The following is a 72,089-nucleotide window of genomic DNA, read 5'->3' as shown; positions in this document are numbered from 1 at the left end:
AAAAACAAGTCCTTAAAAGAATATCAATTAAAACGGTCTGGTAAAAATTCCATAGGTGACCTTGTCTTAAACGCATTGGAACTTTGTAAATTTCAAAAAAAAGCTAAATGTATTTGACAAGACTTCAACGGTTTTAATGTATTCTTTCGAATTATTATGGAAAAGATAGGTATACCTACAATACTAATAGATTTCCCATTTTATTAAAATATTATTGTATCTATTATATAATATATAATATTTATTCAAAGATATTACTGTGATACTAACATTTAAGCTTAGAATTAGTTACAGAATTAATAAAATAACTCTTTACAAAATAACATTTTTTTGTTTACAATATCTTTCAAACTCCCTATTACTCTGTTCAATGACTCCGTATAATTTCTTTCCAGAAGCTTCTTCAGTGTCATCTTTAAGGCATTCCAAAGATATGTTTAGAGCCTTTTTTGCTTCTCTTAATACCGGTATGATCGTGTCAACATTTTTTAAACTACCGTCAATATTAGCTTTTTTAGACCTCATCACCAAAGCCAAATGTAACTCATGATGTAAAACGCTATTGTACAGACTTAATCTTGCATTACCAGGATCTAAGGTATTCGTGATATCTATTAGATCATTACACATTTTGATTTTCTTTTCTAAATATTCTTGTGAAGCGTATGCAGGCTGCCGACCATAAAGTTGCACTAGAGAATGTTTTATAGAGTATAAATGATAGTGGTTTTGATGCAAAAATGTTGATAAACGACACAATGCGTTTTCTAGTACAGTAATATCGCCGCCCATCATTAATACGTTATCGACTTCGTCCTGCATCTGTGATATAACACAACAAACTTGAGAATTACTGATTTTAACGTCACAATTGCTGCAGGCCCATTCTGTTTCGTCATCTAAAGGATCTTCGGGTAAATGGATACCTTCGCACGGTTTATTCTCGTCTCCGAGACATTTCATAGCGCTTAAATAAGTACCGAGCTCCGTGGGATCGCTGCATCTACAGCATTTGCACGAAAAGTATTTTGTGTCTTTTAAATGTTGCCGTCTGGCTTGTGTGCCCCATAATGCGTGACTATACATTGTGGATATATGCTCCTGTTTGGTAATTGGCGTTACGATTTTAACAGATATTTTGTATAAATCATCTTTAGTTTTCGTTGATAGATCGAAATTGAATTTCGTGTTAGGTAGGCAGCTATGTTCTAGAATGCATGTTTTTGTGTAAAGCGCTTGTAGTTCGACACCGTCTACCAAACGAATTTCTATAGCGTTTGTGTCGATAATACCACATATCCTATGTAACAGATTCGCCGATATATCCGGTATGTCTTTCTTCATACCGCTGTCTAGTTTTGATAAGAAATTTTTGATGAGGTATTCCACAATGAACTCTTCCGCTTCACTGTAAATTAAAAAAAAGCTTGTTAACTATGTTCGTATTGTATCAATATAACTTCCACCAGCAGGTTTCATGCTTAGCGAAAGTCTACACGAATTTATTCTTCAGTGCGCTCAGTGCGAGTTTCTTAACGTTATCGATAACGTAAAAGTTAACTCAAATTTGTATGGAGTTGGAACGTTTGCCTATTTTTGCCGTCAGGGTCACTGTTCCAATTTTATACAAATTTGAGTTAACTTTTACGCTCTCGAGAACGTTAATAAACTCGCACTACGCACACGGCTCTGTCATCTTTTATATAAAATTACATTAAAATGTTCAAGTTCGTAGGAAGCCTTCGGTTTAGGCCATGATAAAGAAAGCTTATTAAAACTTAAAAGATAAACATAGTTGATGAAGATAGGTGTAGAAAAAGAAGATACAAATAAAAATACCAAAGATTCTTCCAACATAATGTAAATTGAAAAAGAGATCTTGCTGTTCAGTTGAGATCTTGGTAGTCAGTTGTTCAGAAATTGATTTTTTTAGCCTTTGTGGGCAGACGAACATACGGCCTACCTGATGGGTAAGTGGTCACCGTCGCTCATGGACTTCAGCAATGCCAGGGGCAGAGCCAAGCCGCTGTCTACCATTAAGTCCGCAAGCCTCGTTTGAAGAAGGACATAGCGCTCCGAAAACACCGTGGAGGGTAGCTCATTCCGAAGCCGGATGGTAGATTTTTTACGATGGTAAGATTTTTTTTAAGAGTACTTCATGCTTGTAGCCTCAAACTATAGCTTCTTTGTGACAGGAATATAGAACACGGTGATGCTATTCGTACGACATGATAGGAAGTATCTACACTTATTATTATATAAAGTTTTTGCGTAATATTTTAATCAATCTTTATATAGAACTCACTCAAAAGCCTGGGTGCCAGGTATCCTACATTCCATATGTGATTGCATCTCTAACAACTGCTGCCATTTAGCTGCATCGGCTTTCTGCAGGAGAAGACACCTCAAAGCCAACAAAGCGTCGTGTCTGTGAAAAAGAAATTTCCCGATATAATATTTCCAAGGTTAAGAATAAAAGGGCGATTAATAGGTACATCAAAAGTAAATTATTCTTAAACCATACAGAAGATCGTTACGTCTGTGAATTTGAACTAAGTAGAGAAGTAGTAAGACTTTTGTTCGTATATCAATTTACTTTTTTGTTTTTTATCTTTTATTGCCCTTGCAGGCAGACGAGCATACGGCCCACCTGATGGTGAGTGGTTACCGTCGCCCATGGACTTCAGCAATGCCAGGGGCAGAGCCAAGCCGCTACCTACCGCTTAATACTCTCCACAAGCCTCGTTTGAAGAAGGACATGTCATAGCGCTCGGGAAACACTGTGGAGGGGAGCTTGTAGGGACACATTTAACAACGTATGCAGTTTTGTGCATCGCATGCATTTAGTCAGTCGTACATAGCCCACCCGACACGGCAGACACTGGTGAATATACGGAGTTAAAATTGCAATCAACTTGTTTCATTAGTAAAGGGCAGTTTACTCTTTACCCTTGCTAAAGCAAACCGTACAGTGCTCATAGCCGGATGGTACGTGGCCAATTCCTCAGAGTACTCCCCATAGAACATACGGTATAAAATACAGAGGGAACCGAAGTCCCTCCGCAAACCCAGAGGTTTGAAACTTACTTAAACTAACTACTTTTAGGAGATTGCAAACGATAGGTCTTGTGATATCTAACATGATAATTTACTGATACTTTTTCAGCTGTGCGCAGTCTCGTCATACGCGATGCACTGAACACCAATTGCTTGTAATATGTTAAAGGTTCTGTCCATTTACTGAAACTAAAGGTTCTTTGCTTAGCGTCTATAGCAATAACTTAGTATATAAGTAAATAAAATTGATTTCCCTAAATATATATCTGGCTACCTTACAAGTGAAATACCTTGGAATTACTATTCCGCTGTAGGAACCTGGTCTTAGCGAGAATTTTTTTATTAGTCGGCGTATGGCTGTAGATCATGAATTGTGAAATAGTAAGTATAACCAATTTTCCCATAAACTAATACAGACGAGGTATCTCACCCACCTTATTAAAAGTGGTCCATAGTGGGGCATATTAAAGCGCTAACGCTGTTAAGAACAATTTCATGTCTCCTTTGGTGAAATATATATCAAAGCGTCTCAGAAAACGGCAGAGGAGAGATTGGGATAGTAGATCGTAAAAAATATATTTGGCAACATCCTGAACACCAGTAACAGGGATATAAAGGTTGATCAATTTTGGTGGTGGGGAGTGCGTGGATTAACAGAGATATTGAGGTTATGTCACACCATTCTTAAGGGTTTTTTTTTTGTACCGGCGCCAAACATCATTCGAGTTTCCCGCGGCTAAGGAGACGCCCGGGTTATGTGGTACTCGATGGTCGAAGTAAAGGCTAAACAGAAGATGGTAGAAGAAGAGTGCCTTTTGGAAAATGCGTTATTTCATTGCTGTTAGACATTGCTGAGCTCGTAACCCTTTCCAAGCCTCGTTATTTTTCTTATTTTTGTTTTATTTTGTTTTTTGTACCTAACTTATGTTTGGAATAAATGTTTATTATTATTAAATAAGCCAGCCTATAATAATTCTAACAATAGTTTATTTCTTATGCCTATTTAAAAGTGCAACCAACCTATAGTAATCAGCCATATTATCCAATACGCAATCTGGCCTTAAGCCCAGGATATCGCACTCGAGCTTGTGGTGCTTTGGGTCTTTGAGGCCCGGACAGTTCCCGGAGCAGACTGGCCAACCGCACCTGGAAATCCAGGCATTATTTATTATATAAAAATTTGAAGATGAAATTTAGTAATATATAGCTCACAAAATATATCGACGATTTTTAACTTTAGGTAGTAATTATTATTATTATTTTTTATTGCTTAGATGGGTGGACGAGCTCATCGCCCATCTGGTGTTAAGTGGTTACTGGAGCCACAGACATCTACGATGGAAAGGCGCCACCCACCTTGAGTTTTAAGGTCTCAAGTACAACGGGTGCCCCACCTTTCAAACCGAAACACATTACTGCTTCACGGCAGAAATAGGCAAGGCGGTGGTACCTACCCGCGCGGAGTCACAAGAGGTCCTACCACCAGTAATTACGCAAATTATGATTTTGCGGGTTTCATTTTTATTACACGATGTTATACCTGCACCCTGGAAGTCAATCGTGAACATTTGTTGAGTACGTATTTCATTAGAAAATTTGGTATCCGCCTGGGATTCGAACACCGGTGCATCGCTCAACACGAATGCACCGGACGTCTTATCCCTTAGGCCACGACGACTTCTAATTAGATAAAACAGTGACTATAATAATAACGGCCGGGATCCATAGACCACGTAAATATAAGTGGGCTTTGAGTTCAGCTGATCGTTTCCAACCGGTCGAAGGAGTGGGAGATCTCATACGATGTATCGATGTCGATAACGATATCTCGCTTAATATACAAAATTTTGTGAGATCTTTCGCCCAAATGTAATTCAATAAAACATTTATAAACTATCCATACTTGGCACAGCGTTCGCCGACATCGGTGAAAACGGATTTGTAACAACCGACGCACGGCATGGTAGCTTCAGGGTCTGGCGTGGATTTTGGCGCAAAGACTATTGGCTTCTCGGTGATCACCACCTCGCCTGGTGATAGATCCCGCGCTGCCACCAGGTAACGACCTAGCTCTTCTGAACTATGAACCTATATAATAGCACGTTAATAAAAATTTTATGAATACTTTTGTGTGCTTAGTGCGAGTTTTTTAACGTTCTCTATAGCGTAAAAGTTAATTCTATGGTGTTGGAATGATTGCCTACGTTTGCCGTTAGGGGCGCTGTTCCAACGGCATACAAATTTGAATTAACTTTTACGCTATCGAAAACATTAAAAAACTCGCACTAAGCACACTGAGCCTACGCACTGCTTCTAAAGTGAAGGAATTATTGTGTGGTTGGTACAGGATCTATATTACCGTAATACTGATTATTTTGATCGCGAGGTATTTATGAGAACTGGTAGAATAGTAAAACAGTCCTGAGCGATTAAATATTAAGAAATAGGTAAACTGATTTTAGTATAATCGAACTTAATATTCTCAAGTTCACCATGATTATTCATTTTGAAATGATGAAAAATGAATTTTGATTAAAACTTCTTTCGAGTACGCTATTGTAGTTCTTTCCTCAGGTTCTTTCTAGTAAACTAATATTTTTGAAATTAATGTGAATAGCGCCATCTATGATTTTCATAATAAACTGTTTCCCTGTTCTGTTTATTCTCAAGTTTTGTTTACCTGTACGATGACAGATGGCGTTAAAATTTACTTACCTCATAGTCCGAGTTTTCGCTTTCCATATCTGTAAATTAATGTTTTTTTCTAATAAATATTATAAATGAAAAATCAAATTAATAAAATCTCAGTTTTTCTTTTCAAATGAGAAACTTTTACTGAAATTTTGAAAAATAAACCCTAATAAACAATTACACGCACGCACCTTAACAATTTTAAAAGAAATTTATAAGTACCTACATATTCGGATGTTTTTAAATTAATGACTAGAGTTGACTAGACTGGGTAGGTTACGTACTAAATACGTTCTATCGTATTATTTGGCATCGTAATATACTACAAAGATGTCAAGGCGTATATCTGACGTGATCTTGGAACTTGAACGTGCTAATTTAACAGATCGAGACTATTTATAAGCAATCCGATATTTAAAGATCAAAGAATTATAGACCATTAGAACATTTTCTTTTCAAAACTAAGGGCTACAACGGCAGCCATTACTGTATCGCCATAATGAAAGCAGTGGAGAACTAATCCGCGGGAGTTATTTATAGTTTATAAAAGGCAGACATAATAAAATCGTCAGGTTTGAGCCCCGTGAGCTCACCTACTTGTTAAGGTTACGCTGAAATGGTCTCTCAAGACCATCAGTTTAGGTAGGGGAAAAAACATAATAAATTGGTTATGTATTTGATAAGCGTATTATTACTTTTTTTTAATTTTTTTAATTGTTTAGTTGGGTGGTTGAGCTCATGGCCCACCTGTTATTAAATGGTTACTGGAGCCCATAGACATCTACAACGTAAATGCCGCCACCCACCTTGAGACATGAGTTCTAAGGGCTTACTTTTAAATACGGCTGCTCCGCCCTTCAAACCGAAACGCTTTACTGCCTCACGGCAAAAATAGGCAGGGTTGTGGTACCTACCTGTGCGTTGTTGTGTATACAAAAAATCATAGTTATGCTTCCGTCGAAACTGCAGAAGAAAGTTTATATTATCTACAAACACTCCTTAGAATAAATTAATGAATTAGGTCTGTATAAAATTTAGAGTCAATCCGAGCATAGCTTCACGGAGTTTTAAAGAACTGAGCACGCGGAAGCTAACTATTACAAATTGCTTAAATTATTATCATTATTTGAATTCTAAAATTTTAACAAAATCTGTTTTCTTTGCTAACAATTTGGCTTTGCTGTCAATTTGATTGATATTAACAATACTGTTCACGGATGATTAATGAGTAATAGCATTTTAATAAATACTCTAACCAATAAATGTATTAGCTTAGTAGCATCACGGAGATAATAACACCATTGCACCAACCGTCACTATTCCAACTACTTAGAAACATTACAGTGATCTAGAATCCAAATACATTTTTGCCAGGTACCATGAGAATCAACTACGCTCCACGGTAATATTTTGCTTTTCTTCTTCAAGCAATGCTTGAAAAGATTCCTAAGTGGCAGCTTATACGCTCCTGGTATTACTAATGTCCGTTACGGTAGTTATTCATAAGTTGAAAAATACTGGTTTCTCTTCTAAGACAATAGGAAAATAACACTAAGCTTCTAGATCATACAGTGGCTGCAAGAGTCAACCAATAAAGACACCTTTCTCTTCTTTATCGAGTCGCTAAATATAATGCTGTATTACTTAATGTTTGATTTAATTATTTAGATTTTAAAAATCAAAACTGATTTCAATTTATCATAAAAGTATACGCGACCTGTTTTATATTCATTTATAAATTTCTTTTTAAATTTTTTATTTAAACATTGCAATCCGTAGCTCGAAATCCAAAGAATTCATTTAATTAAATTATTGTTAATTGAACTAGATCGGACTACGCTTTTTTTTCAGATTTATTGCCTTAAAATAAAGTATAGTTAAGAGTGAACAAACCAAATGTGGGGCAATAAATATCAGTAAGTGCATCAATCTATCATTGTTGTCAGCGCAATGCCAAAATAGCGTTTCGTCATCGTTCAAGCCAAAATAGAGTCGCGTAACGTTTGGTATAACTCTCTCTTTTTTTTTCGGGCCGGGGGCCGATCCTACTACGAGGTCCCCACGCCTAGGGGTCGCTCGGGGTATGTGGGACTTGACGATCTACAAGGTGTTGGGAGCAGACCGCAGGCCCAAGGAATTTTAGGGTCCTACCGCACTGAACGACTCCCCTGCACTCTTACACCCGACGTCCGATCTCTGTCCGGGGTCAAAGCCCGGTCAGAGTACAGAGGTTCCCGCGGTCAGCACTACAACCAGACACGCGGCGCCACCCCGAGGACGCCCGACCGACGGGTCGTCGAGGCGATAGTCGACGACCAACGACGTTGGTCTCCGCGGTACAGCGGCCCTACCAGGCCGCCTAGGCGATGCCGCTGGTGTTCTAGGATACCCCGCTAGACCACAACCAGCCTGCAGGGTCGGAACGTGATACACCACTGACAGGGTTGCTCTTCCACAGTATGTTCGGCGACGACAACGACGACGACAATGCGGACCGCATCGCAGGCCCCAGCCGCCGACACATCGTCCTTCTGGTGCCAGCGCGCTAGAGTGACGGTAGCGTGCGGCGCAGCCTCAACCCCCTCAGGTCGCCACGTGACCATCACCGGGAGAAGACTGCCTCCTCACAGGGACTGGAGCTAGACGAACGCCCTCCTCCGACTCCCGGCTCGGCAGCGGCGACACGGCGCCGAGAGGAAAGAAGAGCTCTCCCTGTCCCGTTCCACCGCCTCCTTCTGCGAGATGGTGGACTCGCAGAAGTCGAGCATCGCCTGCCAGGACTCGTCGCTGCCGAGCATCGTAGCCACGACGGTCGGAAGCGACAAGTCCGGTCTTATTTTTGCAACGAGGACGCGGCGCTGCTCTGCGAAAGCGGGGCAGTACGCGACCGTGTCCTCGTTGCAGCCACTGCAGTGGTGGCATTTCGGCGTTGGCTCCCTCCGGGCGACGAGGTGCAGGTAGCGAAACAGCCGTGTCCCGTGAGCACCTGCGTCGCCAGGAAGGTGAGACGTCCTCGGTCGCGATTCACCCAGTCCGAGAGGACCGGGCGGATCGCCTCGAAGGTCCGTCGCCCGTAGTCGGGGTCCACCTACGGGCGGCTCCGAGACCACGCCTCGAGCACGGCACGCCGAGACTTAAGCTTCCGCGCTCGAACTTCCGCCGTGCCGGGAAGCGGCTGCCCTCTGGAGCGGAGATCGCATCGCCACGCGTAATCCGCAGCGAGCGCCCCCGCTTCCAGGTTTGGTATAACTCTCTGAGTGAACTATAAAAAAGAATTCCTTCTTAAGCTGCCGCAATGTGCTATTACACTTATAGAACTACAAAAAGTAAATCTGAGATACCACGAAATTTGTAAAGCATTTGAAACCTCTGAAATAAAATAAATGATAAATAACTGGGAACAAATCACGCACGGTCATCCGACCCCAAATTCGGATTCCCTGTGTTATGGGAATCAGAGACTGACTGACTCAGACCAGACACTGAAACGTACATACTTATATACGTTTAAATATATGCATAATAATATATAGATCATAAACACCCAGACAAAGAGCAAACAGACTTGTTCATCACACGAATGTTTGCCCGATGTGGAAATCGAACAGACGACCCACGGCGCAACAGTCAGGGACTCGCGAGGAATAGATACGGTAATAGATTCATTCGCGAAGCAGCTGCCCTTGAGTTGTTAGGTCTGCTTTGTAGGCGCTCGGGCAGCTGTTAGCAAATTTCACCTTTCAAAGTTAGTTCAATCAATGTGTAGGAAGTTTATTTCGATCTCCGGTCGAAATGTATTGTATTAATTTACAAAACCTTGCTTGGTTTAAGGGTCATATTACGTATTTTTCTTCCGCTTACCTATCCTCCTGGCAAAATAATCATTTCTAAAAACTCTAACTAGAGTTCAAAGTTTTTTTTTTTCTACAGTAGAAAATCGCCGGATCCCCACCAGCGCGGCAGGTGGGTTTTGTGGGAGTTGAAGTTCACTAAAGGTAAGTTCAGTAAACAACTCCTGCCGCTCACAGCCGTCACCGTACCCCAGACCGGGCCGGAGCCCAGTAGGGGCTATTGAGACGGTGGGACAGGGTTGACGCAGAGCACATTACATCCATCCCGCCGTCACACAGACGCCTTGACGGCACCGCGCTACACTTTCCCCCGAAGCGGTCAGAGGATAAAGTTCAAAGTTCCCAGGAATTTTTTTGCAAATCTTGAGTAGGACTATTGTGGATACCTATTATTATATCTATTCTAACATTCCTATCTAGTGTTCCAACTATATCTAAAGATAAGTGTATTACATTGTTAGTCAATCATGAGCGACCACCTTTGCCCGTAGATCCGAGATCGAATTTCAAACCGTACTGTGTAACAGCTTACTAGCTGGTCTATTTGTGCCGAGAATTAAAATATTACAATAGTAGGTAGTTAACTAATGTAATAATTTAATTTGAGCGCTTAGTATCAGCTGTACTAGATTTGAAATATGTATTAGTTTAGGTAGCCAATAACGTATGAGTCTTATGGTTAGCTTTTATTAATAAAAAAAACATTTATGCGCGTCAATTTTGTTAATTAATAAAACGACTACAATAATAAAGGCTCTTGTAACTGTTCAGTCATAAAATATAAACATAGCCTACCTTTCGACTTTCAGAATTAACTGGGTAAACTTTTTAAACCACAAAAAAAAGATATTTCACAAACTCTTTTCGTTTTCAGCGAGACGTTTTGGCCGACTTGCGAAACTGGAGTGAATGAACCCACTCAGTCGGGAACGAATTTAGTACTACACTGAACACTGTACGCGCATAGTTATATTTATAATGGTGTTTCGTGAAATTTTATACGTATGTCATTGTTAGTTACGTTATGTTGAGTTTTATTGTTTTAAAGCACGTGTTTTTGTGGCGTAGAGATAATACTTTTTCATTATTCTTCGTTATTCTTTTACATTTTGCATTTTGAAGTCGTCGTGGCCTAAAGGATAAGACTTCCGGTGCATTCGTGTTGAGCGATGCACCGGTGTTCGAATCCCAGGTACCAATTTTTCTAATGAAATACGTACTGAACAAATATGTTCACGATTGGCTTCCACGGTGAATGAATAACATTGTGTAATAAAAATCAAACCCGCAAAATTATTATTTGCGTAATTACTGGTGGTAGGACCTCTTGTGAGTCCGCACGGGTAGGTACCACTACTCGCCTATTTCTGCCGTGAAGCAGTAATGCGTTTCGGTTTGAAGGATGGAGCTGCCGTTGTAACTATACTGAAACCTTAGAACTCATATTTCAAGGTGGGTGGCGGTATTTACGTTGTCGAAGTCTGTGGGCTCCGGTAGCCACTTAACACCAGGCGGGCTGTAAGCCCGTCCACTTATCAATGCATTAAAAAAAATATTTTTGGCGTTTACCAAAAAGTGCGAACTACATCCTTTCGTATGCATGATGGAACCTTAGCATTAGTATTATTGATGACGATTATACTGTAATTCGGATCCTTGCTTTAAACCTACATCCTGCATCGCGATGTCATTTAACAAAGAGCTTTTTCTGCCGTGAAGCAGGTTTCGGTTTGTAGGGCAGGGCAGCCGTTGTAACTATACTGAGATCTTAGGACTTATATCCCAAGGTGGGTGGCGCATTTACGTTGTAGATGTTTATGGGCTCCAGTAACCACTTAACGTCAGGTGGGCTGTGAGGTCGTCTACCCATCTAAGCAATAAATAAAAAATGTATTTTTAGTACGTTTGAATCACATAAGCATTTCTCTATTATGTATCCTTTTTTATCTAATACGGGATACGTAAGTTAATGATTCATCGTATGTTGGTTTCACAGAGCGGGACATTAATTTTTACACTTCAATTTGTTCATTAATATCAACCAAATAAGCCCCCTTCCGCTCCAGTTGCCCTAGCAATGAAAACCGCATCGGAATCGGTTCATTATAGAGATAGTTATACATACCAGCTCAAGATTAAGTGGTAATAAATAGTCTGTTGACAAGCTAATTATTAGGTTTACACAAAATAAACAGAAGAATGTACATGCCGATTTAGATATATCATTTCCTAGGACTTCAAGTGTGTGATATAGGAGCTTCATTTTAAAAGATAATTGAAGTGAATCTAGTGAAGATATTTTAAGTCATCCACATGTAACTGTTTGTGTTAGCTCGTAATCCGTGATACTGTGGTCTCTATGTGATTATCTGACTATATTAGATAAATAGTATGTTTGTTAGGATATCAGGTCATGTCGAACTATGTAGCGGTTAGCTGCCAACTATCTTTTAGCAGTCAAGCATTTTTGGGTCAACTCGGCTACACGAATTCAAGATCTTATTGTCATTAGAAATAGAAGAAGCTAAAAACTAAAACAAACATTACGTTTGTTTGTTTATCTTGTCAGTGTTCTAAGCTTCAGTTATTTAACTACACAACTTGAATTCTCAAATGAAGCTATAGTTTTAAACACATTCATTAACCTCAAATTAAGATGTTCCGCTATACTATAGGTACTGAAAAACACTTAACGAGTAGGTACAAGACAAAAACAAGAGTACATATAGACCCTAAATAGCAAATAATAAAGTTGAATATTAAATACTTTTGCTATATGTAAAAATATTGTACTTCAATTCACCATTTCGTAGCCACGTAAAACTGCGGCATGTTTAACTCGAGCGGATACTTATTTATTTATTTATTGAAATAACCATCGACAATGTTAGCAGTAGAACTACGTCGATAGTTGGCATCCATCCCGGTTCCGACGTTGGAAGTAAATATGTTGCTTAGAACGAGTATTGTATTAGATAGCAGCCGAGACGGGCGTGTTTGGCCAACTCTGGCCGAATCATGGAGTACTTGAAACGCGAAATACCTGTGTGCGAAGTTTGTCAGCAACCAGCTAACCAGACGTGCGGGGGATGCAAACAGGTCTACTACTGCTCAAGGGCTCACCAAAAACTGGGATGGCGTGAGGGTCACAGGCTGAAATGTTGCGCTTTTAAAATACAAATATCGGACACTTTAGGACGGCATATGATAGCTACGAGAGACATAAAGCAAGGCGAAATGATTTTAAAAGAAAAACCTGCAGTACTCGGGCCGAAAATTTGCTCTCCAGCTCTTTGCTTAACGTGCGGGAAAAGATTAGAGCCACTGAGTGGTACCTGTGACTTTTACAAGTGCACAAAATGCCAATGGCCCATGTGCGGATCTCAGTGTGAGAAATCAGACGTACACAAGCCAGAATGCAATGCAATGTGCAATAGAAAGTATCGCTGTCGTATCAAATATGAATCTCCCGATAAAGTTGAGTCTGCTTACTGCGTCATTTCACCGATGAGAGTTTTATTAATGAAGGAGTCAGATCCACTACAATATGACAACATAATGAACTTGGAATCACATCTGGACGAAAGAATCAATACACCATTGTATCTGGTTCTAAAAGCTAATTTGGTCACGTTTATCAACCAGGTCTTAGGACTTCCTTTTGACGAGGAGACAATATTGAAAGTAGCCTCAATATTTGATACTAATTCATTTGATGTTAGATCTCCTGATGGAACCAAAAAGCTGCGTGGTATTTATTTGACTTCTTCGATGATGGATCACAGCTGCCTGCCGAATACCAAACACGTTTTCGTTGGCGATGAGTATCATTTGGCGGTTATCGCAACCGTGCCGATAGCTAAAGGCGAATTGATTACTGCTACCTACACTCAATCTCTATGGGGAACCTTGGAGCGGCGAAAGCATTTGAAAACAAACAAATGGTTTGATTGCACGTGTGCAAGATGTCAGGATCCCACCGAATTTGGCACGTACTTAGGCAATATCTATTGTTCGCTGTGCAATTTTTTGGGAAACGAAAATGTAAGCAGACCGATGCTAGTTTCAACGAATCCATTAGATGAAAACGCGCCGTGGAAATGTGAAAAATGCGATCATTCTATTTTGAGCCGACAGATGGTTTCGGGGAATAACGTTTTAAATCAAGAATTAAGCAAATTGGACAAGAGAGGCCCTAAAGATTTTGAAGAGTTCATTGGAAAGTACAGTCAAATTTTGCATCCGAGAAATCATTTGGTCGTCCAAGCGAAGCTGGCACTGGTCCAAATTTATGGAAACTATAAAGGTTACACTTTATCTGGTGCGTGTATTTTTCATTTATAATTTTCGCATTTGAGCTCTCTGTTGCTAGTGTTAAAATGTTCATAGTTATCTTAATTTTTGCTGCAGTTTTGGTTGGAAGTATCTATGCACTATTTTATTATTTGGCGTCGCACATACATTGATATGGCGGACAAAGAGAAAACTTATTCAAACATATTTATGTAACAATTATTTCATTTCAAGCTTGCCTTCAGTGTCTAGTTTCCAAACTAAGTACTGTATTGTATTGTGTTATTTTGGATGCAAGAAAAAGACGAAGAAAGTTAAATTTATAGTTTGTCACTAAATTGTGTTGGACTAAAATTGCTTCGTAGCCACGTGAGACTAAAACCGAAGTCCTTAATGTAAAAGTGCTAAAAAAATAAACCGTTCACTAAAACGAACTTTATGTTATCGTCCTAGAATTGTCAGATAATCTGCTAAAACGTAAAATTGACATCTGCTATGAGTTGCTCGAGATCGCTGACAAGCTGGAACCGGGCTGGACTAAGTTCCGGGGAACGTTACTCCTGGATTTGCAAGCTGCAATGACGATGCAGACAAAGAGAGACTATGAATCTGGAAAGTTGACGAAAGAAGGAACCCAGGTGAGCTTACATTGGTGCGATTAACGATTTAGTGACGTAAAATTCAATAACAAAAGAAAGTTTAAGTTAAAATCACAACTTATATTTTTATTTAAATAAGGAATATTATTTCCGGAATTTTCAGAACAACTTTTGGTCATTGACATAGTTAATGTTCCATGTTTCACTGTAATGTCTGTTTGTGCCGCAGAATCGTAGAGCAGTCGTCAACGGCCGTCAGTCGGCATATTTGATACTATATCTGAAATTAGCGATTTCCAATAGTATCTGCGTTTGTAGTATGTACAATCTCAGATAGTAACAAATAAGGCGTCTGGTAAACTTAATAATTTTTTATTTTTATTGTATGACGGGTGTACGACCTCACAGCCCACCTGGTTTTAAGTAGTTACCGGAGCACACAGACATCTATAACGTAAATGCCGCCACCCACCTTGAGATATGAGTTCTAAGGTCGCAGTATAGTTACAACGACTTCCCCACCCTTCAAACCGGCAGCGTGGTGGTACCTACCCGTGCAGATCATGTCCTGCCACCAGTAATTACGCAAATTATAATTTTGCGGGTTTGATTTTTATTATACAATGTTATTCCTTCGAGATTCTGGCAAGGATTTGAGGGCCCCGGGGCACTGCCTCGCAAAGCCCCTAGGTAGCTACGCCACTGCACCTACTCCAACACACCCTGTGGGATGTTTGGAGGCATCAGTATACATATATGTGATGCCAATTTGGCCATTTAGTATTTACGATATGGTTAAAAGTAGTGTTTACATTACAATCGGACCTATCTATGTTGAGAGAAAAACAGATAGTAGGAGAGAAAAGAAGGGAATCATATGAAGTTTTAAATAAAAGAAGGAGTCTAAAGGAATGTCTAGGAGCTTGTAACGATTTATATTTCTGAAAACTTTTTACTAGGCATGGAAAGGGTTTATTACTGGAAGACAATTTCTCGTGAACATTAAAATTTACCAAGTACGTATTTCATTAGAAAAATTGTTACCCGCCTGCGGGATTCGAACACCGTTGCATGCTTAATACGAACACACCGGTCGTCTATCCTTTAGGCCACGACGACTTTAATGAAAAAGGACAATAATATGGGAAAAGGGCGCTTAGTCGGACACTTAATTTTGTAGTCTAAAGCCTTGTTCGGACTAGGCGAGTATTTTAGTCGAGTACCGAGTAATTTAGTAGCTAAATGTGTCTGAGCACCAAAAATTTAGTCGAGTAGGTTAGTAAATAATTTAATCAAGTCAATCCACTTTGTTCTATTTTTTCGGGCCAGTAGCGAGTAGTTTAGCCACTAAATTACTCGGTACTCGACTAAAATACTCGCCTAGTCCGAACAAGGCTTAAGGGACAATGCGAGCGCAGTATTCGTATCGAGCAATGCTACTTACTATGCGAATTGCAGAGATAGGGAATATCGTGATTATGAAAGACTAGGTTATGTTTAAAATACGTTATACAGACGGAATTATGGAGAGCTGCCAAAGAAAATAACAGTTATGCACATTCGCGAGTTTACTGCTACTATAAATAAATTGGACTACGTTAATGCACGTAAACTATGTGTTAGTGGTACACTTTACGTAGTTACTTTGACATTTTTAAAATGAATACGAACATTTATGCATTTTATTAATTCAATAAAATGAATTTTTAATTCCGTTGTTTACAATTAAAACGTCTGGTCTCTTGGATGACGTTACCGCTTCTTGTATCTCTACGATATTAGTGTATTAATCGGTAATGATTTTATATTTTTTTTCGGCAACCATATTTCTTGTCAGAGTCTATGAAATTGAATCAAAAATTTCAATTCGCAAGTCAGAAGACTATACTATTCACTGTGCATTATAGAAATGATTTCTAGATAAGCGTGTCAAATCCCAAATGATCACAATAGACCACCCTTTATTAATATAGCGACATTGTCAGAGTACTCGTAGCTAGGAAGTCAAAGCTTCTTGGAAAATTTCTTCTCTTACAAAGTATACGTCCAAATCGTTGAAAAAATAGTTTGACACCTAACCATCTCTAACAAGCGAAACATGGCATGGCATATCGAGCCCTAATTTAATAAATAAATCGATTCCGATCGGGATAAAAAATTGGACTTGTTGTTGATACAAATGCGCTACCACACTTTTAGACAGTTTTAAATGTCTTACGAAAACTATCCATGATTTCGATATCAGAACCACAGAGGCTCGAACAAAGTGAAAATGGAAACGTGGTATGCATACTTCAGAGTTCAGTGAACCTCTGTAAATGCTATTTCGCTCAGTGCCCAAATAATAAGCTAGAGAAATAAATAAAAATGCCTTGATTTTAGGATCAATTGATGCAAAGCATGGGATTATTGCAAGAAGCGACGAATATCCTGAAAGTGGAACCAAACATGAAAGAAACCCTGGAAATGAAGATTCAAGAACTAAATGGACTTTTAGATGGAGATGGTGATGTAAATAGTAATATAGTTTAAGTGAACAAATGAATTTACCATATAATATGATGTGCTGTTTAATATAATAATTAAATACTTATTTCGAAATGAAAAATTTCAAGGAAAGAATGCAGTATGAGAAATATATAACTCTGGATATAATAAAGATAATGAATCAAAATAACTTTGTAATTAAAATAAATCTAAGTGGACAGTATTGATATGCGATAAAAGTTAGTGGATAAATTTGTAGTACCTTCATTTTTATATCTTAAATTACATATCTAGTAGAGTTCATCCATACTACCTGGAGTCACTACGTTCATCCACAGTGAGTTTCCAGAGATCTTTTTGGCACGTACCATCCGGCTTTGAAATGAGCTCCCCTCGACGGTATTTCCCGAGCGCTATGACATGACCTTCTTCAAACGAGGCTTGTGGAGAGAGTACTTAACGGTAGGTAGTGGCTTGGCTCTGCTCCTGGCATTGCTGACGTCCGTGAGCGACGGTAACCACTTACCATCAGGTGGGCCTTATGCTCGTCTGCCTACACGGTAGTAAAGAAAAATCTCGGCTGAAGCAGATTGCGGCCTTTCGGGATACAACGAATGATTATTAACGATAGAAAACCAAACATAAAATGAAAATAAAACTTTTCAACATTTTAAGTATTTATTTCATGACTCCAACTGGATTTAGAGCCTATATAGAAACCTCTAGCCCGAAATAGATCCGACTGAAAGCCCTGTAGTCCTTGAGCTCCGACTTTGAACTCAATGTGCTTAGTGTTTAATTTTTTTAACGTTCTCGATAGCGTATAAGTTAACTCAAATTTCTATGGAGTTGGAACATTTGCCTACTTTTGCCGTTTACCGCAGGTCCAATTACATTTTACGCTATCGAGAACTTTAAAAAATTCGCACTAAGCACGCTGAGGTCCGATTTTGAACCCGCAGATCCATCAGTGTTAGTCCCATAATAAACTTCTATTAATTACAAATAAATTATTTATGAGACATATAAAAATTAAAGTAAAATAATATAAATTAAATAAACAACTCGATGGAACGACCATGGCCGCAGAAATAAAATAGTTAAGCAGAGATGTAGACAAATTAGAAACTAGGTATGAAGAGAACTTAGAAAACGCTGTATTAAATACCCGCAAAGTTAACGTGGTTTCAAAACTGTTCGTTTTTCAAAGGAGTCAGTTTAGTCGGTTTTGTGGTCATCTCGTCGATTTTAATGCTGAACTCAATAGAATCTTTGTTAATGTGAAGAATGTTCTTGACGACTCTGGACAGTTTCTTGTTTGGACCCGGAGAATTTTCTATGACGAATATTTTCTCTGTATTCTTGTCGCCGGCCATAAAGTTTCTTCTTTTGAACTGGAAAAATGAAAATGTGCAATGGTATATGGTTAAGCAGTACGCTTTTCTTGAATTATGACAACGACTGTCCTTCCTGATCGAAGCGCTTATTTCCATCAAAGCCTGATACCGAACTGTGAGAGATCCTAACACGCCCTGGCAGAGAAGTAGAGGTCGTTTTGTGGGCCAATTTTTCCTGCCTCCATCATACTCGTATTTTTCTTTTTTTTTTCCTACCTTTGCCGATGGCCTTGAGAGGCCATTTCGGCGCAACATTAACAAGTAGGTAAGCTCACGGGGCTCAAACCTGATGACGTTGCTGACACTGAGCTGCTAACCTAGCAAGAGCAGTGCTTCACAGAATCTACCACCGGATCGGAAATGTGACTCACTGAGAAGATCCGGCGAGAAACTCAGTGGGCTACCTCTGTGGGTTAATATACTCGCGGAGTCCTTCGCCGCAAGCGACGGGTTCGACGAGAACGATGACTGGGACTCGTATCGATTACTGCTCCACACACAGAAGTAATAAAATAGAGATTAGATTGAAGTAATAGTATCCGAATTGATAATAACATGTTTGGCCATATTAATTGACCCTCTTCTATTGGTTTTGGGGTTAGATAAAAATGTAATCCTAAAAATATGAATAAAATAATTAACGGTTAAAATAAATGGTTAGCGTGGTGTGGACATGCCATGCGTAGAGATGAGATGCATGTGACTAGGAGACGTATGGAAATGGCAGTGCTAGGTAGATGGATAAGAGGTCGACTAAAGAAGACATGGATGGAGCGTGTGAATGACGATATGAGAGAGAGAGAGAGAGAGAGAAGAATGAGTGTTGAGATGACGGCTGATAGAAGAGAATGGAATAGAAAAATTCGCTGTGCCAACCCTACCTATATGGAGGAGACAAATAAGAATGATAATTAAATATTTTACTAACAAAAGTGCAAACGCAACACCATGATCCGAACTTGAAACAAGCCACTCCTGGAGTCCGGTCCATAGCTTTCCTAAATCTTAGGTTGGTGAATCCATAAATCAGAGGATTGATGGTACAGTTCAAGTACATTAGGTAATTGGCCGCGAACCACATTATTGAGAAACTGCCGTCGACCTGTTGAGTACAGATGTCGGTTTAGATGGGCCGACGAGCTTTACGAACTAGTCTTAACTGGCTACCAAATTCTTGGGACATCACAACATGATTGTAGCGTGTAGCATATTTACCGGTGGTAGGACGTCTTATGAGTGCACACAGGTTGTTACCACCACCCTGCCTATTTCTGCCGTGAAGCAGTAACGTGTATCGGTTTGAAGGGCGGGGCAGCCATTGTACATTTGAGCTGAGAACTTAGAAATCATGTCCCAAGGTAGGTGGCGGCATTTACGTTGTAGATGTCTATGGACTCCGGTAACTACTTAATATCAGGAGGGCCGTGAGCTCGTCCACCAAACTAAGCAATAAAAAAAAGGAATAAGAATTTTAGTCTACACCTCTCTTGCATAGTACTTGCACCTCGTATTGTCGTAGAGGTCAACTTTAAATTATGTTTGGAAAGAGTCTTCAGGTGAATTTAGCATGTCTATACTCCTGTCAATGACATCCATAATATATACGACAGTAAATATTCGTAGGCAACAAAATAATCAATTTCAAAAAGAATCTAACGTAATTCGTAAATTTAAATTCGAATTTCGTAAGTAAAAAAATCGAATGTAAATTCCAAAAAGAATCTCTCTCGGAAAAAAAAGGAAATAAAGGGCTTACAGAATTTATCTTCGGGGGCAAATTGTTTCGCCAATACAACAGAGCTGTGTATGGAATTCTGCACACGACAGCCGCAATCAATACTAAGGCCGCGATCCTCATGGCTTTTCCCTTGGCTCTGGTTACCGATCTGCCTCCACCTCGTGATGATAAGGCTCTAGCACTCCATTGAAGGCGCCACATAATCACGCCATACTGATTTAAAAAAAAAACCAAACCTAAATACACTATCTTTGTGTTGTAAATTTGAAATAGCCGCAAATTTTTATGATTCAAAACTCTCCATAATACGCGTGCGGTTGTAATCCATTGAAATAAATAGCGCTTTATTTCAATTAAAAAAGCTATGCTAAGCTTAAGCTGTAGCTAAAGTTGTAGTGCTTAGACTAAAAAAAAAGTTATCTTTAAAGTTTATGTTTATTGTGTAGTTAAATGAACATGCTCACGGCGCCTGATTTTTTGTGGCTACCGAAGTTTATAGATAATACAATATGAATGCCATCACCCATCTTGAGATATGAGCTCTAAGGTATCAGTATAGTTACAACGGCTGACCCACCCACCAAACCCGAACACATGACTGCCGCTGCTTACAATATACCCTGCTATTAGTAACTAAATCATATTATTCTTAGGTTTAATTTTCGTTAAAGCGTTTTTTTTCCTACCTATTCTAGTAACCTCAAGGGGTTATTCTATATTGGCTGAGCTTGTAAGTGAGCTCACGATGCTCAAACCTGACGAAGTTGCTAAAACGAACCCTAGCAAGAGCCGTGATTCGCAGAATCTACCACCGGATCGGAAGCGCGACCCACTGAGAAGACCCGCCGAGAAGCTCAGTGAGCTGTGTCTGTGGGTTAATTTACTCGCCGAGCCCTTCGTTGTAACGGCTCAACGAAAACCACGACCGGTGCTTGAGGTACCTAAAAGCACCGTTAGTGAATCGGGAGGATCCGATATGACGTGTTCCTTAAAGCGTGTTGTTTATTCATCGCCAATAAAAATAGCGGTATTAATAAAAATGAAATTGTAAGTAATTAGTATTACAATATACAGTTTAAAGAAAATACAGTAACTAAACGCTAACTTATTGGCTAGTAAAAATACATTACTGACTTACAGTAATAATCATTATGCCCAAAGGAACCCATACTAGCATCGTGAGAAGTAGGTGCCAATATATTCCGAGGAGTTGAACGTCTTCGGCGCAAAAAGTTTCTAAATAGTTCAGCCATTGACGTTCCTGGAAGATATTAAGATACCTATGCTAGTTAATTGGTGAAATAACTTCGGTTAAGGTTTGTATTAATTCAACAACTTGTCATTGTGTGTTAAATTTTATTTACATTATGTTTAATCAATGGCAGTTATAACAAAAGACTGGCTATATTTTTTGGGCTATTTTTTATTAGATGGATGCACTACATGGTATGTTAAAGATAGAATAAAACAAAAATTAATCACGTTTTTACCATTAATTAATACACACGAGTAATACAATAAATATTAAATCAAATAACTTACATCAATTGACAGTGAGTAATATTATAGGAAATATAATAATAATTATATAAAATGTCGTTTAAAAGCTAAAAAAAGCATACTGGAATATCAAACTGACCTAATAATCAGTTTTTATTTTGTTGATACTAATCAGGATGTTAGTGCAAATTATTTTACTGTCATCTTTCGTGCGCGTGTGCAAATTTAAAAAATTAATGAGACATCTTGAAGTTTAAATCAACTAAATAAAGTCCAAAGATTTCGTTATGTAGAAACAAACAAATACACCAACTCAATAAAAACGTATTGAAAAACTAAAAATCTATCTAAAAGTCCAACTTGAATCACCTTTAAAAATCCATAAAATAGCCTTTGCATGTATTGTGTCAAAAAAGACTTTAATAATTTCATTTTCAACAAAATTTCAACAGCAACTTTCATTTTTAATACTATTTAATTCTAATTTAATATTAATAGGTAGGTCGGTTTTGTGAAAATGTATCTAAATATAATTTGCAAAAGATTTTTTTTTATTTTTAATTGTAACAGTATTTATGGCCAGACTAAGTATATAAAAATTAATTGCTGTTCGTTAGTCTCGCTAAAACTCGAGAACCGTTGGACCGATTTGACTAATTTTGGTCTTGAATTATTTGTGGAAGTCCAGAGAAGGTTTAAAAGGTAGATAAATATGAAAATGCTCGGAATTCTATAAAAATAACAATTTTGTTATTCCTTTGATCTGTACCCCGTCCAACGGATTTCTTTTGTTTGTTTTAAGTTTCTTTTATACAAAACTTTAGGTCTTTTATTTATCGACTGAGGCACTACGAAGTCTGCCGGGTCATCTAGTAATTTTATATATTTTTAATCCGACAGTTTAGACATAAAATATGAAAATTTCTAAAAAAGGCGCCAAAGACGTGATCGAGTGAAAAATGCACAGATAATATAAAAAATTAGCAAATACGTTTCGTTTCACGCTGTGACGATATTGAACATAAATCTTATTTATATCACTTTAATGATTTATTTAATGTTAATAGTGACACAATGAAATGTAATAGTGCAGTGGCATACATTGGGTCTAATAAAAAAATAGCACTGGTACAAAATAATTAACTCACAACGTATTTCCTCTTAATGGTCCAAGGAAGAGCTAAAGCACTAGAAACAATCCAAGTGATCACGATAACTTTAGGGGCCGCGTCTTTAGTGATTCTAGCTTCAGCGGTCAACACCGCAGCCGCGAGCCGATCGTAGGATACTAGCATAACCGCTCCGACACTAGCTAATAACAGTGATGCTGTGAAAAAACAATACAATCATAGCCTATTCTTAAAATAAATGAAATTATTTAGTGGTGGTAGGACCTCTTGTGAGTCCGCGCCGGTAGGTAACATCAGCCTGCCTATTTTCTCAAGGTGGGTGGCGCGTTTTCATTGCAGATGTCTATGGGCTCCAGTAACCACTTAACACCAGGTGGGCTGTGAACTCGTCCACCCATCTAAGCAATAAATAAAAAAAAACTAAAATTTCTCTTCAGTAAACAATGTGACTTAAAACAATTTTTAGACAAAGCCTGAATTATCTGTTCGGGATTAAGATCACTGAAGTATTATTTTTTTGAATTGCACTATTTAAAAATAATAATAACTGTGAATAAATCACGCACGCTCATTCATCCCTAATTTAGAAAGCATTGTGTTATAGGTACCAGAGACTGATAAACATACTTGTATATGTTTAAATATATGTAGATAACTCAGGCAAAGAGAAAATCTATGCATCATACAATGCTTGTCCGACGTGGGAATTGAACCCACGACCCTCGACGTAACATTCAGGACCGTTAACTACAGCACCACCGAGTCAGTCATTTAAAAGGCACATTTCTTTTTTTTATTTATTGCTTAGATGGATGGACGAGCTCACAGCCCACCTGGTGTTAACTGGTTACTGGAGCCCATAGACATCTACAACGTAAATGTGCCACCCACCTCGAGATATAAGTTATATGGTCTCAAGTATAGTTACAACGGCTGCCCCATCCTTCAAGCCGAAACGCATTACTGCTTCACGGCAGAAATAGGCAGGGTGGTGGTACCTACCCGCGCAGACTCTCAAGAGGTCCTACCACCAGTAAAAAGCACCACCTATTTAGTTTACCTTGTAAGAACCCTTCGAAGCGGCATCCAAAGGTCTTCAGCACGTAATTCTGAAAGAAATCTCGAACGAGCATGAACCAAGGACAGAAGAACAGTAGCAGGAAGTCTATTAGCGCCATATTTCCGATCAGACAGTTGCTTGGGCTCCAAAGCCATTTGTTTCTAATTAGAATAGTTAAGATGACGCAGTTCAGGAAAATACCGCTCACTCCGACCAGGATCATCATGGAAGACTTGATGGCCATCTCTTCGGCGGGCTTCACGTGCCAAAGCACATTGGGAAACGGATATTGGGAAGTATCCAGCTGAATAGAAAAAAGAAAATGAGTAACATTTATTTATTTATTTATTTATATACACACAAAAAAGAAGACATAGTACAGAGTAATAGGAAAATTATGTACAAAGGCACTGCTTGTTTCTTTAAGAAATCTCTTCCAGCAGACCTGCGAGAGGTTTATGAGAATAACTAGCGACCCGCCCTCGCTTCGCTTCGGAAACATTAAAACACACATGAAACCAAAAAAAAAAAAAAAATATTTTATGTTTTAAAAACCGAATCAAGGCATTAGGTCCAGTTTGTAACGAAGCTGTTGTGTCTGTTACCTAGTTTTATTATAAGCCTCTAGAAAGCTTTCGAAAGGTTCATAGCTTATAAAATTAGTCGTTCGGGGTAAAAAATAATTTCCGATCGGGGGCCGTACCTCCTACGAGGTCTCCGGCCCTAGGGGGTGCGCAGAGTATGTGGAACAGCTTGCTCTTGCGGACCCAAGAAAGTCGCCCGTGGTCTTCATTAGCGTTTTTAAGGCCCACCTGGTGTTAAGTGGTTACCGGAGCCCATAGACATCAGCAAAGTAAATACCAACGCCCACCTTGAGACACGAGTTTTACGGTCTTAGGTTTTACAGTACAACGACTGTCTCACCCTTCAAACCAAAATGCATTACAGCTTCACGACAGAAATAGACATGGTGGTGATACCTAACCGAGCGGACTCTCGTCCTACCAGCGGTAATTACGCAAATTATAATTGTAACGGGTTCGATTTTTAATTACACGTTCCTTCACCGTGGAAATACCCGCCTGCAGGATTCGAATTCGAATCGCTTCATACGAATGCACCGGTCGTCTTATCCATTAGGCCACGATGACTTAAGCCATATTCGCCCTTGCAAATTTAACAAAATCGTTGCGCAACTAATTTTGAAATCGTTTTTGTGTTTAGAAAGATTCAAGGCAAATAAAAATAATATTTAATTATCAATTATAATCGCAAAACAATCAGTTTTTCAAGTTACAGAAGACATTATTTAATCAGATAGCACAGCGTTTTCTGGAAAAACTACCACCGATGCTGATAAAGAAGGAAAAACAAATACTTAATGGTAGGCAGCGGTTTGACTCTACGCCCGGCATTGCGTCTATGGGCGACGGTAACCATTCACCATCAGGCGGGCCGTATACTCGTCTGCCTACAAAAGACAATTAAAAAAGCATATGTCGACCAAAGCATCAATCCACATTCGAATTATCAAAAATACAAAATACAATTTTCACTCACATCATCCAAATAATCGCCACTCCAGTTTGACAGAAATCTGCTTTCCGCTTCTTCATAGTCAATTTCGATATCCATGCTTAGTACATATCCATAAGCACCATAGTTGAGTCCAGGGGCACGACTAAACGAGTGAGTTGTCGACATTTCCCGTCGTACTCGAGATAAGAGAACAGTAGTCCATTACCATGAAAGCTTCGTTATCGCATATGGATTTTGTAACGAAATTGCGCAGTTCCGAAAGAGAATATCGTTTATTTTCCATGATTTGGGAGCTTAATTATTAACCGTAGTGTGGGATCTGGAGCTTGATTGCACATAGTTATTAAGCGTTTTAATAGAGAACAAATAGACTTATTCATCATACAAACGATTACCGATGTGGGATTAGAAGTTATGACCCTCGGCTTAGCTGTCAGCAGCGCTAATTACCGTGACATTGAGTCGGTCGAGGGTAATACCCGGATATCGACATTTTATCGAAGCAATGCCAAGCCGGTTGCATTAACTCTGGCGTTTCAAAGGTTCGACATTTCAAAGGTTCGGAGGCGCTCAGTCAGTTGTAAGCAAATCCCACCCCTCCTGGCTGAGCCTTTGCTCGCCCACCTGTCCTGGTGAAACTGGAAAGGCCTCTGGGCCACCAGTACACTTTCAATCATAAAATAAAGTTCGACCGTACGCTTTCCATCCTGTATATCAATTACATGCTATCAATTATTGATGGCATACATAAAAAACGGTTTATCTTCCTCCTGTCCATTATTGTTTTCGTCTAGAAATCTTGTGTTTAAAATTATAATTAGTATATATGCAAAAAATCTCGAGTTTTTTTTAACGAAATAAATGCCTTGGTCACATCACTAATAACTGACATGACCGATAGCTTCAAATTATGTTCGACGGTGAGCGAACTAGGGGTATTTTATCGAGTTATTTAATCGCCCTGATTATGTAGGCGGTGTATCGGACGGATGTAGGTACAAGATAACATAGTATTGTCATTTGTCTACATGTCAACATCGTCTGGAAACTATCGATATATTATCGATACATGATAAAATTTAATTTCGTTGTATTAATCACCATTTGTTGTTGTTGATTGATCCGTGGATTATGTTGTTGTTTATAGTTGATAATTTATTAAAGACATTTTAATAAAGCGAAACATTTTTTTTTTAAATCAAAACGTTGGTATAAAATACTTTAAATTTCTTTGAGAGCGCGAACCGGGAGGAACTCTTAATACACTTTACAAAACTGCATATGCCCCGTCATGACGTATGCAAGCGTAGTGTTCGCTCACGCGGCCCGCACCAAGTTGAAGCCCCTTCAGGTTATTCAATCCCGATTCTGCAGGATAGCCGTCGGAGCACCATGGTTCCTGAGGTAAGTGGATCTCCACGATGACCTGGAGCTCGACTCTGTTAGGAAGTATCTACAGTCAGCATCATTGCGCCATTTCCAGAAGGCGGCACGACATGAGAACCCTCTTGTCGTGGCCGCTGGAAAATACATACCCGATCCTGTAGACCAAATGCTAAACAGTTGACGTCGCCCAAAGCACGTCATTACGGATCCACCCGATCCATTAACGGTGCTTTGAGGCACCACAAGCACCGGTCACCGTCCCCGTCGAATCCGTCGCTTGCGACGAAGGGTTCGACGAGCAAATTAACCCATAGACACAGGCCACTGAGTTTCTCGCCAAATCTTCTCAGTGGGTCGCGTTTCCGATCCGGTGATAGATTCTGCGAAGCACTGCTCTTGCTAGGGTCAGTGTTAGCAACACTCCGGTTTGAGCCCTGTGAGCTCACCTACACACGTTAGGGTGAAACTGAAATAGCCTCTCAAGGCAATCAGCGTAGGTAAGAAAAAAAAACCTCTTAATACTCGGTAATCTTATCGTGGCGGCTTCGAATTACATAAGCAGCGGCTTGGCTCTGCGCCTGGCATTGCTAAAGTCCATGGGGGACGGTAGCCACTCACCACCAGGTGGCCGGTATGCTCGTCTGCCCACCAGCGCAATAAAAAAAAACATTCCCGACTCAGATGATGGGATACCTAGCACACAGGAGCAGTCGGCCTAAGCATGGGATGTCGGAAACCCCGATCCACTCTAGGGGCATTTAGGCATTCTAAGCACCATTGTCGTCGAACATGTCGAGAATGCGACGAAGACATTGCCCTGCAACATAACGCATGCCACACGAACCACTGAGTTTCTCACGGAATCTACTAGTGAATCGCGTTTCCGATCCGATGGTAGACTCAGTGAAGCATTGCTCTTGTTAGGGCAAGTTTCAGTAAACTCTTTCAAGCTTAGCCCCGTGAGCTCGACGACCAGCACATTGAATCTGGAACAGACCCTCGAAGCTGTCAGCGGTCTGGTAAGAAAAAAACGTAAAACATTGCAAGCTACGTAGTCTACGTTAGTAACAACGTTGTCAAGCTTTTAGCGTCACAATAATTGAGATGATGAAAATGAAACGTAATGTAACTAATTTATTACTTTTAGCAACTACCGACATAAAAAATAAAAAATAAAGACAAAATAAAAATTTTAGCGTCATCTACTACCAAATATTGAAACTAAATTAAGATGAGAGACCAACAAACCAAGTTTACGGATGTATTTTAAATAGTTTGTACAAAATGCAATAGATGGCACTGAAATAAATTGTAATATTATGTATTTAATTTATTTTTTATTTGCCAGGATTTCAAAGGCATAAAACGATAGTGCTAATTTTAATTTGATAGTAACATTTATTAAAAAATTTTTAGAACCAAAGGTTTCTACAACAAACAAATTCTATATTAACAATTTCGTCACACTGAATCTATTTGTTTATCTTGATTTGACGGAAACGGATTTAACTGACATTCGCGCTCTTAACTCTTATTTATGTGAAAACGTAGACAATGTATCTTCATTATAACATTATAAAACACTTTAGAACGTCTTGAGTCATTTTGCAACTGTTCCTTCTAGAATAGCTTCGTAGCGTTCAAAGTGTTAATAGTGAAGCTAGCAGGTGAAGTTTTATTATATTGTCTTCCTTTGAAAGACCAAACGGCGTCCTTGCGCCACTGTGTAAATACCCATGCTCACCTTTAGATGTGAGGCCACAGCGGTAGACTTCGTTGTGATTAAAACCTCAAGGCTTGCTCTGGAATTTCGAAGATATCACTACATGATTTAATGAAGTATATAATTACTGAAATCATACTAACTAGAACGCTTAGAGGAGACCGGTGTTCGCGATGTTTTGTACCTTATGTTATCTTCAATCAATCAATGAGACCTTTATCTTGAACTTTAAGGACTGTTGATTTATTTTTTGTATTTAACACGATGTCACTCAGTTTAGTGGGCTTATAGGCATAGACACCCTCTAACATCTTTCATTTTTGTCTATCTCTAACAACCCTCCTCCAGTTAGCATCGGCTGTTAACTTCATCTCATCCTCCCATCTAATACCTTGCATTCCTTTACAGTCCTTAAGGTACCATTCGGTGATGATATTCCTACACTTTTCTTGATGTGATCTTAGTAATTGTAGTCATTACGGATCCTCCCGATCCGTTAACGGTGCTTTTAGTTACCACAAGCACCGGTCACCGTCCTCGTCGAACCCGTCGCTTACGACGAAGGGCTCAACGAGCGAATTAACCAACAGACACAGCTCACTGAGTTTCTCGCCGGATCTTCTCAGTGGGTCACGTTTCTGATCCGGTGGTAGATTCTGCGAAGCACTGCTCTTGCTAGGGTCGGTGTTAGCGTCACTCCGGTTTGAGCCCCGTGAGCTCACCTACTAGCTAAGTTTATGCTGAAATGGCCTCTCAAGGCTATCAGCTTACGTAGGAAAAAAGTAATTGTGAAAATGTTTTGTTTTCTGTTTTTATGACCCGCCACCAGGGCAGAGTTCATTTACAGTTACAAAGCTAGCCGCTTAAGTTGATTAGACGGCAGACTCCATAGATATCACAAGGCGAATGCAGCAGTTCACCTTGTGACAAGAGATCTGGAGACAAGAATACTGACAAAGAACACTGGCTACCTTTCGTCTTACTGCTTCAGTCCAGGTCCAGTCTAGTCCAAACTAGTCTATAAATACGCAATAGTTGAAAAATGACTTACCTATGCGTGATTTTGCTATTAAATCTGTTAAAGTTTTTTTGGAACGAAGTTCCTTATGGGACGATGCGGAGAGGTACCCTTACCGGGAAAAAACGTCCGTAACGTAAGATTTTCTCTATTTAGTTTGTTATCAACAAATGTCGCTGCACGTAAATTCAACAATTCCTAATTCGCGGTGACGAGGTGTTACACAGTTGATAGATGTTCTCGTATTTTTCTTACTAAATCACTCTTACCTGGCGTAGGGGATACCATGATTATGCAGGCGGTTCCCCCCAGAGCGAGACTGCTCCATTGCACTACGGCGTGGTTGACCCTGGCGATTATGTTTATTTTTATCAATAAAAAAATCATAATATAAAATGTATATCCGAATAATGACAAACAATATTAATTTATTCTAAATTAGACCACCGACTTTAAATACAATAACAAAAAATGATCCGAGTAATTATTTTCTTTATACTTTGAATGGAACTTAAAATTATTATTTTTATACTAGGGAACTTCTTTTCTATCCGGTGTCCCACGACACCACACATCTTTTTTATAATAATTTTCTATCTACCCAACCATACTCACAGCGTGAACATAACATTTTCAGAATAAGTCTTCGAGACAAAACCGCAATCGTCTACGGTAATTTAACTCAAATGAGGTTACACAGCTCGAATTTATTTTTCACGTGAAATTTTCGCCTCTAAGTCGCACGTAACAAAGACTAAAGATATTGTATGAATTTTTGTGTATAATGGAAATCGTGAGATGTGTCGGCGTCATTATGTCGCCGTTTTTAATGTGTTTTGCGACATGTTATAGTAATTTAGGTTTTGTAACGTAATGCTAAGGGCGATAATTATGTAAATTCATTCTCGTGTTTTGTTTTTGAATCATTGACGGAATAGCTATTATCTAGGGTTCGTTGATATCAGTTCATGGATTATGTATATCGTTTGATACTTACGCGGATAAATATTAGTTTATACTTCATTGTCTTCTGTCTTTAATATAGTAATTCCTTTTAATTCATTTGCTTTAAGTCATTTGGAAGGCAAAGCCAAGTTGGCGTCCAAAATGCTAGGAGTTCTCAACAGAGCGAAGCGGTACTTCACGCCTGGACAAAGGCTTTTGCGTTATAAAGCACAAGTCCGGCCTCGCGTGGAGTACTGCTCCCATTTCTGGGCCGGGGCTCCCAAATACCAGTTCCATTGACTCCATACAGAAGAGGGACGTTCGGATTATCGATAATCCCATTCTCATGAAGTATTTGGAACTTCTGTGTCTGCGGAGGGACTTTGGTTCTCTTTGTATTTTGTACCGAATGCTCCATAGGAAGTGTTCTGAGGAATTGTTTGAGATGGTACAATCATCTCGTTTTTACCATCGCGCCGCCCGCCAGCGGAGTAAAGTTCATCCATACTAGCTGGAGCCACTGAGTTCATCCACACTGCGTTTCCAGAGATCTTTTTTGCCACGTACCATCCGGCTTTGGAATGAGCTCCCCTCCACGGTGTTTCCCGAGCGCTATGACATGTTCATTCTTCAAATGAGGCTTGTGGAGAGTACGTAACGGTAGACAGGGGCTTAGCTTTGCCCCTGGCATTGCTGACATCCATAGGCGACCGTAACTACTCACCATCAGATGGGCCGTATGCTCAGCTGTCTACAAGGGTAATAAAAATAATAATTATGAAAGCTATATTTTTTATCGTGGAATTAATTCGTAAACGTGAGCTTAGAAAATTTTGTATATGGCTATCGGACTTAAAGCCCGGTATAATCGCATCACTTGATAGTATACCGGGCGTCTTATCTTTAAGGCCACGAGGACTCCTATAAGACAAAAAAAATGTAGTCTCCTATTATCTAGACATAATTATGAACTGAAGTGACTTGAGTAAAAAATACTAAATGTGAATATTTGAAAGAAGTCGGTGTCTTGCAACTGCAGAGCCAATACTGTTGAGAGTATTTGTCCAAATCTGTCAATTTATAGAATAACATGTCGAACTATAGGTAATGTAGACTTGAAATACTGCGGAAAATCAAAACATCAAACGCTGAAACGAGAAAAAAACCTCAGAGAAACGACTCCTCGCAATATTAACCAATAATTTCCACGTCTCGGTGGATTTTTACTTCGTATTGAGACATTATTAGATTTGTACTGTCTGAATGAACGTCTGACTGGGAACCGAGATGATTTTTAAATTTTCCATTTATCAATCTGAAGTCTGCTGTTTGTCGAACGCTTAGGGTTCCTTGAATACCTACGGATGACGAGGAATTACAATAAATAAATATAAAAGTTACTTATGGGACATTAATATTTACAGATACAATATGATTATGTTGCTTAACAAATCATCGATGAAATACTTCTTTTTGAAGTGAAACTTCATTAGGCGCGTTGAGAGTAAAATTTAACTCGCGACAGATTCGTTACGGCTAGAGAGAAAAGATACAATTTAGGACGAGCGAGAGTGAGAAAATAGGCGCAGCGTCTCGCGAACTACTCGACCGTGGAAAGAGGGAAAGGACAAAGCGAGCTAGATCGTTTCTTTTATACACAGCATTCCCTATTACAAGAGAAGTTTGACTTAAGGATGAAAAATGAAGAAAACCACAGTACTACACATTGCAAAAGAAGTCTCACTTCTTTCACGTGCCCCAAGTTGCAAGCGCACGATTTTTTAAAATATTATTTAGATTTACACCTCATGTCAGTCACGCGGGAGCTAGTCACCGTCCAAGCCTTAGACACGTCCTGACGGATACATGCGATCCACTAACACTGTCCTTAGACGTTGACAGCTCTAATTCAAGGAGCAGACGTAGGGAGCCTAGTAACCTTACTCGCCGCAGTCGTCAGGTAGTTCGTCGCGGAACCTAACCATTACATCAGCCCGGTTTCTCGCCGGATCTTCACAGCGGGTCGCGATTCCGATCCGGTAGTAGCAGTAGCGTCCGAAGCAATTGCCCTTTAGTTGTTAGGCCTCTTTCGGAGACGTTTGAGCAGCTGTTAATGAACCTCACTCCTCCTGGCTGAACCAATGCTCGCCCACTTGTCCTGGTGAAATTGGTCACGTGTCTGGGCCACCAAAGGTTTTGATGTCTATGGATTTCCAGTAACCAGTTATCATGAAATACGTCGCAAGCGAGGCTAATAAATAGAATTAAAATTAATTACGGGTGGAACATTAAATTTTTCATCAACGTCAGGAGACACGAGATCAAGGACTCATAACATAACGCCGGTTATTACAAAAATATTCACAATCTTAACACATCACAATAACACAATCTTGTCCTATTGTTGACTAAAAATAGATTTTTCAACGAGAGATTTGTTGCTCAAGGAACAAATATAAAGAGTTTTAAAAATAATACTTTCACACTATTGTCTGAGGTCATCGGCTAGTGCATTAACATTTGTTATCTAAAATCTTATTTAGCTAGAAAATATTCACACACACCGAGTTCCAAATAAATGTAAGTCATGTGTTTAATTGCAAATATTTAATGATCGTTTTATTTTACATTTAAATTACATAGATGCTAAAATATTTATTTTATCTGTTTATTCTATATCTGTTACTTGCAGGTTTTTTTTTATTGTTAGATGGGTGGACGAGCTCACAGTCCACCTGGTGTTAAGTGGTCACTGGAGCCCATAGACATCCACAACGTAAATGCGCCACCCACCTTGAGATACAAGTTCTAAAGTTTCCCGTATAGTTACAACGGCTGCCCCACCCTTCAAACCGAAACGCATTACTGCTTCACGGCAGAAATAGGCAGGGTGGTGGTACCCACCCGCGCGGACTCACAAGAGGTCCTACCACCAGTGATTACGCAAATTATAATTTTGCGGGTTTCATTTTTATTACACGATGTTATTCCTTCACCGTGGAAGTCAATCGTGAACATTTGTTGAGTACGTATTTCATTAGAAAAATTGGTACCCGCCTGCGGGATTCGAACGCCGGTGCATCGCTCAACACGAATGCACCGGACGTCTTATCCGTTAGGCCACGACGACTTCAAAGTATAGTTACAACGGCTGCCCCACCCTTCGAACCGAAACGCATTACTGCTTCACGGTAGAAATAGGTAGGATGGTCGTACCTACCCGCGCGGACTCACAAGAGGTCCTACCACCAGTAAAGGTCGAAGCAATGTACAAAAACGTGACCACTACAAACCATCACTTAGAGACTAGTATAGCCAAAGCTTAGCAGTAGATAATGCTTATGAACAATCGTTAAGTAGATTCCCGTTTCTATTAGTAAACTACGACCTTTGAGTAAACGATTTCTGCACACAACGCTAAGTTGATCTGAAGACGGCACGATGTGTGCACCGCTTATCGTCCAGACATGCGGTCTACGAAAATAACGACAGCAAAAAAAAAAATTTTTAATTTAGGAGTGCCGAAAATGTATCCACGCTCGTGGCCACTCATTGTGGGAGCATAATAAAGAAATCCTCTTCTTCGGAATTTTCATGCTTAGAGATATGTTAATACATATTTATTTTTTATATTTAATTTTGTGTTTTAACATACAGCACAGTTCATTGATTAGTTACGATTAGCTCAATTAAAAGCTATTTTTTTATATTTATCAATTAATGATAATAAAATCGTTTGGCCTGAGACGATCACTAACAAAAATCTGTTGAGGATCACCAAGCAGACACCAATGGAGAAGGAGATCCTTGTGCGGAAGTGGCATTGGATTGTCACATATTAAGATAGATAGGAAATAAAGAAGAAGAAGATAAGCGCAAAGAAACAGTCTGCTTGCCACTTCTATTTTCTTCTACTCTACCTAGGCTATATCAAATTAATGTTTAGATTACAAAGCTTATGTTTCGTTGTACAGTTTTACTCTCAATTCGACGGCGAATGGCATACATATTTATGTGTAGATATTTTTTGCCGATTATTTATTTATTTGTTAGAAAACATTTAACATTTTCAATAATTGAACGTATCTTTACAATGTCATGATGTATGAGATCCAGTACTACTAGCTATTCCGGTAAGCTACTATGTTAATCTATACATATAAATAAAGTGTCTGTTTGTAATATTGAAATAACCGCTTTTTACTACATGCATATGAATATATATACGGTACTTACACCAAAATATATTTTTTTACACTTTTTGTCTGTCTGTCTGTCTGTCTGTTTGTTCCGGTTAGTCTCTGGAACGGCTGGACCGATTTTGACGGGACTTTCACTGACAGGTAGCTGATGATATAAGGAGTAACTAAGGCTACTTTTTTTAGACTAGCTTTGCCCCGCGGTGTCACCCGCGGTACGACAATAACCGCGGGTAACATCGCGAGACTCAACTATCAATAATAAAATTTAATGTTTCCGAAGCGAAGTGAGGGCGGGTCGCTAGTGTAATTATAATGTCGGCATCTCAAGTTTATTATTTTACTTAAAAATTAGCTAACGTGACAGAAACTTTCAAATTGCGGAAGCAATTGTGGAAACAATACCCTCATATTTTTAACTATTAAGAGCTTTTTAAGACAGAATTTACCCGAACGATCCGGGCTTTCTCAGGTGATGCTAAAGAAAACAGTATTTTATATTTAACTGTTGGTCGTCCTGTGGTCGAAATTCGACCATAATTAATTTAAATTATAAGTTTGAACATTATTATAGTTCTATTGTCACATTTCTATAAACATAATTTCTATAATAGTCATTGTTCTATAATCACAGATTTCTCTAAGGCTACGCTTTAGACAAATAATGTTAAAGACAAGCAATATTAATCTGTTCTCAATTTGACCACAGATTGTTAAGCAATAAACAAAAGAGTATAAATGCGAAAAGAGTATAAATGGTAGTGTGCGTAATGTTGTTTTATTGATATAATGTATTGTTTATGCTAATAAAAAATTAGTATTCTGCACTACTTCTGTATATTCTCTATAAGTTTGGGAAATTTAAAACTTCTCCGTTCCCGCAATTTTCGTAAAAAGGGGTACAAAGTTTTTGTTTCACGTATTAATTTATAGACTAGTAGATGATGACCGAGCTTTGTTCGTTTTTTTTATAACGCCATCTTGTTGTGTCTTTAAAGTGATTAGTTGCCCTCAATTAAGAAAAATAATATTTATTATTCGCCAATAGATATCGGGAAGAGTTGATTATTGAAAACACGAATAAAACAACATTTTCTGAAAATAAATCGTTGCTAGATCGATTTATCGCCCCCGAAATCCACTGTATACTAAATTTTATGAAAATCGTTGGAGCCGTTTCCGAGATTCAGATTATATATATATTAATATACAAGAATTGCTCGTTTAAAGGTATAAGATAAGATAAATAGATTTTCCTATTATGTTTTCTGCAGACAGTACCTTCTTACTAACATAATCGGTGCATCGGGTGGATTTGAAATATTCATACGGTAACTAGAAAGCATTAATGTTCAATGAAGCTTTTATCTTGCACCGCAGCTCCCTCTGTCGCCAATTTGCAACACGAACATGTTACGAGGAAGTTCGTTGCGCGCTTTAAGTTCGACTGGGCTGTGTCTCTCGTTTTTATTAATACGCTTTTATTAGCTTCAGACGGATGTATGAATGTTTGTAACGGAATCTTTGAACATGATTTTGACCCCTTTCAAAACTTCGGATTAACTCGAAATTTGGTATACTTATTAAGGACCGATGACAATTCAATATATATATAAAAAAAATTGAAAAAATTCAAATTCAACTAAAAAATGAAAAATAAATAATAGTTTAAAAAAAATAACAAAATACGAAAGAGACGTGCTGGGCGAAGAAAGAAGTCATGGCTCCGGAATATCCGGGAGTGGACCGGTATTGCCTCCGTCGAACAGCTGTTCCGGCTGGCTGCTGATAAAAATGAATATAGAAAGCTAACGGCCAACCTTCAGGATTGAAGAGGCACTGGAAAAAGAAGAAGAAGAAGAAAATACGCATTTATAGAAAATCCAACTAAAAATGCTTTTCAGGATATTATCAAAATAACCCTTCTACGCATATCTGTTCACAAAATATTTATAACTACTTATACCATGCACCCCACGCTTTTTTACAATAAAATAAATTTTTCTTATACTATTTTTAATTCAAATTTATTAAAATTTAATTTGGATTTTCTATAAAAGCGTATTTTGTTAGTTTTTTAAAACTATTATTTATTTTTTACACAAAAAAATCATTGCTTAAGTATTCCTATTCTTTGTCATTGTTCTATTGGTTTTTTTTTATATATTCCTGAAGATGTGTGGTTCAGGTTTGATGATATTGGTTAATATAGAAACTGTTTTCTAGATTTTATTACCAAAACCGGACGTAATGAATAAAAAATAGGAATATCACAGTATTTTGATTCTCGCGAAAACCTATTCTAGTATTTTCCTTGATTTCCGCTAGTCGCCAGAATTATTGAATCTGATTTTACAGTTAATTAACGTCGCGTTTATTAGTTTCCGTTTATTATTTCCTACTAACTGTTCGTTACAATTATTATTTTTATTGAAATAAATCTACTAACAGATTACGACAACGTTCCAGTTAACCTTAAAATATTAGAAAATGAAATCTAAACGGAACATTTTTAAAACCTAAAATCATAACAAAATACTATTTTAAGGCTACTTATAAATAGATAATCTGTGTTATCTCACTACCAGTTGGCAGGGTCCACAGAAGACATACAGTATTTCCACGCTGGATAGCAATGCAATCTTTGTACAAAATACATACCAGCCTTCTGGTCTCCCGAGGCCTCAAATAGTTTTTTAAGGTCCTTAAAAAGCTTTTATTATTTGTTGTATTATATAAAATTAAAATATCAAAGAATAGCACCTTAGTCATTCGTGACCTATGAATACTGTATTATAGTATTCGAAAAGTAGAAAATGATAAAATGAAAATAATAAACTCGTAATTAAAGATAGTATCTATACTAATATTATAAAGCTGAAGAGTTTGTTTGTTTGAACGCGCTAATCTCAGGAACTACTGGTCCGATTTGAAAAAAAAATTCAGTGTTAGATAGTCTATTTATTGAGGAAGACTATAGGCTATATAGCATCATGGTAAGACTGGACACGGTAAGTGGAGCACCAATAAAGTATGTTTCAAAAATAGGGGCTTAAATAGCTCCTTAACATTCTATAATTCAAAAATATTTTCACTTTCCACGTAAATGAAGTGGGGGGTAAAATTTAGCGTTATGCCAAAGTAACTATTCCACGCGGACGGAGTCGCGGGCAAAAGCTAGTTTTTTATAACGAAAACCCTCAGAATACAACATTCGAACGTCGATTAGATTTTCAGTTTAAATTTATACGGACTAACCCTCGACGGTACGTATCAAAATACGTAATTAGTACGGCCCTTAGAAAGTATCACAATAGCACACTTAACAATTTCATCACGCGTTCGAAATTCTGTGTAAATAAATTAAAGGAATAAGCTTAGTCATTCCTTCTTATTCATTAATTAAGATCACATGCGGCGGCTTAAACCAATCTTCGGAACAATTGCCTCCATACTTTGATCGTAGGGTGTCCATGGTTTCTGTGCAATACGGATTGTCCTCGAGTCTTTCGAATTTCGAATCGTAACGCTGGTTAGCTTCAAATCCGAGATATCTTCTTTGGGACCAGAAACAAATTTCGTATTAAAGGAATTTAAAGTGGATCGCTCTCGAAGCCAAGATGTCTATAAAATTATTATATAATAATTTTATTATTTAATAATTTTATAATTTTATTATTATATAATAATTTTATAAACGTTATATGTTTATAGACATTATAGCTGTTTTGAAACAGTTATTAAGCTTTTTTTTTCTTTTGATATTGTTTCCATATCGACGCTTGAAAGGCAAATATGACTAAGCGACAATGCGTGAATTTTACAATAGACTAATTTAAAGTTGAAATTAATTTAAAATATACATGAGAAATACCTGAAAAATATATTGTATTTTAGCGAATCTAGTTGTAGGATTGAAATGATTTTAATAGACCTAGAATTTTTTTTTTTTTCTCATCGAATATGGTTATTGCCTATCATTTATGTACAAAGCAGTTATTGGCGCTTAGTCACGTTTGCCTTTCAAGCGTCGATATGTATATAAAATTCAGTGACAACTCGCCCGCTATGCTGAGAGCGTGTAGTTTGTCCGTCAACTTCTCACGAGTAGTCAAGTTTTGAGTCCTTGAAAAAACTGTTATTGACAACTAGGCTGAGGCTCGTGGGTTCGATTCCCACATCGTGCAAACAATCGTGTGATAATCAAATTTATTTGCTCTCATACCATCTCTGGTTCCCATAGAGAATCCTAATCTGGGACTGGGTGTTTATTATAGTATTTCGTAATAATTAAACACCTATGTATTGAACCATTCTTCGTAACACTGTGACTACAAAAGAATACGCCAGATATTAATAACATAATAAATAGGCAAAAGGGCTACAAATTACGTAAAAATACTATCAAAATTATTAATTGAAATCTTTAATAAAACGATCACTGTTTAATTAATCTTGACCTCATGTCTCAAGACGGTATGGGGTATTCACGTTGTAATGTAATCCCTAAGCCTTTGATCTTAGAGCATAAAATATTTTAGAAGTTCGGTAAATTTTTTTTATAAATCATTGTCACCGTATGAACACAAGCCGTGTATTACTCTTACCGAAACTTTTGTTAAGGATCGCTCAAGAGTGGAGGGCGAAGGGTGGTGGGTGGTAATGATAACACATTCACACACAATTTATTCTGTTTTGACGCGAACATGTCTGTCTGCAGTCTTCAGATTGAATTGTGAAATGCGAGCATCGTTATTCTATTTCCATTGTGAATTAACAAAGAAAAAAAAAACATGTGTGCAATTCACACGTGGTAGAAGTGAAACCTTCCAAAATTAAAATACAATTATCCTAAACGTCTTAAGTATATGTAAAATTTTGTCATTAGTAAATAATTGTAAGGTAGCACCCTCTGTGAATTGATATTTTAATTTCACGTATAATCCTAAATTAAAATTCACTACAAGAGCTTTCATACACACGTTAGTATTAAAAAATCTCACAGATGGCGCTGTATTAAATAGTATGTATATTTCTGTCTCATTCTTTGCTGGCTTCATCCTGCACATTTTTGTATTTGTGTCTCTTACCTGTCGTTTTTTCCGTTGCATCCGGTTTGAAATCACAACGATTCTAAAGAAGTTTTCACTTCAAAAACACTTAAATTTTATTTTCGGCGTATTTATTGTGTTCCGAACACTTCACAGTTGCACTGGTGAATTCTGAAGTTTGGAAGATCTACATAGAATAGTTCAAATTATTTACAATTAAATGCTTAGTAAAACTGGCGGTTTGGCTAATGACATTGGGATCGTAATCAGAATTCTAATGAATTGAGCCAAAAAGAGGGTAGAGAGATTTATCTGCTAAAATCTTAGCCGAAGTTTTCAGTCTACCCGTGATAATAGCGCTTGCAGGAAAGCTTTCAAAATTATGGTAAGACTAATAAAATAAGTTTCTTTTCAACCTGATAGTTACGACATTTCAAATAAATACCTGTAAAAGTCAGTTCATGAATAATATAAAATATATAGGTTTTTTTCTATTCTATCAGCCCAAAGACGTACACCGTTGGACATAGGCCTCCCCCAAGCCTCGCCACAAAGATTGGTCATAATGCTATATACAAATAAACAGTAACTCTATAAATGAGGCACAAATTATAATGAGGATTCGAGAGTTAAGTAAAGGCTAAAATTTAATTAATATATACATATATCAGAATCTTATTAAAATGGAAAATCGGCGAGAAGAAGCCGTTAAATAATGAAAAGGAATTTAGTAGTGTTTAAAATGCTTTCAACCTTTTAACCTTAATAACTAAAAACATTACAATTTAAAATAAAATACTCATTGTAGTCCCGAACAGTAGATGTCGATTTTAATCTATCAATCAATACATATAAAGTAGAATCTGCTGTGTCTGTACGTTGAAGAAAAATAATAAAAATAAACGCGGTAACTAAAGGACAGTAATGGGACATAATGTTTTGTAGAATCATTTTCTGTTTTTTTTTATTGCTTAGATGGGTGGACGAGCTTACAGCCCACCTGGTTTTAAGTGGTTACTGGAGCCCATAGACATCCATAAGTTCTAAGGTCTCAAGTATACTTACAACGGCTGCCCCGCCCTTCAAACCGAAACGCATTACTGCTTCACGGCAGAAATAGGCAGAGTGGTACCCACCCGCGCGGACTCACAAGAGGTCCTACCACTAGTAAAAAAGTAAAACAAGTAAAAGTGTTGGTTTCTTCGTGCACGTCTCTGGAAATACGGAAATGAATTTTTATGTAATTTTCACGTTTAGACAGAGATTGATTTGGAGCAGAATATAGCAATTTATTTCAATAAAATCGAATGTTTAAAAAAAATTACGCATGAAAAAGATTCGTCAAAATTACTTTTATACTGTTGGATGGTAAAATGAATAAGAAATGAACACTGTTTCTTGTGTTTTCAAGCCCAAATTATTGTAAATCGATCTCACAAAATTCCATATTGTAATGGTTTGAAGCCTGGGAGAGAATATAAGCTACCTTACATCCCACTGCTTATTTCGGGTCTTCGTCCCTCGCACTGTAAAGCGTATTCGCGGTCAAAACTACAGCCGGAAGCTAGTCTTTAATAAAGAGAACCACTTCAATTGGAAATCGAACGTGGAGGGCTTCAATAGTCAAAAATACGGACCAAACAAATTTTTAGATCGAGAAAGAGAGAGAATATACTTAACTGCACACCAGAACACAATTAACATTTAAAAACAGTCAACAGACAGGTAGGTATAATTGTACAATAGGCGGTCTTATCCATATAATCGATTTCTTTCATCCAACTAATTTACTTATGAAACGAAAAAAAAAATACACACATAATTCAATAAGACGTAACCTTTGAAGTCTGCATAAATTTCTCCTAGAAACAAAATATCTTTTCGTAAAACAAAATCCAAACCACCCCCGAGATTCGCAACAATGCTTAATAATGGTTTCGAGAATTCGCGATACATTCATTAAGGTCTATTGTTCTGTATATATATTTGGGGAAGGCAAAAATTATAACATACAATGTATTGTGCGGTCGGAAAGGCGACGTGGAATAAGTGGCGCGGCATTACCGTAGGGCTGAACGCGCGAACGTGATTAAAAAAAACAATTTAAATGGCTTAATATCGCGGTTTTTTTTTAATTGCCCTTGTAGGCAGACGAGCACACGTCACCTAATGCTTAGTGGTTACCGTCGCCCATGGGCTTCAGCTATGCCAGGGGCAGAGCCAAGCCGCTGCCTACCGCTTAATACTCTCCACAAGCCTCGTTTGAAGAAGAACGTGTCGTAGCGCTCGGGAAACACCGCGGAGGGGAGCTCATTCCATAGCCAGATGGTATGTGGCAAAAAAGACCTCTGGAAAGCACTGTTGTTGAACGCAGTGGCTCTAGATAGTATGGATGAACTCTACTCCGCTAGCGGGCGGTGCGATGGTAAAAACGAGATGATGGTATGTATCATCTCGAACCATTCCTCATTTTATTATTATTATGTTTCTTACGGTGTGTCGAGTACTTTACAGTTTTCTTGGTCACGGACAACTAAGGCGTTTATCGACAACATTTGAATTTCGTGCTAACGTTGTTGCGAAACCTCCAGTTTTATTTTCTTTATACCTCGAATAGAACTTAAAATTAATATTTTTATAATAAGGAACTTCGTTCCTTTTTATTTATTTTTATTTTTTTTATGATTGAAGGATTACTGGTGGCCCGGAGGCCTTTCCAGCTTCACCAGGACAGGTGGGCGAGCAAAGGCTCAGCCAGGAGGGGTGGGATTTGCTAACAACTGCCCGAGCGCCTCCGAAGGAGACCTACTTTGTTCCTATCCGGTGTCCCACGACACCACACATCTTTTTTAAATCACATATCTTTTGTTACTTAAATACTTCGTACTTAATTGACGATTAACATTTATGAGCCTTTTTTTTTTTAACGCTGGGAAATCCATTTACGGATACCCGGTCGAGGGGGGTAACGGACCGGGTTATGTCGGACTCCGGCGCCTCCTGAGAGGAAGAAGGGGAGAAGAGAAGGGCCGAGGTCCTTCACCTCCCCCAATTTCTCACAGGAGACTACGCTTTGAAAAAGGCGCGCGAAGCACTTGCCCCGCAGAACGACTACCGACTAAACCCCATCGAGCTCCACCACACCGACTACACGAAACTTAGTTTTGTTTTAATTTGCGTATTTAAGTTGTTTTAATAAATGATTATTTTAATCCTAATTTACTTTAGGTTAAGATATTTGTATGACTATGAACGCCGTGCTTTTTGTAATAGAGGAAGAATCGGAAAGTTTTTCTTTATCATTGAGTTATCCTTAGTCAAAATGTAAAATTAATATTTAAAGGTAAAATATGTGACATAAAATTAAAAAAATACAAAATCTAGTAATGATTTAATGAGCTTCAGAATAGAGAGGAAGAGAGAAAAGAAGATACATTTAGCACATTCTACATATTACAATTGTCAAATATATACAATAATTTTTCTTTTGAAATATGTATCAAAGGAAGAAATATTTAACAAAAAAAAAGCCTTTTTTAATTTTATTCATATTTTGAAATATTCGAAGGTAGCAACCCTAGCACACGTAGGCGCCGTATTTAAACCGCCTACCTTACGCTAACTCTAAGAAAACACCCGTCCCAGTGGCAACTCTAAATTCATTTCGTAACATAAATAAATACATTATTCCGGCTCGCGTCATACGTATTCGTTTTATTCTTTTTATCTATGTTTAACCAACTTTAAAAAAGGGAGGGGCAATCGATTGAGCTCTGTTTCGTGTAGCTTAATCTTGTAATATTAAGCGTACAGTAAAAGCTCTTTATTCAAGGGGTATATGTTCCGTAAACTTACCGTGAATATTGAAAAGTTCGTTTACAAAGAATATTCGGTTTGATGCCTATATATTAAAATCCTTTTTATCAATGTGTATGTACCGATGTTCCAATTAGATCCGCGGATAAAGAAATCTTTAGCCGCGAAAATTGGAATTGGGCCGCATTCTTTTAATCTTCGATTGAAGGAAACGCGAATAAGAAGCTTTTTTTATTGCCTTTGTAGACAGACGAGCATACGGCCCACATGATGGTAAGTGGTTACCGTTGCACATGGACATCAGTAATGCCAGGGGCAGAGCCAAGCCACTGCCTACAGACTAGGTAGCCTTGTGACGTCTAAATTTCCCTAAGCGTCTTCCACGGTGAAGGAATAACATCGTGTAATAAAAATCAAACCCGCAGACTTTATAATTTGCGTAATTGCTGGTGGTAGGACGTCTTGTGAGTCCGCACGGGTAGGTACCACCACCTTGCCTATTTCTGCTGTGAAGCAGTAATGCGTTTCGATTTGGAGGGTGAGGCAGCCGTTGTACTGTTAAAAGTGAGACCTTACAACACATGTCTTAAGGTGGGTGGCGACATATACGTTGTAGATGCTTATGGGCTCTTGTAATCACTTAAAACCATGTGGGTCGTGAGCTCGTCCACCTATCTAACCAATAAAAATAAAAATAAAACGACACAGATTTATTTGCGACTTTAATCATCGGTCAGCTTTTGTCTGGTTTTGTAATAAATTACAAATGCTACTTGCATGCGTATAAAATTGATTAGCTTTTAGCAATTGAAATAAACAATTGTAAAAAAAAATGACTTTTTTTGGTCAATTTTATCTACTAGTACATACACCACAAATACTTGCGTCTCTTCATAAAACTTCAAGATCTGAACTGTGCTATTCGACGCTAGATGGCGCTACGATACAGATTATTTAACATTCTTGCTTCATATTGAAACCAAAACTATTCCAATAATATTAAATATTCTTAACAATATTAATGAATATTAAAGAATAACTTTTTAGATATGATTTAAGAAAGCATTAAAGCTCCCTATGATAACATGATTTTCACCTTCGTAGCCCAGCAGCCGGAGGAAACATATTTATGGAACGTGCAAAAGCACATTTGGAGTAGAATACCAAATTACTTCGTCCAGGCGGTGAGCGAGAATCAAGGCTTAGCCTCGATTAGTAGGTCTCTAGGCTTTTTAACACTAAGTCAATCATTTAAAAATAATTATTAGAGCTTAATGAGCAGAAGTAAGACGGAGTACATGAAATGCTCCTTTAGTGGAAATGCAACTCCTGAAACCATATTTATTGGATCAACACCTATCCCCACAGTGAATAAGTTTCAATATCAGGGATCTATACTCACGCCGGATGCCAATGTGGAGACCGATGTTGCGCACCGTGTAAATGTAGCGTGGCAGAAATGGCGGTCGCTGACAGGAGTTCTGTGTGATAATCATATGCCCATAAAAACAAAGGGTAAAGAATACAAGACAGTCGTCAGGCCAGCCTTACTGTACGGTTCCGAAAGCTGGACAGTCAAGAAAGCGCATGAACAGATGGCACATGTAAACGAAATGAAGATGTTGCGCTGGGCGGGCGGGGCGACCAGGATGGACAGAGTTCGGAACGAATACATACGGGGGAGCTTTAAAGTCACATCAATCACAGACAAAATGACGGAAAATGGCCTTAGATGCTATGGCCATATCATGAGACGGGACGAAGACCATTTAGTGAAAATCGCATTAAGCTTGCCAGAACAAAAGAAAGGTAGAGGCCGCCCGCCATCGACCTGGTGGTCAAACATCGAAAGAGGCCTTAAGAAAGCCCAATTGCCAAAACCGACAACCCAGGACAGATCAGCCTGGCGCCGTAGAGTGAGGAGACCCGACCCCAGATAACGGGAACAGGGACGGATAGTAGTAGTAGTAGTAGTAGAGCTTAATGTTCTATACGAACAAATTAAAGTCGGAAATCGAAATCAGATTTAATTATATTTACTCGTTATATGTACTCGTTAAATTTGAAACAAGCATGACGTCATACGGTAAATGAAAATAAAAATTTAGAGCTCCCCAATTTGAGAACAGTGCTTAGTTTTTTACCGTTCTCGATAGCATAAAACGTTTGTCACGGTTGCCGCTAAGTGCGCTGTTCCAACTGCATAAAAATTTGAGTTAACTCTTACGATATCGAGAACGTTAAAAAACTCGCACCAAGCACACAGCTCTGTTCACGTACAAACATATACGTAAATAAAATCGATAATATGTGTAGTCTTCTCTATAGACTCCGTAACAGCTGGACCGATTTCGTGGAAATTGTCGAAGACAAAAAATGAGATGTAATAATTAAAATGAAACTATATCTTGAGCGTCACTTATTATGGTCCAATTTCGAACGAACCCTAGTTTAAGCTCGAAATCCGTTAATATTTACTTCGAAAAAAAATCTTACACGATGGCATTTCCTGCGTCAGATTTCCAGAAAGTTCTTGAGAAACTCCCGACGTAGGAGACACAAACGCAGCTCATAGATTCGACCGCCGATCCGAAAGAGTTAATAAGCCATCAAATTGTCAAAATATCATTATCTCCTCATTGTTCTACTGATTACCGTCCGTTCGGTGACGTTCAATCAGATACGTTTGTATCTTTAATTGGGATGTTTCGGTACCGTTTCGTCTGATAGCTTGTTTGTGTGATATATTATAGATATGTGTGTTGCATTAAAGTTTTTATTTTCTGCTCTGTTAGGTAAATGTGGATAAGATATTTTTTTTTCCGGAAAGTGAGATTTCTCGTGGCTCTAAAGTATTTCCAGCTCCACCAGGACGAGTGGGCAAGCATGGGCTCTGCTGGCAGACGAAATTTTTTTTTTTTTAATTTTTTTTTTGCCTTTGTAGGCAGACGAGCATACGGCCCACCTGATGGTGAGTGGTTACGGTCGCCCATGAACTTCAGCAATGCCAAGGGCAGAGCCAAGCCGCTGCTTGGCTCTGCCCTTTGCATTGCTAATTATTGTATACCGAATCTGCAGTATATAATGTCACCGATTTTTTGCGTTAAGCGGGTTCATGGTCATCATAACGTTATGCTAGGGAAACTGAAATGAAAATTACAACATAGCCTTTGTACATGAAGTCAACTAGCTGTACCAGTTTTTATTTTTAAAGAACCTGACACCTCCCCGGCGTAATTAGGATTTTTTTTATGACACAATATAGCATAAAATCTAAATATTGTAGAGATTAAAACTTGGGACGGCAAAGGGAAGATCTTCGGCCGAACGTTATTGTTCGGAGCTTGTTTAAATGTAAGCTTATCTTGAAAGTGTTGTAAGCAAGATTCACAGGCATCTGTCAAATACCTTGTATTCTATTATGGCTATTGCCACAATGTATTTACGATTGTGCGCTCGATTATCCCTATACAATAAAAAATTAACAGAAGACAGTTGAAGTTGACACTTGGCCCAGTGCATCAGCTAGCTGGGTTTCTCGGTCTTACTAAATTGAACAAAAAAAAACGGAAACATCACAACGCAAATGCGAAAGCTCGCCTTGAAACTCGCAATCTAAATTCGAATTGTACTCTAATAATGTGCCACAATTCAACGGAACTCATGTTTGCTCGTGAGCAGTTAACAGCCACTAAGACTGGCATGATTACGAAAATATATAAATCGCACGATTCCGATTTCATTTCACGCAAAATCAGCGCGAATAGTAACTTGCAAACGTAAACTCATATGGGTGTTTATTTTTGTACACTGTTGTAAGAATCGGGTAGGCTTTACCTATGAATTAATGGTGTCCCTAAATGACGTTAATCATACATGGACAGGTGGATTGTGAATTGACAAGAAAGAGAATTGAAGTCTAACAATTCTTATTCCAAGTCTTATTTACACCCGAAAGCGCCAAAACATAGCTCCAACACGAAACAATTCCGAAAGATTCAGTTCAACCAAACAAAACAATAGCGTTACAAAATTTCTAATTTCCAAACGATTTCATTAAAACGTACTTACTCGTACAACAATCAAACAACTAAAACAAAATACAATTCGAATTTCCAAACTCGACCGGCTACTCCGAATTTCGAAACTAAGTACGAAACACGATAATCCTAATCGATACATCGTTATATCGAGTTATCGAATCGAATAGAATATATTAATACGTGAGAAACGTTCGAGTTAGTTTGGAGATGTCTGCCGTTCTAAATCAGTGCAACAATGCGGGTAAAGCCTGCTACGATTCGCTTCTAGGTGGATGCTCGCTTAATGTGGATAGTAACGCTTTTTTTTTAAATTATGGATTTCCTTTGTGATGTTTTCAGTATGTCTCCCAGATATGTAACAATCACAACTAATAAAGCACAAGAATTAATAACGGAACAAATTAGATAAGTTTTCAGAATTTTAGTATTGCTCTGTATCCTAAGTTGTTAGTAATTAGAGTGCGGTCGTTGCAAGCATTTGGCGTTAAAAATTACTTTACTTGATAGCGAGGTGTGAACTTCCATCTGTTTTTGCATAGTACAGAACATTACATGTTTCCACCCAATCCCAACAAGTATTAAGTTAATTATTAATCATTATTAACTGTAATTACTTTAAAATGACTCTCTACTTTATAACATGCAGTAAATTCGAAAAGTAAGATTTGTTAAAAATAAAATAGCGTTAAAGCGAGGTTTGAGGCGCCTTAAGCAGATGACAACGGCTTGGCTATCCGCCTGGCATTGCTGATGTCCCGGAGCGACAGCCACGATTAGGTGGGCTATCATCTCAATTATCCATCTAAGGTATGAAAAATAAAATTCAAAGTGTATCCATGTTAATCGAACGTGAGCGGAGACGCGCGGACAGTAGACATCACAAAGTCCGTTCGGGCTTATCTCGCACTGCGCATTTCCCGCTGCAAACGCGCCAAGTATGCGTCATTCTGCACACCGTACAATCATGTATTATGATCTGCATCTACAGCTAGCTGCCTTTGAATGTTGTTTTTGTGCTCAAGCCTATTCGTTTAGCGATCATAAAAATTCGATTGATTCCGGGCAGCACAGTTCATTGTCTTCTATAATTATATTCCGTAATTTTTAGAAAATACCTCTAATTTTATAATGTAAACCTAAAAATCCGTTTTTTTTTTTAATTTTGTTTTAGGATAGTTATGTCATCGTCGACAAATCGCCATCTTTTACTAGAACAACATAAAGTTCCCAAAATGCTTAGTCATTACTTTTTTTAATATTGTTTCTTTATTTTAGCTGAATCGTTTTTATGTATCCATAATTTTAAATAAATATTTCAAACTAAGAACTGGTACTAATATGCTATAAGTCGGCAATAAAACCTTTAGCGATATAAAAAACAAATTATCAGAACGAATTTTTCGTTTCAAGCGAATATCAATTCTTTGCGTAAACAACTTAAGATATTTTACGATAAAATCGTTTGTTTCGGGTAGTTAAAAAAAAAACCCATGAAAATAAACAGTCAGACCTCAAGATATTATTAGTTCGTTTCGTGTGAAATGAAATGTAATAGTCTAGGAATATTTTTTAGGGTAAAATAGACCGTAGTTGGCACAATATTCAAATGTAGACGAATTATTCGTCCGTGACAACGAAAATTGTAAAGAATTCGAAATGTCGGAATCAGAATAATGAAAATAAAAAAAGATGTGTGGTGTCGTGGGACACCGGATAGGAACGAAGTTCCTTATTATAAAAATATTAATTTTAAGTTCTATTCGAGGTATAAAGAAAATAATTATTCGGGTATACATTGTTTATTATGATTTTTTTATTGATAAAAATAAATAAAAACTACTTTACAAAGTTATCAACTTATTTTATTCACAATGATTTATAAAAAATATATATACAAATATGTTATTTTTTTTACGTTATTACAAAGTTAAGTCGTACACTGTGTGCATTACTAATAAAAATCTTACGTTACGGACGTTTTCCCGGTTAGGATACCCCTCCGCATCGTCCCATAAGGAACTTCGTTCCAAAAACGTGAGATTGATCCGCATAATTAGTTTTATTTGAATTGGAAAAATGCAAAAAAAAAAACATTTTCAAAACATCCCTTCCGACAATAATTCCTTAAAGCCTTTTACAAGCATCACCGACCGTTTAAACCAAACAATATGATTTCGAAATATGAGACTAGCCTCGTCCCATCAATTTCGAACTCGGAGCTTGCCTAACAATATCCCACATCGGACGGTCGATCTAATTCGCTCATCCCGTGGGGCGCGAGCACGCGTTCCGCCGCGCGTGACTCTCGCAGACATTTTATTACCATAATTTAAAACAAATATCTGATTGTGTGCCGCGCATTAAAGTGTTTAGAGAACAGGGATGCATCTATCATTGTTGCCCTTGCATTATTCGCGGGGAAAATCTTGAAACATATAATATACTAGCTGACCCGGCAAACGTTGTTTTGCCATATATGCGCCATCTATTGATTACTTACTCAACCCAGTCGAAAGGTATCGACATCTGTTAGAATCATTTGGAGTTAACAGATAATTGTGACTGTCAAATAATAACAGACAAATAATTAGCAATAAATTAAAATTGCGACTATAATTTGAGATTTAAACTATCCTATCTCTCAAGTTGGATCGAACTGCACATGGTGTGCGAATTTTATTATAATCGGTTAAGTGGTTTAGGAGTCCATTGAGGACAAACATTGTGACACGAGATTTATATATATTAAGATGTACTTTGAAAGAAATGCAACGAAAACAAATTAATGTCGTTGTTAATTGTTTCAGCATGATAATTTTGCTGCTTGCCACGCCATTATTCCTAGCGACGAGTTCATTCAATTAATTATTAGGTATATAAATATCCATAGATTATTTGCGAAGATCGAAATACGACAGAATGAAAATATGTTGATATTTTAAGTTTGAATTTTTATATTACGTTAATTGAATGAAATGTAATGTAACGAGATGAGATGAAATGAAATAATATCACAGCCAAATTATTAAAATTGTGGACTTTCTGAAAGAACCAACCGAGACAACGTCCAGCGACTTTATTTCGTTTCCACGCTTTGCACTATGACAGATGCGATTGCTAATAAACCACCATTGTTACACGTTAACTCAAAGAAAAATAACAATAACAAAATAGAACATTTTATAGAGATTTGCTTCTCGCCTTCCTGCCAAAAACATCTGTAGATAATAAACTTAATGTAAAGACAAATAGCAAATATTATTATAGTTTAATCTGTGCCAAATTACAGCTTAATAAATAAATAAAAGACACGACGATGGTAAGTAAAATTGTTCGTTAATGAATAAATTTTTATACGCTCTGATTGAGTGAGAGCTTCCGGAACATTTTTCCTAATGTTGTAGCTCGATGCGTTTTTGGATGAAAACTTTAATATGCTTTAAGGACACGATCGCGACCTATGCTCCGCTAACATTAAGTCACATTAGACGAGGCCTTACGATGTGAACTCTGGACCTTCCAATAAACATTCCGGTCGAAGTCACGTTGCAGCCATCACGAAACACACATGGCAGCTGCGAGAGTAGCGTCTCACGTATGCACACCGATCTTATGAGCTAAGAGCTAGGTATTGTTACTATATCATCATCTTCATCGAGCTTTTATGAATTGAACACTCTATTCCTGTAGGAGCAGCGATTAAGGAAATGTTATCGTAGTGATGGAAGGTAGTTAGTATATTGTTACAGTCATTTACTATCCTCGAAGTACAATCAATAATACCCTTAACATTTATTCATTTGGTTGAACCACGTGCTAGATTTGTACTGAACCCAATGGATACAATAATACAGAATTTTGCTGCCCGTCTTGAGACGTGATTGTCTGAACTGGAATCAAACACTAGCAATTAATCTGTTTTCGTTTACACAATTTGATGCTCTAACAATTGATCACAAACACGGATTAAATGATTTAAATACCCTTAATAAACGGTTTATCATAGTTTTTAAATTTAGTGGGTTAGTTATTTTAGCGCTATTGTAGTAATTATAGGTGATTGAAAGCTATTTGTAGTATGTTAGTAGGAGACAAATTTGTCTATTCTGTTTTTTTATTTATTTTTATTTTTATTTAGATGGATGGACGAGCTCACGGCCCATCTGGTAGTAAGTGTGTTGTAAGTAATATTATTTTTTTCACCGTGGAACTCAATCGTGAACATTTGATAAGTACATATTTCATTGGAAAAATTGGTACCTGCCGGCGGGATCCGAACACCGATGCATCGCTACATACGATTACACCGGACGTCTTATCCTTGAGGCCACGACGACGTGCGGCTATTGATGTTACATATCAAAATACAGATAAAATTTTAAACGCATCTCCTAGCTCCCAGAGTACCTTCGCTCAAGCACTGTCGTACCCGATACAAGTGGTTCGTGCCGCATGCCCCGGGCTCGGATCTCGGACGCAATCTTTATAAGGTGGTAAAACATATATTTAATGCTAAACGTCCGACACGAATAGCCGTTTTGTGAGAAACACGACGCGCGGCGCTAGTGTGATCTCCGCTTTAAGCTTGTTTACTTATACTATTTGTACCTATTATATTTGTTGTTTGCTTAAACTTGTATAGCTCTTTGAGTTTCATATTCGTGGATTTTAATAGATTTTGGTAGTCTTAGAATTGAATGTTTGTCCGTCAAATGCATTCACGTATATAAAGAAATATTTTGTGTAAAAAAATGTGGTTATTTACTACTTTAGTAACAGCCATTTATTTTTAATGAGGGGGTGTAGTGGTAATTACTGGTAGTAGGGTCTTCTTGTGAGTCCGCACCGATAGGTACCACCTTGCCTATTTCTGCCGTGAAGCAGTAATGTGTTTCGGCTTGAAGGGCGGGGCAGCGGTTATAACTATACTAAGACCTTAGAACTTATATCTCAAGGTGGGTGGCGCATTTACGTTGTAGATGTCTATGGGCTCCAGCAGTAACAACTTAACACCACCCACCTGATGGTGAGTGGTTACCACCCATGGACTTCAGCAACGCCAGGGGCAGAGCCAAGCCGTTGCCTACCGCAAATTAAAAAAAATAAGTCCCCTAACTTGGTACATCACTAAATGTTTAGGTATTTTTCAAAGGTGTACACGGGTAAAACGCGCATCCATATATCACAATACGTGGATTAACCGGACTGTCCGTTTCGGAAATAGGCCAGGAGGCAGCCAAACGGTCCGCAGCTATAAATCTTCCGATCGCCACCGCCCCACGGTCCAGATAATGTATTTCAGTTCGACTGTTACACTTACTTTGGCAATTTGCGAGAACCTTTGTGCCCCCTCAAGATATCTCGTCAGACAATTGTACCGGTATGTTTAATTGTGTGTATATCTATAGAGCTGCTCCCCCCCCTGTGACAGTTAAACGCTTCGTGTGACATAAAAATTCAACATTAACAATAGTATTGATTTATTTTATTAAATTATCGTAATAAATTTACAAAATACTTCGTAGTCTTCAAAGTCATTTCGTATATATTTAGAAAGTAACTTTGATTAGCTGTATTTGTGACATAGTTTCAGATTTAGTCATTTATTATTGAACAAAAACATACAGTTAAGTACAGAGTTACGACGAATGTATCAGTAACTGTTACTATTCCTTTGATTTAAGCATAATGTTACGCGCTGGGGTTTGGGATAAATAAAATTCTACCAAAGTACAAACTAAAACTGTATTTATCACTTAGAACACTCACATAACACTTTACAACTCTTAATTCACTTCTTTCGCTTCGCTTCACGTGATCCGTTTTCTGTTTCGCTTCAAGTAATTCCGATTACTTACTAATTCCGTTGCATCGCAGCAACGCTTTTATTGTCGATACGATATCCCTTGATTTATCGAGAACATTCTGGGCAAGTCAAGTAGCTTCGATGGGTATTTCCGCTATCTGACAATATTTGACGTTGTAATTCTCGATCGCTCTCGACGTTACTAGATTCTTTGATATCTGTTTCGGCTATTCGGCGATAGATGGCGTTACTTTTACTGGCGTAGCAGTAATATAATAAACAAGCAACAATATGTTCATTAAACGAAAAACCGACGTGAATATTCGCAGCTGTTGTCCTATGACAACATATTCATTATTTTTAACACTTGTAATCTATACATATAAATAAATTTGGAGTATCTGTTTGTAATAATGAAATAACCGCTTTTTACTACATGCGTATGAATATATATAGGGTACATACATCAAAATAGCAATTTTTAGAATTTTTGTCTGTCTGTCTATCTGTTTATTCCGGCTAATCTCTGGAACGGCTGAACCGATTTTGACGGAACTTTCACAGATAGGTAGCTGATAATACTGAGGCTCCTTTTTTTTGGAGTAAATACGACAATAACCGCGGGTAAAATCGTGGGACTCAGCTAGTTTCTTAATAAGTCTTCAATTAATTTTCACAATAAACAGCTCTATATAAATCCTTAAACAAAGTTATCCTTCGCCTACGTGATATATTCCCGTCTCCAGGAAGGGCTAAGGTCTGAGCCCATTTACAAATCACAAACAGTGACCAGCTCCCCTTTTCTACCCCCACAATTATACACAGCCCTTCACCTTTGCGTAAACTTACATTTGAAATATGGACGGCTTCGGACACCCCTAATAGCGTCGTAAAGAACGAATTAATAATTTAATAAACAATTCACAATGAAGGTTCGTTATAGTTTCTTTGAGAATGTGTTAATTGTTAATAAATTATGATTTTGCCGTATCTATAGTGTTGAGTTTCATTTTTGCATAGATAAGCGAATGAGGTTGGTTGGTTGTGGTGTAATGTAGTTACTTCAGTCCATGGACATCACAATTCGAATGAAACCACTCACTCTATCCACCCAAACTGACTATAGAAGCTCCTTAGAAAATTCGCCATATTGAATTTATTACGTCATACGTATGCAAATCTCAAGCGCCTAGAGTGACGACTAATGAGGAATATAATTTATTCAGTACAAACGAACTCATGAAAGAAACACCACACAATTATTTTTAATGGACTTGAATGTATAAATTGAAATCCTTAACCTTAATATATTAAAATACCCATGAGCGTTCACATTTGAATAACTATCACAGTTAATTCTTCAGATAAAGACGCCATGTTCGCTGCGGCCGTTTCCGCCGGAAGCCCAAGTTGGGCGGACGTTCGAACTCAACCGGAAGTAGATGGAGTGGCGACATACATTTCAAATTTGGAATTACCATTGTCCAGATTGCGTTTAGTTTTCCCATATTCTAAATTTTGTGTATAACGTGTTTTTCATTGAAACATATATAGTTTTGCTTATATTAATATAGCAAGATAGAGGGCAAACGTCCCAGAGGACGCAGTCCCACGAGATGGTCGAACCAAATTCAGTGTTGTCTGGACATCGAGCTCCACGATGCCCTTCATGAGTCCAAGTATCGCAGCATATTAGCAGATGAAGAACAATCGTACCAGAGAGATTGATGCAGCGGGGGGTCATGACCCTCAGTAATGAGAATGACGCAAGGAGGATTCCTCCTCCTGTTAATCTACTCTGTTAATCTTCCACCCTCCACTGGGGATGGAAGGCTGGTCCCATCGTCGAACTGACTGTTTCCTCTGTCGCTTAACAACCCACGTCCGAACCTCGCATGAGGCAGAACTCATGAAAACGCAAAGGGGGGAAAGTGAAGTGCTTAGTGCAGAGCACATCTCTCATCCTACCTAGCCTAGGTAACCTCGAGAGGCTACACCAGGTTCACCGAGCATGTAGGTGAGCTCACGGGGCTCAGCCCGGTGAATTTGCTAACACTAGCACACAAGGGGATTGGTTCGCTGAATCTACCACTGAATCGGAATCGTGACCCACTGAAAAGATCTCGCGAGAAACTCAGAGGGCTATTTTGTTCACATTCATTAAGAAATACCATTGTAATTTGGACAATGAGATACATGAATTCTCTTGGCGGGTAATGGCAAGAATATCATGATATAACCTATAAGGTTCTATTATCCACATTACATCAGCTGGACATTAAAAACTAAGTTAACCAGACTAGTAAAAAGCAAGAATATGATGGTGTAGCCTATAAGGCTCTATTATCCATATTACAACAGCTGGACATCAAGAACGAACTTAACACGTCAATAATTAAAAAAAAAAAAAAAACAAGAAGGAAATGGGGATCATTCACAAGAAAACAAAAAATGAAAATTTTAAACTTTCAAAAGTATTGCCTATTCTAATTAGCGATACGATTACTGTACTTCAAACTGAATTCGACGTGAGCTTACGGTGAAAATGCTAACCTCTTGAAGTCGGCCAATTAAGACGTCTCACTCATTAGCTGTGTCCACTTGACCGAGAGGATCGTGTGGATTTAGGATTCGAATATACTGGAATTTTGTTTGCTAATATTTTGAGGTCGGCTCAATAATAGATAATGTTTTTTCTGTCATAGAGACACAAAAGTTTATAGTGGTTAAGCAGCGATTGTATCAATTGAACGGATTGCACTCTTATATGTTCTATGGGGAGTGCTCTGAGGAATTGTTCGAGATGATACCTATGTCTCGTTTTTACCATCACACCGCCCGCCACCGGAGTAGATTTCATCCATACTACCTGGAGCCATTGCGGTCATCCACAGTGCGTTTCCAGAGATCTTTTTTGCCACGTACCATCCGGCTATGGAATGAGCTCCCCTCCACGGTGTTTCCCGAGCGCTATGACATGTCCTTCTTCAAACGAGGCTTGTGGAGAGTATTAAGCGGTAGGCAGGGGCTTGGCTCTGCCCCTGGCATTGCTGAAGTCCATGGGCGACGGTAACCACTCACCATCAAGTGGGCCGTATTCTCGTCTGCCTACAAAGGCAATAAAATAAAAATTATATCGAAAATTAAGTTGACTGAGATATTTGGCTACGTGATTTGAGCCACTGCATAGCCTCATCACTCGACTCGATATACTTAAACAAAAATACATTTCCTGATCATCAGTCCATCACGCATGCCTTCCATTAAACAACTAGTATTCTTGCAAATGCATTGTAAGTCATTTAAGAAGAAATTTGTGGAAATATTTCCCGATGTGTAACTAAAAGTTTGTTCCCACCCTTATAGCCCTTGCCGAGTAAGGGCTAATCAATAATAACAATATTTGCGTGGGCTGCGAAGCGTGGAAGGTGCTGTACCTACCAAGAACTCAAAGATAACAAGCTCAGGTAAACTTACTGGTTTTAATAAGGCAATTGTAATATGAAATCTTTTGAACGAACCCTGCATGAATTTGTGTATTTATCTGATATGGCAATAATTGTAACATCTCACATCGTGGAATAAAAATCTTTTTTTAATTAATTCGATCTGAAATATGGTTTAATACTTTTTCGGGATATTTTCAATACACCTTAAAATATAGAAACTAATAGCTGTGACTCCATTATAGTATCTTTGTATTTTCTGTAAGCATAAATAATTTAAACAGTGATACGTATTATCATTAATTTCATTTGTTTTGTATCCTGTTGATTCAGGTAAGGATATTAGAGCGAAATTATATAATTATTTATAGAAGACTGTTTTTGTTGCGTGTGAAAGTTTTAGAGTTAATCAAACATCTTGAAGTCAATGAAGATGACTTTCAAAAGTTCCATTACACACAAACAAACATACCCCCATACCGAATTCATAAAAGCGCGTAAAAAATGTATTTGAAACTGTAAACCGCTTAAACCAGTGTTCATTTATTCTCCAAAACATTCATACGTCACCCGCTTCTACCTCCCACAAGGGTCAAGATATGGTCGAATTAATATTCATACGGCAAACCCAGGTGGACGTCACAATCTGAGAAGGGTGGACTTCACAATGGTCACTGTTACAAAATTAAGATAGTAGAGAGTGCACTAAGAAAGATCCATGCTAGTTTTGCTTCTAAGAGGCTTTTGAAAGTATATTTTTTCTTGATGCAAATAACTGTACTTTAGTGTACCTATTAAACTTTATCTCTTTCAAATTACTCGTTAATAGAATTGTAGTAACTTGAATTTTCTAATTTATCCTTCGTAACAATAGAGAAAAATCTGGATATCTTTACACCTATTTATTTTAAATAGTGATGATAAAATCGGTTTGGGACATGACCACTGACAAGTTAGTACAAATAAGCCGTTTTCTTTTTTCCGGTCGCATTTTTTATTTTTAATAACCACAGACATGTACAACCGTACAAAGCATGAATTATTTACTGGGCTATGGATAATCGACTGACAGGCAAATGAGTGTCGTTATTTGGCCACATCAGAGGCTAGGTGATCGAACGTAAGGTCTTTTGGCATATACAACATTAATGCCAATTATAAATTATCGTCCAATCTACACATAATGAAAATATTGAAACATCAATAACTATAGCCTTCTGTTACCTTTTCTATTCTATATTAGGGTGGTTGCTTAAGAAACTGACCAGGCGAGCAGAAATACGGGCCCTTGTCTTATCTCAGCAACGCCCGAGGACGTACCCTGATGGATTAACTTCATTGTTTCAAACGCTACCCGCCGCTTGAGAATTTATAATTACGACCGAATGTGGTCTCAGTGTGCTTACAAAAGTTATTTGACGTTTAGGGATTTAAATTCTGAAATTATGGTAAAGAGATTTAACTTTCGGCGACGAATGAACTGAATGCTCTAAAAAAACCGTCTTTATGGTAACTCGACACAATGTAAATTTTATGACAGGTTTTTCCAATCTTCAATAAATAGATTTTAGAAAATAAAAACGAATTTTTAATTTTTTGGTCTTTTCTTTAACATTTAAAATAGTTCATATTGCTATTTCACTGGATTGGTACACCGCGCGTAGTTCGTTTCCAAATGATTCTTGTCCACCTGATGAGTGTCTGGAAAAGATCGCTCTTAGCGATAAGGCATTGGTGTACAATAAAGAATACTCTCTCTCTCTCTCTCTATTTTATTAAATTTGAAGATTCGAAGAAGCCTACCGCATCTTATCTTAATTAATATTCTTTGTTATGATGTCTATCTACTGTAATTGAAGGCCATTAAATAAATAAATAAATAAGCCTCTATTGCTGTTAGATGTTAACTTAGTTAACTAAACCTAAGATGATAACAATAGAGGTAAGAAAAGTATAAATTAACTAAAACATATTCTCGACATTCGGCTTATCTCTCCTCTTAACAGCTTGTCTTTCGACAGAGGCCTCCTCTAAGGATTTCTATTTGTTTCTGTCCTTTGCTGTATGTAACCATTCTGGCCCAGCTACTTGCTTCAAGCTGTCTTCCCATTGCTTTGATTGTCTTCCTCTAGTTCTTCTGCTCTCTCTAGGGTATTATTCCGTTATTACTCATCGATTGTTTTTTCTGGCAATGAAAGCTATTAAACATTCCCAAACAGCGCATTAAAATTTTCAAACCAATAATTCGTCACAATTAATAAAAGCCGTCACTAAATCATAACCGTAAATTAATATTTCGTTCACGAGACTCGCAAATCCAATAGTTCGGTACTAAGATACTGACCGTTACCTGAAGGAGACCGAAAGGATCCGGACCCTTATCAAAGCAAACGAAATTAACTGCCCGAAACATCTTGACCGAGATATTGTAAGTTGGCGAAGGCGGGATTTGAAAAACAAATGTTTGTTGGCTATTGATGGCTGTGTTCAAATTTTGCACTATGAAAGTGTTGCAAACTTATAAGATGTTATAAAAAGTAAATATTGTCTTTGGAGATAATAAATACGGTATTGAAATCACAGCTAAGCAAATTCAATATGAGTAATTTTAGTGTCATTTCGCTTTTAAATATGTACTAGAGGTCCCGCAGTAGTCGAAATTAGACTATAATTAATTGGAATTGTAAGTTTGTACACTATTATGATTGCATTTTATACTTCTATAAACACAAATTTCGCCAAGACTACACTATAAAAAATATTAAACAAAACAAACAATATTTAATCTATTCTCAATTTGACAACAGACGTCAAGAGCAAAAGTTTGACAATAAATAGTATGCATGCGTGTGTGCGTCAAATACATGGTATGTAGTGTGTGTGATGTTTTCTTTATTGATTTAATGTATCTTTTATGGATTATTTTAAAAAAATATTAGCATTGTGCACTTCTTCTCTATATTCTCTATAAGTGTGGAAAATTTCATACTGCTTCGTCCGCCCAGTTTTCGTAAAAAGGGATACAAAGTTTTTGCTTCACGTATTGATATATAGATAATGTACAGATTTAATGTGTGTAGACTCAGATTTATATTATTTTAGGCATGAATCAACTAGTTTAGTTACAGAAACAGTAATTACTAAGCACACCGCTGCACGCCAATCAATTATATTTTTTTTTGTGTAATATTTGAAAATATGTAGTAATAGATTAATTTAATGCATAAGTATATATTATACTTATAATGTTCGAGCCTCTAGCTAGCTAGCTTTGTCTTGCTGCTATTAGTTCTTTCCCAGCATGTGACATGAAAGGTACTATTTAAAAATTCAACAAATCTTCTATTCCTGACCTGGACTTCCATTTTGGGCGCTGTCGTAGGCGTTAGATGTCGTTTAAATGTCTAAAAGATTTATTCATGTTGCTATTAGTGTTCAGTTGTAACTGAAGCTCATAGACATTATAAAATCGTGACCTAAATCTTTGAGACACGAGATCAAGATTTCATGTGTATTGCATAACAGCCGTCTCATCGTTCAAATGCATTAATGCTTAGCGACAGATATAAGAAGGGTTGTGATACCTAGAGGTGAGGGTTTACAAGATGCTCTACTACCAATGCTATCGTAATTTATGTTTTAAAAAAAATCAAAATATAAAGCCGTCAGCGCAAAACTGGCCCACGATTTTTCATATTCGCGTTTTTATATTGCAATTTATTTAAAACAATAAATTTTGATGGAAAATCGGCCTATTCGCTTTTTTACCCATAGACAACAGATTATAAACATTCTTTTTGCGAGTATTATTACTGCTAACGAAGCGGTGTAAAAGTAAATTTAAACCTCATTATCTCCGTACTAACTTTGATATGCTTAGGCCACTTTTGCGCTGACGGCCTCATATATGTGTAGAAAATGCTTGCATCTTTCGAACAATAGCTATTGAGTTGACTCTTTGTAATACGTCCGTACTCCTCTTCAAGTCGTCCCTCTCATATCTGAAGGCCGTGGCTGATATTTAAAAAAAATATTCTGTCCAAAGTAAAAGTGAGAGTTTCCCACAAAAACCTCTTTGATGAAAACTCGACAAAACAGAAGTTCACCCATTCGTTGACTTGGAAAAACGGGATGTCACTGTACATCCACAAACGAGTGTCCGCAATTTCCTTGAGAAGTGTCGTGTCATGCCCTTGACACATATGTCAAGGAATATCCATCTTTACATCATGGAAATAGAGTCGAAAAGGTAAAATTTTGTGTCGTTGTGACATACGGAACTAAATTTTGTAGAGCAATAAAAACAATTTATTAGGCATTTTTAATTTATTTTTATTTATTTAATTATTTTTTTAATTCCTTTTTCTTGGTCACTTTTAATAAATAATACTAAAAATTTAATTACAAAGGCCATGTTTTTATATTCCAACAATAAGAAACAGTAATGATTGTAGCGTGTTTCGCCAAGACAATATCGTTTTATATATTTACGACATCGACCTCATGCCTCAAGTTGAGCCTTGGTATTTACAGTATGACGTGCTGACGGGCTAGACTGTGAAATCAAGGGCAGTCCGAATTTGGTCTGCTTCAATGGGATTAATAAAAAGTAATATTAAAAAAAAAAAGGTTTTTTATTTTATTGCTTAGATGGGTGAACGAGCTCACAGCCCAGCTGGTGTTAAGTGGTTACTGGAGCCCATAGACATCACGCAAATGCGCCACCCACCTTGAGATATAAGTTCTAAGGTCTCAAGTATAGTTACAACGGCTGCCCCACCCTTCAAACCGAAGCGCATTACTGCTTCACGGCAGAAATAGGCAGGATGGTGGTACCCACCCACGCAGACTCACAAGAGGTCCTACCACCAGTAAAAGATCGCTAAAATAATTTCTTGTGTGTTTCCGAAAAAAGGGTAGGGTGTGCTGTGGCATAAATGATCACCGGGCAACACTGACGAAGACAAATGACACCCAATGTCGAACTTACACAGAGATAACGTGGGCTCCTTAAATTAGGTGCATTTTGCTTGACTAAGTCCTTGTGTATTTTTCACTGTCGGAAGGGTTGGCTTCGAATATTCAATGCTTAAAATGAGGCAAAACATTTTGAGTTGTCGATTCATTCGTACGTAGTAAAGTTATTTGGTCAATATTCTCGCAATATACGAAAAATGGCCTAAGCATTAACCTTTTTAATTAAACATCATATTAATGATGTTTAATTAAAAAGGTTAAAAACAAATAAGTTAGATTATTAAATCTAACTTATTTGTATTTAATGATTTTTGATATAATTCCTTTATTCATGGTTTATATTTCTTATGATGCGATCTATGTATGTGTGTGTTTTATAATAAATTAATTAACATTAAAAACTTTTTTTAAAAGAAATATTCCTCCTTATACACACAAAAGTTTTCCTTCATGCTAGTACCATGAAGTGATCACAAGGTCCAATTTATTAAGATGGTTATATTTAATTTTAAATTTCAATTACCATATATAGGTCAATGGGCCGGTTTTTTACTGGTGGCAAGACCTCTTGTGAGTCCGCGCGGATAGGTACCACCACCCTGCCTATTTCTGCCGTGAAGCAATAATGCGTTTCGATTTGAAGGGTGGGGCAGCCGTTATAACTATACTGAGACCTACACTGAGACCTTAGAACTTATATCCCAAGGTGGGTGGCGCATTTACGTCGTAGATGTCTATGGGCTCCAGTAACCAATTAACGCCAGGTGCGCTGTGAGCTCGTCCACGCATCTAAGCAATAAAATAATTAAAAAAAGTCGTTAACATCAGTGGAGCGTGAACTCGAAATTTCTTAATCCTCATTAAAATTCCCTAATTATATAATTATGTGCAATGCTGAACTTGTTTATCTTTAACAAAAGGTAAGACGTTCGCATACATAGTATATTTACTCTAAGCGCCTCGAAGACCCACACAAGGGCCTAAACAAACGGACTGACCACAGTAATTGTCCGAAAATTAGCTTCCACCGCATATAAATACATTAAGATAATCTAGTTTAATGTTTAGTCTAAGTTACTAACTTGTAACGGTAGGATATTATTCTCAAAATAAATTTAATGTATTTCCCTAACGAAACACCACCCTAAGCCATAAAAAAATGGGACAGTACTACATCAATTTGATGGTTATTTTATGAATCGATCTGTAATTATGAAAATGTATAATTTGTTTTCACAATAGCACATTCATTTATTAAAATTAAATTACTATCCTAAGTCCACAGAAATCCATTGCTGAACATAGGTCTACCCAAGCCTCGCCACAACGAGCAGTCATGTGTGCTTAGTGCGAGTTTTTTAACGTTCTCGATAACGTAAAAGTTAAGTCGAATTTGTATGGAGTTGAAGAAACATTTGCCTATGTTCGCCGCATAGGGACACTGTTCCAACTGCATACAAATTTCAGGTAACTTTTACGCTATCGAGAATGTTAAAAAGCTCGCACTAAGTACACTGTGCTCTCTGCTACTTATCCATTACGAGAACAAAAATTTATAGAGCTTCCTTTTACCAAAGTATAGTCCTAATAAGTCGAAGACGAAGATTAGTAGTTACCGGTATAATTGGTATGGTACATGTACCAGTAGCTATCATCAAATAATATATATTACACAATACCTGAATCGTGCTAACGATATATTCACGATATTTTTTCCCAAATAAATGTTTTGATTAACATTACAATTAACAATATTGGCAAAGCACAGCTACCCATCTATAACATTAGCTCGGTTACGACCTTCCCTTTCTCGTTCGTCCCCAGAGTACAAATTAATCTATACGCTGTCGCTTATAGCTTGCGCCGCGAATTTGTACCGCGGTGCGAGTACACGAAGCGGGCGGCAAGTCAAACACCGAGTAGGACTATCTAGGTGGAGGTACGACGGTACAAGGATAAGTCGTGGGGCACTGTTTTCCAATTTGAAATGGGTGAGTTGAAGTGTCCAATTGTAGAGTTTATTAATACTTAGATATGACCAATGAAATTAAATTGGTTAACCAGAACCAGAGATTGGTTTACCAGACTCACCATAAACCGAGAGGAGTGGCGATTGCACGTGAGGCACATAGCATCTGACCAAAGCAGTGATACTGAATAACGACCAAGACCGCTTTGACAAGAGTGATACGACAAAGGAAAGAAAAATTATAGACCACTACAGAAATGTGTCATAGCAATAGAGTACGGTTGCGAGAAGTTGCAAGGTTAGCCACATGATGTCTATAATCACTATGTCGAGAGGATGACGTTTGAAGACAAGGCATAACTATAACTTTATACTTTTTCATATCGTATCAGTTTGAGCTAACATAAGTTAAAGTATTTCTTATAATATAAAATTTCAATAATCTCTAGTTTATTATTTAATTTTATGACACATATAAAAATAATCTGTCATATTTCATGTGATTTTCTTCAGCTTTTAGATGGTATTTTTACAAAATCTAGCTTTTGCCCATCAAAAATTTTACTTAGCTAATTTAATTATGTTTGATAATGATTCAAACAAACTTAAGACTATATGGGCGTTTATGCATATTTTGAACTTACCAAGAAAAGTGTGAAGGGTGGTCCTCATTTGAATATTTTATATCAAGTAAATGAATACTTAATGTTAATTATAAAATCGGTTGTAAATATTCATAGGTCTACGTGAAGAGGCCATGTTCCTTAAATCTTAGCACCCGCACCTCGAGGTACTGTGTCCGAAGACGACCATCCCTCTATACAGATAAGGATGTAACTGAAAATGCGAAGGAATTATAATTTTACTGGAACAATTATATTAATGTTTGCGCCAATGGAGGAACATCGCTCGACGTGCGGCTGCCTTGGAAGCGAGCGGTGACGACGAGACGCAAAACTCTATATCGACAGCCACGACTACTTTGCCAAGAATATTCGAGAAGATTTGCGAAAATTACGTTCGCCAGTGCTACTGGCTAAGTCTGTTTAGGGAACAGACAAAGGTGAAAATCTTTCACCAAGCATATGTTGAACAGAGATGAGAGTATGTCACTAGCGCGAATCAGCTTTTTGTAAAAAATCTTCTATTCTAATAGATACTAATAACAGTACACAAAAAAAAGTACTTTTTCTGGTGTGAGTTGGTTACTGGAGTTGCTAGTTGAGTCATAATATCGAAGTCTCAGATTTGTACGGTAAAAACTGCTGTCCTACCATTCAAAGGCACGAAAGATCTTTGTCAGCCTTATTGATACGATGCCTGGTAACGAGTGATGCAGCTGCGCCGGTGCTTAAATCCCACAGACAGGTACCAATTTTTCTAATGTATTAGATACTTAACTAATGTTCACGAATGACTTTCTACAACAATGATGTTTCAGGTTGGTTCAGCCAGCTCAGGCTGGAACAAACAGGTTGGTGTTTAAATGTATTTGCCAAAATAAAAAGATAAAATACCTCATCCTACCTGTTTCTGTCAAGAAGTAGTCATCCATTCCACTGTATTAGATGTAGCTGTAGTTCTTGCAAAGGTAATCCGAAAAAAGCAGAATTAATTTGACCGTACCGCTTTATAAGCAAAGATCGTGCTATCCTTGCTGACCACCGCTCCGAGGTCAAGGGGAGTCAGGGTGTTGGGTGACAGGGGGCTGGTCAAGGAGTTACCAGCTCATCCCGAGTTCCAATACATTTCATATTCCGTTGACAGAGGCACAATAATAACTCGAGCCGTGTAAAAGCAAGACATAGTTGCTATCAACGACCCTTGTTGTTACTGGATGTGGAACAAATTAAATAAAAAATGTTACTCTTTGAGTAAAGAAGATGGCTTTGTGTCAGACAAACAAAATAGAAGGTGCGTTATGCTGTCATACAAACCCAAAAGCAAGCTGACTAAGATGGATATTATAAATTCTCAACTCACTTCATGGAATTTCGGTACGGCTCAATGTGAACATACCTTACTGACGATGTGACGAATCCTTAAAACCTTTTTAATTTTTTTAAGTTGCCGATATTTTAGATTTCTTTCATGTGATATGGGCATACCGATAACCACGGGTAGGATATTGATAAGAGAAAAATCTGTCTATTCTCTTTCTAGGTCGTGTTTATATTTTCAAATGCAATTCAATAATATATTCACGATCATTGATAATACACATAAATTAGTTAATTATATTCGTTTGCAGTATTGGAAAAATATCAATCTCTGCGTAGGAAGAGGGTAGATCCATTTATCTGCTCCTATCATCCTACCCGCAACGTTTTCTTTATTTCTGCAGTTAAGTACGTTCACGCAGTAAGCGTTCTTGTCTGAACAGTCATTGTACTGTTGCAACATTGCAAAATATCCATATTATGATCTATATACGTTTTCGCTTAATACAATGACTGTGAAATCATTCATTTATGTATTTGGGCTCAGGTTTTTGATGCTATAGCAAATATAACATCATCTATCGAGTGGTGTACGTGCTCAATAAGCCAAGAGTCCACATTACGGTGGCTCTACCTTTCAAATAGACAAAAAGGTTTTGTTTGCAGTGCGCCCTACCAGTAAACATAATTTACTTATACTATAATTTATATAAATAATTTAAATAATTAACCTATACTAAAAATAATTTATTTTTCATTTTTTAGTTGAATTTCAATTTTTTCAATTTATCTTTTTCAATTTTTTTTAATATTGAATTGTCATCGGTCCTCGATAAATCTATAAAGACTGAATAAAATCTGGCCGTTTAAAGTGGGTCAAAATCGCGTCTAAAGGAGTCAGTTACAAACATACAAACATATATATAAGTGAAACTAATATAAAGCGTGTAAAAATAGAGATAGGCCATGAATTATCCACAACGCCCCAAAAAATCTAGTCGATTCTAGTGTTAACTACATCTCGTATAACCCAATAGTTGAACATAGTTGAATTTGAAGACGTTCGGAATTCACGAGTGGCCGAGCCCTATGGGCGGACCCGCTGGTCAGAATTCTGTGAATGATTGCTTAGCAACGAATGTCTTGGATGATTCAGGTAATCTGAATAACTTGTGTTTCGGTATTGAATTTTGTAAATTTATGACATAACCGTAGCTGTGTATAATAATATTGTTGATTGACCTACGTCGGCCGTCCGCTTAAGAGAAAGTGGCCTAATGTGTGGTTTGACTTTGTAGGATCTGTCTTACTTTTATATACCCCAAAACAGTAATATCTTCCAGCTTTAATAGGATATAACTTGTCTTGTATTTGCAAGAGTATTTAGCAGTCGATGCTTTAAAGTTTTCTAAATATATTTTTTTACTATTATTTGTGTTTTTGACGGACATGCCTAAGCTCAGGGCCAAATATTGTTTCAAGTGATTACTGGAGTTCGGAGATATTTCATTGAGAATGCTTCTGCCCAGTTCGAGACATGAAATCTAAGTTGACCTCTACTCCTGTATCTGTAACTCCACACCAGGTGTGTGTGTATATATGTATGTATGTATGTATGTATGTATGTATGTATGCAGTTCTGCCGATATAGTCTATTGAATTGTATACAATATCCTAAAAAACTACTAACATCATTGAAATCCTCTGCAAATTAAAATATAACTATTGTATCTAAATTCGTTATGTTTTTTAGTTGAACGCTGTTTAAATCTTTTGAGGTAAACAGAGCAAGAAACTCATAGTATTGGCGCTGTATTTAAGCTCAGTAAATACTTCCTAAAGATTTTGAGTAGCTTACTTAATTTATTGGTACCCTTGTTAAATTTTTGTAATTTTTCACAGCTGTACGCATTTTAAGGGTGACTTTTCACTGTTAATTGTCGATTGATAGAAATTAGAAATAAATAAAAATAGAAATCAACCCATCAGCCGGCTAGATTCAGATTACAATTTTTAAACGCACAGAGCCAAACGAACAAAATTGCTTACAGTATAAATATGTGGTCTCTCCATAATTTGTAGATACATTCAAAACTTTCACTATCTTAAAACAAAAGGCTTTGAGATAACGAAATTCCTATACTGAAATAGAACTGATGACAAGAAAGCAAAATCGATTTGTGATAACGCCACTCGAAGACCAGACCACCCATTTGAATAGGCATACAAATGTCTTAAAGGAATATGCATAGATAGATTTATTAATAACCGAGGGGGGGAGGCTAACTACGCCACCCAAGGGGGCGGAAGGGGGTAAGCCCTGCGCTGGACACCACCGGTCATAACTAAGATATTTTGGCAGTCAAGAAATTTCTTGACTCTCAAATATAGATACAGGCCGTTGTTATTTCGTTAAATTAATTCAGTGATAATATCGATTGTTTGCTTGATTCTTGTCTTGTAAACAGTTTGAAGGTTTCGTGTAAAGTTTGTTTTGTTATTTTTTGAGTTGTTTGCTGAAATTAATAACGGTTCTGTTTTAACAACCCCTGAGGATTTACAGCAATGATTGCACGAAAATTCTTTGGTCAATGTGTCTCGAGCTATCTGACGTGAAGCTAATTTGTCTTGGGCTTTTCAACAAACATAGTCCACATATAATGCGAGGGATATATAACAATAAAGTTGTGGTTTATGAATTAGTTGCTAATAATAATAACAACTTTGAAAAATAAGCATTTGAAACTTACATGAATGAAGAAAAAAAACACTTGTAAAACAATGTGTGGTCGTTGTGATGATTCACCAGACAGAGCCCAGTGAGCTCACCTACTTGTTCTGTGAATCTAGCATGACCCCTCGAAGCCACTAGAATAGGAAAAAAAAAGAACCGATATTGATAATAAAACTTCCGGAACATTACATTTATGAAATTTTATGAAGCACACTACACTAACAATAACTACTTCGATTTTGTATATGTATAGTTATTTATGACAAATAAAAAAAAAGATGTGTGGTGTCGTGGGACACCCGATAGTAACGAAGTTCCTTATTATAAAAATATTAATTTTAAGTTCTATTCGAGGTATAAAGAAAATAATTATTCTCGTATTCATTTTTTATTATAATTTTTTTTATTGATAAAAAAAAAACTACTTTACAAAGCTATCAACTTTATTTTATTCACAATGATTTATAAAAATTATTTTATAAAATTATGTTATTTTTTGTAGGTATGTTATTACAAAGTTAAGTCGTACACTGTGTGCATTACTAATAAAAATCTTACGTTACGGACGTTTTTTCCCGTTTAGGGTACCTACCCCTCCGCATCGTTCCATAAGGAACTTCGTTCCAAAAAGCTTCCATATTTTCGTGACAATTTTTGAACATCCTGTACAAAAGGGGCACCAAAGAGCTCTGGATACGATTGTAGATTCAAACGTCTGTGTATGGTATGATATTAAATTCCGACTGGCCGAAACTTGGCGTTAATTTAATATGGTAATACGGGCCTTGCATCTGAAGGATTCAATGTTATTTCATGTATTATTCATACAAAGATCTTAGAAATGTTATCTTCAATGAATTTGGAAGTAAATTTTCTGTCTGATTACGTAATTATAAATTTTGTTAAGTGGTCTATTAACCTTTGTGTCTGTGTCGCGCTAGTTTTTTTTTTTTTGTATCCGGACTTTACTTTTTACTTTTTTACTGCTCTTTATTCATCATAATATACTAGCTGTACCTGTCCGCTTCGCGGGGCATTTAAAATTAACACCCCCACAATGATTCTCATCATTAACGCCCCGGCAACTAGTGTAGGGAGTCCAACACACATATAACTATTAGCCTATCCATTAAGTACATGTATTTTCTACATGGATACCAAGTTTCAAGTCAATCGGATGCATGGTTCAGTAGTTATAACGGAACATCCGGAAAACTAGTGTATTGATTTATATATCAGTATAGATTGTTTCAAGCTTTTGTGGCTATTTACATTAAACACACTATTATGAGACGGATATTTTAGCACGATTTACACATATTTTCATGAGTTCCGGATATATATGCTTACATTCTGGGGGTAGGGATTATTGGTGGCCTGGAGGCCAGTTTCATCAGGACATGTAGATAGGCACGGGCTCAGCCAGGAGGACAGTTCTCGTAATTAGTCTACCCGCCATTATGGCGCCTGTAACAGCAAAAAAGTATCGAAAATTAAAAATTAATTAATTACCAACTTAAGCTTAAACGGGTATTTAGTACCTACCGTTGACTGATCGAAGGGAACTTAACCTTAAATTAAGTAATTTGTACACTTAACTACAGTTTGGAGATTCTTACTTGTACCCGTTAAGTTTCGTACAGAGCTAGAAAGGTATAGACATGTTGATTTGTACTTTGAAATTTTTAGAGTACAAAAGTTAAAAATTATAAAACTATTATTTTTGCAACTACTATTTTAATTTATGTTTTCATGCCTACATATTTGTGTGAAAATTCTCACAAAGGCTACATGTATCGGCTTACCTACAAATATGTCGAATCATACGAATATGATTGTTACACCAAAGAATCTTAAGCAATTTTGTATAGGCGTCTGTCATAATATAAATGTTTGGAAAACAGGTCAATGTATTTAAAATAATAACATAAAAGAATAACAGTATTTTTTTTAGTTTGTTAAACTTGATTATATGCAAACACAAAAATAAAAAATAAATGCGCAAAAAAAGTCTGCTCGTACAGACTGAGTTCCACGAGGAAGACGCTGAACAGTCTCACGGTTTCTTTCTATGTCTAATCTTACAGTTCTTCTAATTTATATACCTGGATCTGCTGGATGCAGGCAGCGCAGAACCGATTTACATATGTGGCGAGGCTTGGGGGAGGCCTAAGTGTAACAGTGCACGCATAGAATAGAAGAGAATGAAATGGTATGGAATAGAATAGAATGGAATAGAATAGAATACATTCGCGCTAGCAGCACTTTTTCATTCCAGTCAACTATTAATGTCTAATCGTAAATAGCTCTATGTTTCGAGTTAATTTCAATAAGACGGATAGTAGGCCAGTTCGCAGTGGCCGAATGCTAAAGACTCTCGTTTACTTCAGGTACCAATATAACTTCAGAATTTCTGAAAGCTATCTAGTTAAATGATCATATTTAGTGCTGTTTAGCTTTTGGATATATGCCTGGGTTGTTACCAATTGAAATTGTTAGTTTAAATGAATCAGTAGTTAATGGTCGAAATCCAACTGTTTTTATTAATTTAATATAGGAAATTAGTCTTTTTTATTGATTAAATGGGTGGACGACCACGCAGCCCACCTGGTGTCAAATGTTTACCGGATCCCACAGACATCGTCCACGTAAATGTACCCATCTTGAGATATGAGTTCTTAGTCTCAGTTTCACTCAGTACAACACAGTACAAAACATCTTAACACCAGTAAAACGGTATACAACTTATGGACAATGTGTCTTTAATGATACCAAGTCTTAGAATTGTCTTTGCGCGCAGTGTACTTTATAAAACTATAGAACTTTCTTATCACGATTAATTTAGTTTAAGTTAGGTACTAGTAAAATCCGCACAAGACTTATTGTGATTTTTGTTAATTGTGATTAATATTAATTCTCTATTAACTTTAGTAAGCATGTAAATGCTCTATGTCAATTTTTATCCACTAATAATATTTATCTTTAAAGTAGTTAGTCTAACATATTTGTTTGTGCTTCTTCAAATCACAGATTCGCGTACGGATAAACTAATCAAATTAATTTTTATTTAGATTTTTTTTTCTCTAAAAGACTGTAATATTTCTGTATAGGTACTGTGACATTGACAAAATCAATGTCCAAGGCGCTGGAGTCAAAATTTTTTATAAAAAAAAATCTTAACAATTACGAATAAAACAAAATATTAATGAAGCAATATAGTCGAGCCGTTTTACTGATGTCTAAATGATTATATTATCTTTCTACACTCCTACTATGAATTTTAACTATGAAATACATATTATATCTCATTTCTCCGTGCACCCTTAACAAATAGCTTAGGTATTACCGATTAAATCTGTAGATTCCCGTAATCATTTAAGATGAGAAGAACCACGAGCGCTTTCGCCCGTGCAAAAAAAACTTCTGGGAAGTATAACAAAAATGACACACCTAATTCACTATTATAAGCTACGAAACAATACATCTATTTAATAATACGGGAAGCAAAAACTTTGTATCCCTTTTTACGAAAGTTGCGCGAACGGAGGAGTATGAAATTTCCCACACTTATAGAGAATATAGAGAGGGAGTGCAGAATGCTAATATTTTTAATTATACATAAAAAATACATTAAATACGGGTAAAGTCTTTTAAACGGTAGGCAGCGGCTTGTCTCTGGCCCTGGCATTGCTGA

The 72,089-nt window shown here is 37.5% G+C and overlaps 4 protein-coding genes across 4 annotated transcripts; 2 read left to right on the top strand and 2 right to left on the bottom strand.

Moving 5' to 3' along the window:
- Window positions 1-187: 187 nt before the first annotated feature.
- On the bottom strand, window positions 188-10,525 carry SmydA-5 (SET and MYND domain containing, arthropod-specific, member 5). The gene is made up of 6 exons (XM_028173567.2): window positions 10,395-10,525; window positions 5,773-5,801; window positions 4,961-5,145; window positions 4,078-4,203; window positions 2,306-2,428; window positions 188-1,408 (listed from the first exon to the last, which is right to left on the bottom strand). The coding sequence occupies exons 2-6, from the start codon at window positions 5,797-5,799 to the stop codon at window positions 313-315; spliced, it is 1,557 nt and encodes a 518-aa protein (XP_028029368.2). The 5' UTR covers window positions 5,800-5,801; window positions 10,395-10,525; the 3' UTR covers window positions 188-312.
- A 2,041-nt stretch (window positions 10,526-12,566) lies between these two features.
- Window positions 12,567-17,570, top strand: LOC114242341 (SET domain-containing protein SmydA-8). The gene is made up of 3 exons (XM_028173465.2): window positions 12,567-13,920; window positions 14,346-14,530; window positions 16,874-17,570. The coding sequence occupies exons 1-3, from the start codon at window positions 12,618-12,620 to the stop codon at window positions 17,021-17,023; spliced, it is 1,638 nt and encodes a 545-aa protein (XP_028029266.2). The 5' UTR covers window positions 12,567-12,617; the 3' UTR covers window positions 17,024-17,570.
- Window positions 17,571-17,845: 275 nt separating this feature from the next.
- On the bottom strand, window positions 17,846-25,476 carry NGR-A34 (neuropeptide receptor A34). Its single transcript, XM_028173568.2, has 7 exons — window positions 25,364-25,476; window positions 23,804-24,107; window positions 22,762-22,940; window positions 21,252-21,374; window positions 20,132-20,326; window positions 19,304-19,477; window positions 17,846-18,372 (listed from the first exon to the last, which is right to left on the bottom strand). Exons 1-7 carry the CDS (start codon window positions 25,436-25,438, stop codon window positions 18,166-18,168), a joined length of 1,257 nt encoding a protein of 418 aa, XP_028029369.1. The 5' UTR covers window positions 25,439-25,476; the 3' UTR covers window positions 17,846-18,165.
- A 19,278-nt stretch (window positions 25,477-44,754) lies between these two features.
- Window positions 44,755-45,420, top strand: LOC149503312 (putative transposon-derived protein F52C9.6). The gene has a single exon (XM_089738773.1). It carries the CDS (start codon window positions 44,755-44,757, stop codon window positions 45,418-45,420), a length of 666 nt encoding a protein of 221 aa, XP_089594899.1.
- Window positions 45,421-72,089: the final 26,669 nt, after the last annotated feature.

This window comes from Bombyx mandarina, chromosome 03 (assembly GCF_030267445.1).
Source record: "Bombyx mandarina strain Sakado chromosome 03, ASM3026744v2".
Classification (NCBI taxonomy): Eukaryota; Metazoa; Arthropoda; class Insecta; order Lepidoptera; family Bombycidae; genus Bombyx; species Bombyx mandarina.
Note: the sequence above shows the minus strand (reverse complement) of the source record. Positions and strands in the feature narration are given on the sequence as shown.

Coding starts and splice junctions, on each gene's coding strand:
- NGR-A34 (XM_028173568.2), bottom strand. CDS start 25,438: ATGGATATCGAAATTGACTATGAAGAAGCGGAAAGCAGATTTCTGTCA. Junction 20,327..21,251: donor TGGGCATAATGATTATTACT/GTAAGTCAGTAA, acceptor TTTTTAAATCAG/TATGGCGTGATTATGTGGCG. Junction 18,373..19,303: donor GGTGTTGCGTTTGCACTTTT/GTTAGTAAAATA, acceptor TCATTTTTCCAG/TTCAAAAGAAGAAACTTTAT.
- SmydA-5 (XM_028173567.2), bottom strand. CDS start 5,799: ATGGAAAGCGAAAACTCGGACTATGAG. Junction 5,146..5,772: donor GCGAAAACTCGGACTATGAG/GTAAGTAAATTT, acceptor GCTATTATATAG/GTTCATAGTTCAGAAGAGCT. Junction 2,429..4,077: donor AATATGGCTGATTACTATAG/GTTGGTTGCACT, acceptor TCTTTTTCACAG/ACACGACGCTTTGTTGGCTT.
- LOC114242341 (XM_028173465.2), top strand. CDS start 12,618: ATGGAGTACTTGAAACGCGAAATACCTGTGTGCGAAGTTTGTCAGCAA. Junction 13,921..14,345: donor TAAAGGTTACACTTTATCTG/GTGCGTGTATTT, acceptor TTATCGTCCTAG/AATTGTCAGATAATCTGCTA. Junction 14,531..16,873: donor TGACGAAAGAAGGAACCCAG/GTGAGCTTACAT, acceptor CCTTGATTTTAG/GATCAATTGATGCAAAGCAT.
- LOC149503312 (XM_089738773.1), top strand. CDS start 44,755: ATGAGCAGAAGTAAGACGGAGTACATGAAATGCTCCTTTAGTGGAAAT.